The sequence below is a fragment of the Haliotis asinina genome, chromosome 8 (assembly GCF_037392515.1).
Source record: "Haliotis asinina isolate JCU_RB_2024 chromosome 8, JCU_Hal_asi_v2, whole genome shotgun sequence".
Classification (NCBI taxonomy): domain Eukaryota; kingdom Metazoa; phylum Mollusca; class Gastropoda; order Lepetellida; family Haliotidae; genus Haliotis; species Haliotis asinina.
In genome coordinates this window covers 4,419,526-4,491,614 of record NC_090287.1, presented here as the reverse complement: position 1 = coordinate 4,491,614, position 72,089 = coordinate 4,419,526, and the positions used below count along the sequence as shown (strand labels likewise).

The following is a 72,089-nucleotide window of genomic DNA, read 5'->3' as shown; positions in this document are numbered from 1 at the left end:
ATTTGGTGTTACCTAATTAATTTCTAACCGTATGTAAGACGGGACACACCGGACTTACATTGAAGTCATCATTCAGCCAATCTACATCTGTCTGCCTCTTCGTCTGATTATCAACATCAGCCTACATCCAGGACAGACCGCTTGCTGCGTAACGTCTAGTAGAGCCGTTTCTCACTGAAAACTATGGCTTTGGTGAGTCGATATTACATTTGTGACCCATTACTTCAGGTTTGACTCGGATGCATTGTATAGAGAAAACTCTATTGTGAATCTTTGTATCTTGCTCTTCGTCTGCTCAATAGATTTTATTGAATATTTTAGACTTGTCTGTTATATTTTGCTGGTTCTGAGGGGATTTCTTATACCTTTTTGTCACAGAAAATTATTAACCGTAACAATATGAACATGACTTAAAGTTGTCTTGATATTTGCTTCTGTCAAATAAAAAAACCCTTTAACTTCTGTTTCTGGATTAAACCAAAGTGGAAAATGTCTCTAGTCTGCGTCACTCGGACTGAATTCCACAGAAAGCTAGCGATCAGGAGTAAACTTTTCGATCTTCTGTAAACTCTTCTTCTTGTGCCATATTTCTGGTGGTCTCGCTTCACCTCATGTCCACTTCCCTCTAGTGCCCGCTTCCATCGAGCTCTCGTTCTTGTGTGCCCTCTCCCGTGCCCTCTTTGCTTTATCTTGTTTTTCCCCTCTCCTCTGTGACTCATCCCTATGTGCCCTCTTCCAAATGAGCCTCAAGTTCGTGCTCCCTGTTCCCATATATGTCCATCGTCATCTGCTCTTGTCCATATGCCCAACTTGAGTTAACAACATGTTACCATAAATTGTCAGACACCAGTCCGTTCAAAACAATTATGCAGTGACTGTATGTTGACCAAAGGCTTCCTATTTATATATGTCTTACTGTGCATGGAGATATGTGATCTAGATCTGTTTGAGACGTAGGCATTCTCGAAGCGATTGTACCTACGCTTGGTATCCTTGGTTCTGTAATAACAGGTGACCCTCAGTAGTCTAGATATTGAAGTCTACTGAAACAGGAAATGTGGGTGACGCATGTATATACAGCTTCAAGAAAGTATCCTTGCCGGTGACATTAAAGTAAATATTTTAATGTGTGTGGTTGATAGTAATCAGGTGCTAGTTTCCAAGGAACGTATCATGTTTGATCGTTTTGACCTGTGAATGTCTGGGTGGGAATTTATCACCACGGACCATGCTTGTCGTTGACCTTGCTGATGCATTCCTATTCCAACCACGTAGATCCATACACACAGTGAATGTCTCCATTACCCACGCATCGCCGACATATAGAGAACTGTAATAGGGCTGTGCGAGCTAGGGCGTTAAACAACAAAAAAATCGCAAGTTTTAAGTTCATTCTAACCACAAACGGAATGAGAATTGCAAACCCCTCCCTCAAACATATCCTAAACGTCCCTCTTCCATCAACATAAACCATTCCTGACCCGTGAAGATCCGGCTCAGAATAGGCCTTGAGCAACCACTGTATGTCGTAAGAGGAGACCAGCGGTATCGGGTAGTCAGGTTTGCTGATTTGGTTGATACATGTCATCCTATCCCAACGGCGTAGATCCATGCTTATGATGTTGATTATTCTGACCACCGCCATATAGCTGGAATATTGCTGAGTGTGGTTTTAAACAACGAACAAAGAAACCAGTCCCTTAAACACCACCCCAACCTGGTCCTACTATCCTCCACACACGTTCTCCACATCGGTTACAATCCTCCAACCTTACACTAATCCTCCAGCCCTGTCTACATCCCACCACACTTAACCATGCCCTTGCACCAGTCCTGAAACCTTCCTCACAACCCCCAACCCAACCCCTACCACCTACCACCGGCTTCCAACCCTGTCTACAACCCTCCACCCGTAACCCAACCATTACCCTTGTCTTCTACTCTTGCTCACAAACGTCCACCTTGAACCTAGTCCTCCAACCCCTGCCCACAACCTTCCACTCTTAATCCAGCCCACCCTGCAGGCCTACAATCCTCTACCACTGCCAACAATCCTCCAACATTAACCCAACCCTTACCCCGTCATTCTCTTCTGTCCACACGCCATCCTTTCCCACAAACGTCCACTTTGAACCTAGTCCTCCAACCCCTGCCCACATCCTTCCACCCTTAACCCAGTCCACCCTGCAGGCCTACAATCCTCTACCACTGCCAACAATCCTCCACCATTATTGCTCAACGTTCCCGTTTACTGACCCTGTGAAAATGACGGTGTCATCACTGATAATATATAGTGCAGTATCCCATCAACATCACTAACGGATTTCTACGGAAAGTGTTTCCCAATATAATGTCTAGATTTCCAACAAATCGTGATTTATAGAAATAAAACGAGATTATACGTCTGATCAAATCTGCACATGAAATTCCCTTATATGACAAAACATTTTTAGACGCCTAAGAGTGATAGCATCGTGTTCTCTTTACATCGACGTGCAAACACAAACCCCTCTGTGACAGCGTATAATCAGACAGGGGTCGACCAATTACACGCTTGTCAGGGTAGAGAGACGCACCGTGTCTAGAATTGATAGTAGGGGCATCTATCTGGGGACAGACCCATGTCTTTAATTCAGAAAATCTATCGCCAAGGGTTGTCCGCATTCCTAGCTACACAAATTAGATTCTAAAATGCACCTGTTGTGTTCACACAGCCCACTTCCCACAGGTTCTCAGATAGGCATTGACCGTGACCCATAGCGTAGGTGGCGACATGAGGAATATCTCGGCTTAGTTGGCTTATACAATCAGAACATATCAGACAGTTCGGGAAATGCACCACGGACGTAATCAGGAGCCATTTTGAATCTACGTCTAGACCTTCTTCCGGCTTATGCGAGGCTAAAACGGATCGCGTAATGAATTTTACTGTGGTGCATACTGCCGCGGTTTTCAATTAATATTTGAAATAGATGTGTCCATTTACCGCTGTCAGTAATCCTGTACTAGCCACTATACTAAATAATTATATTTTATCGCGGATGTAGACGATGTATAGTGTAATTTTGTTTCCACATCCCTCTCTCCCTTCCTCCCAGATAGAACCGGTCACCCACATTACCTGACAGAAGAGGTAGCACAGGCACCAGGTGCAGTGCATGGCATCGTTCATCACGTGTCATCTACTGGTTTGCCTCATCCAAACTCGACCACCCGTTGCAACACTTTGTACCACACATGTTCATACAGTTGTGATATTGTTAGTGAAATTGACGTAATGATAACACTAACAGCGGTCACCATCAACCTTCTCTGTCACAGAGATGATCTCTCCCATGAACAATTTCAATACTCGTGTACTGTTCACGGGCGGACGTGAAGAGAGTGATGACAAAAGTATTAACGGTTTTTCAAAACTGGCGGAAGTAAACACAAGAACGTATGAAAACTTTTAAGAGCGATGTTTGAAGCAAAGAATACAAACCTCAGCACTTGGTCAAGTTGCCCTTGGAGCGTATGCAGGCGATAATCCGTCGTGGAAAACACGTTCACCATGAATACTCACTTCTCGGTTTACCACTTCGTCGGCTGTTTTGAATATCATGACGATTCAAATATTTTTATAAACACCGAATTGTTGTTTCAAGTACACCTAATAATCTCACAATATCAGAAGTTTTCTTTCTATTCCTATTCATATCGACTAGTTCTTTCCTTCTGCTTTCGGTCAATTGTTTATAGCAGACGACATATGACTTCATAGCACATGCGCACTAATGGCATATCAAGCTCACAAGCGACGTATCAAACATGAAAGTATGTTTAGTATTTGCGAAGCAACAGGCGGACATTTTTAAAAAATCGCGAATACATTTGTCATCACGCCGTATAAATTCATCCACTGAACCAGTAGTATAGACACTAATAATTCTGAATCACGTCCTTCCATATGTCCCAATTTAAAAACTGGGAAGGGCGTAATCCAAAACCACTAATGTCTATACTACTGAACCCTTCCATCTGAAGATGAAAGAAGAATAAAAAGGTGTTTGTGTGTGAGAGAGATTCGGGTTTCCCAAATTTAACGATGTTATGTGGTTTTGAGGTCTCGCGTTGATTTGCGTTGTAAATGGAACCCTTCTGATTCGCGATGTAAATGGAACCTTTGAGAAATTCTCATATTGCCTCAGCAGTCAGACTAAGTAAACGAACGGATACAGCAATTACAATACAATACAATACAACTAGATATTTGTATAGCACCGATATCCAGTTAGTTCAACTGCTTCTTATTACTTTATTGACAACAGACCAGTCGTGCTAAATTGGTTGACTAAAATTATTGTGTCCTTTCATAAACAACCGTTGTTCATAAATCAGTTCTTAATGTAAACATGTAGCTTCTTGAAAAACTCATAAATACAATAGTTAGATAGCTAATCGCACACTGGATATATATCTTCTGAAACGCTGACTGAAGAAAACGTCAAAGTCAAAAGACACCAGGGTGAGCTACAGTCCCTACCGACTGCAGGTTTCATTTCACAAAGTGATCTAGCTCTCATGTCTATGTCGTAAATCTATGGGAATTCCAACAGTTGTAGCGCCGCATCGCTTTGTTGGAGAACTGATAGTGGTCGTGGTGATGTGGAAATTGCCTGTGTATGGATCGCCATGTTCCTGGCATTGTGTGAACCTGACCATCCGCACGAAGGCCATCTCCATTTCATATTACCTTTGTTGGAACATGTGTGGGGGCTAGCCATTTAGTTCGTGTTGGGCATCAGCCATAATAGGATCTAATTAATAGTCCATGGATTGATAGGTGCTCGATCTACAATTATATACGTTGTTTTCTTATCGTCATAATGGGTTCTATAGGATAATTAACACGAAGTTCTACAGCTGTTTTAATAGAGCTAGATCAATCTAGTACGAATTTTGTATGATTGTGGCATACGTCAAGATCACTAGATGGGTAAATGTGTTGAAGTATTGGCACACAGTGATCACTTATGACTAATGGTTTGTGCAGCACCTTAACGTTCACCGAAACTGAAAACATAGTAACATCATGTTATGCTTCATAACATCGTTACAACAAAGTAAGCACAGCCTTGATTTTATTGGAAAACAAAATTCAAGCATTTCAGGTCGATCAGTCAACAGATTAAACGAAAACTGCCTGGTACATTATACGAGGCGGATAGTTGAAGTATCTCACAGGGAACTACTTCAACACATAATGTGTTTAGAGGAATACTGACATACGTCATCAGCGTATTTATTCCCATAGGCCCGTATGTATAGACTTCAAGACCAAAACCCTGGAAGACACAAACTATTAGCCCTGAGGATAATGTATTGTGGCAATGATAGTCTGAGAAGGTTATCCATACTAAAAATAACAATCCAAGCATACTGGCGGAAGTCCGCATGGATACTGCTAGCCCACGGGCATGTAACCCTCGAACAGCTGGGCCAGCGCTCAGGAATCAAGAGGAATTCTAGAAGGAGAAGGTTCTGAAGCAAAGGGAATAATCCAGCATATTCGACCAAAGCTTCTACAGAAGGTAAATAAGTGGTGTCAACACATTTATATCATTGCTCATATTACATCAAAACCAGCAGTGTGTATAGATATCACTTTATAGCCGAGATCCAAAGCCTAAGTTTGCTTTGGAAGCTTGAATATCATCAGAACCAGCATCGGTGTTTGGAGATATCACTTTATAGCCGAGATCCAAAGCTTAGGTCTGTTTTGGAAGCTTAAATATCATCACTAACTTCATTGCTATAATCACAGCTACGTTAGAATGATACAAATATGTATGTTCAAGCTTCTAATGATACATCATATTATCCTGGCGGATTTGTGTTCGGTATTCGGTGTACCGTGCACATTGCTTATAATACATTTGACCGATTCGTCAGTCACACCAGTCTAAGTATACTTCGTCTCAGTGTTTTTCGTTACACTCCACCACTGAGTCAAACAAAACCTAGTAGAAGGTCGCGTCAGGTAACCTTTGAGCGACCAATGACCGTCCAGTCAAACGCGAGACGATTAAATAGATTTAACCAATCAGACAACGGCTACTATTTAGGGATCGGAGGGATTTTCAAAATATTCAGGTCACTGACACAGATCTCTTCACAAACAAAGATCTGGATATAACACAATCATTTGACCTGCAGTATATACGCTTTGGGGTTTCCGTTCACATGGTAGCTAATATTTCCACAAGACGACATCCTTGAATATTGCCAAAAACACCTTTTTCAGCGACTGTTTACTCACCGTTGTCATGGTTGTACGAACTCCGTGTGGATCACCCGGAAGCGAGCGTACGCTATATAGCATTCGGAAACGTTCGGGTACGCACCTTTTCGAGATAAAAAGTTCTAATGGTGTGTGCGAATGTCCCCTTTCGCGATTTGGAAATCTGTGTTCTGATTGGTCAGTCTCAAAGGTTACCTGACGCGACCTCCCTTGAGGTTTTGTTAGACTCAGTAGTGGAGTGTAACGAAAAGTACTGAGGATAAGTTTACTTAGACTGTCAGTCACACACAACTGAATCACCATGGGACAATTGCTGGTATCAATGTAACTGCAAAGTGTCATCTACAGGATATCTGTGTTCGGGAGTGCTACATCAACACGTGCGACACTAACCATCTACTTGTACACTTGGCATAAGTCACAAAGATTTACTCATGTTCACACAAAACAGCATCGTTAATGTCCAGCCTTGTTCCCGTTCACAATGTTCAGTTATGCTCGATGTCCATAAGTGCGCCATGGTCAACATTAAACATTGTCAAAGTTTAGTCGCATTAAGACATTAACCACTTTCCTCAATGATGCGGATGATGTTTTAAATACATGAAAGGTTTTATTATTTATAATGTGTTTGAATGTCTTGTTTCCACTTAGGAAACAAAGGCAAACAGTGGGACTTGGCAACATGTATGCTGACATCCATGCATGCTGCATGCGGCATCATAGCCTGGTGCAACGTGCATGATGAACACACCAGAAATGAAGTTGCATTGAACCTTCGTTGTTGGCGACATATAAAGTATATTCACACTTGTTTCTTATTTAGGGGCGTACTGGGTATTAAGTTACTTGGAAACATTTCTTTAATACCAAAGACCTTTTGTCCGTTGAGTATGAAGTGCATACAGAACCATCTGATGTACATGCTTCTTAAACATTATCGGGGAAATACGTGAAAGGGGATGAAAAAATGGTCGTGAAACTGCACACAGAGAGGGTAAACAGCATGCATCACCATTAGCGGTTTGTCTTTGGGTTTAGCTAATTGTACAGGCTGTGAAGGAAGCGGTGTTCAGACTGTTACAATGCAAGCAGTTTCTTCACCTCTATCCTACCTTGTGTTTCTTCTAGTGGAACACAAACGCATTTAAGAGAGTGAACTTTGGACATGTAAGTCGGCTTCTTTCACTAACAATATCAAATAGCCATCAATGGATTTATCGAGCAACCAGTAACGACAAACCCAGGACCTCTCCAGTCGCGCAACGCCCAACATGTGGTTTGCTGCCTTAGAAAAAACAAAAGGTGTGTGCGCTCACACCGCTCTTAGTGTCAAAACTTACTTTCGACCATTATTAAACTCACTGCATGCATTTGAACGACAAATACTCACAGTAAGCCAGATGTTTTCCACAGTTGATGAAGGGAATAAAGATGAAAATCAGTTCAGATTGTTTATCGACGAATTTGAATGTTTTCACTGTACCTGCAGTTGGTTCCCCTTTTTATCAAATTTTAGTGGACACGGTTTTTCGTACCAAACGCACCAGATGCCACACGATTACCACAATCGGTTGTACAGTGTACAACACGATTACTTCAATGGGTTATACAGTATACAACACGATTGCCACAATTTGATAAACGATGGTCAGGCATATTGATTATTTTACACAAAAAATCGGCAATAAGATATGCACAGTGGAAACCTCCCACATCCACCATAAACCATAGTACTAGGTGTTTACAAACCAACGTTTAGAAAGTTTTAACAGGCAAGCAAATAATTTGTTTCTGTGATATAATACTGTTTAAAATCCCATATTTTAGATCCATGCAGCAAAATCGGTTGTATTTGAGAATCAAGTAATATTAAGTAAATAGTCGGTGGAATAACACCACGCTTTGGAAAAACAGAGTGAAGTTGTAAAAAGAGCATTGTTTACTTTCTTCGCGAGGTTAAGCACAGACTAATCATTCGCCACATTCATACGACGGTTTATCTTTAAATGAAATCATTTTTCTCTAGCCGTCAAAGGACCACCTTTGCAGAAAATAACAATGTTTGTTTTATCAAGATTCACACTCAACTGTCATTTATCTGTATGCGTTGAAAATATATCCTCAATTGATTTTGACGACCAATTACAGAACTGGACATATGAATCCACATCATCAGCAAACAATAACATGAAAAGTTCGATTAGATTGGGAGAAAGTTGGATGCCATGTTTATTCGACAAAACATCAACTGAACATTTCCTGTCAAAAAATGAAATTCAATGTGCTTAAGACAAACATGTTTACCGGGATATTAATAGTTGAGAAGTCGTGAAAATAGTTTTGTCAAAAGCTACTCGTGTTTTATTTCTGTTCATTCTGTCGGTTTTAGAATAGATTCAGTTACGGAAGCTCGGATTTAACTGGAAAATGTAAGATTTAGTGAGAAATTGTTGTTTTGTTGCATTAGACATCGTCTAGGTACGCTGCAAATCACAGGATGACGAAAGGCCCAGTGTGTTTCCCGAATTCCGACGGTCTGTCAAGACTGCAGGCTAATCATTATAGATTCGAATAATGGCTTAATTAAATAGTTTTTCTGCCAGTCAGTTGTAGCTACCACTATGCTTAAGTCAACATAAAGAACCCCCTCCAAGATAATTAGGAGATGAAAACATAGTTACAGGATATATATTCTTGACATAAAAGATAAAACGCTGACTGGGAAATTGAAGTCATAAATTTGTGCAGACGTGTCCTTCGTCTTGAATGGAACTTCTGTGCTTTAAGCTCAGGGTTCATATAGCACGCACAGTGTGGAAATGATTAATAAGTTGTGGTTATGTGTGTACGCCAGCGTAGCCGAAGTCTCCACTGTAAACTTAATACACATGAGCTATCAAGGTTCATATTGATAGATACTGGGTCTTTCAGGTTGATTGTGTCGCTGAACGAAAGGATCGTAAATCATAGAACGGATTCAAATCGTCATTGCATTGATACGAATATAGTGACAACCCCTCATTCACAGTGGTTCTGGTTGGGCAGCTACTCGCCTAGGTGTTCCCTCCAATACAAGTGGAGGGTCTGTGGATGTGTATTGATGTACTTCTGGGTATACCAAGCAACTGGGTACATAAACACACACGCCAGTACAGTACATACTTCGGCTATACCAAGGCTAGCTGTACATGATTCAGTTTGGACCAAGATAACCAGTGACAGAACGATCGAGGTCAGCGGGCAACACAATTCTGTCGACAAATACAAGCAAAAGAAACAAGAAACGACTTGAAGAAACAAAACAAGACTTACTAAGAGTATAACGATTGCATTACCATCCTACAGCCCCCATACAGGATGTCGCCATATAGCTGATATATTGCTGAGTGCGGCGTAAAACAAAGTTCCGTCACTCAGAAATACATCGAGGTGTGATGCTACAGTTAACGTGCAACTTCACTTTAAACAACTATTTATCAGCTCACATTTAGCCAGCTTACAATGATTCTTCACATCGGTCACCTCAGTCATCGTCCTAGGTCATCCCGTGCATTACAGACCACGGTGCTGGAATGGCCCATTCAGCGTCAAAATATAGCGATGCGCTAGCTTAGAGATGTGGGACGACTTCACTTATAAATGTAGGGGCATTCATAGTCTGTCGCACAGACCCTGAAGAATATGATTACAATGAAGTCCCAGAAATGACATATGTTGCATGAAGTATATATATCCAACAAAGTCCACACAAATCTAGAAAATGTGGCAAGTCTAGATTTCCTTAGCTTCTGTAAATGAAGAAAGCCTCAGGGCTCCATTTCATTATGTTATTTTTTTACTAGGAACGTTTACTATGAAAATATGTTCATTTCAGAGACTAGCTGTTAGTCTAGGCCATTGATAATTTTAATGTGGATACTATTTACGTTACACGTACTAGTGAGAAATGTCAAATCATAAGGTTTCAGAACTCGTCTAATTTATGCCTATTTATTTAATATATAATGTTTTATATGGCCGGTACTCGCCAATGGCCGTACGACGGTCAGGACAAAGATGGTCTCCATTAATGGTCAACAGATGAAGCGACGAAATCGTGATATTCGAACTGACATGCAAAAACAATCTCTACTTTGTTGTCATTCCAGTCATATAATCCATCTGAGATTATTATAAAGGTGTCTTCATCATAATAGTTCTAGTATGTTAGAATGGGGACCTTGCAAAATCGTCGTAAAAAACACATTCCGCTCAAAGTGCAACATCGAAGGAGTCTATACTCCAAAGCTTGCATATACCTGTCAGTGAAATGTTTTGTCTGGGCTTTGGTAAAATTACTCGATTTGTCTGAGGATTTTACACAGTTATCAATACGGTTAGAGTCCGTTTTCATGTTTCGAAAAATAAAGCCTTGACGTGAAAGGTAATTGGATTTTTCAATGCCTTCCTTTAGAGTATGGAAAGATAATGTGTTATACGATTCTCAAAGAGAAGGCGTTTATGTTCAGAAATGAGACGCGCTGAAGAAATTCTTTTGCAATTTTCAAAATGAAAAACAGTTTGGTTTCAGGCAAGAACAATAAAAACTTATGTTGTTTGAATTTAATGATGATAGAGTCCATGGGCTAGAACATGACTAATGTATTTTATTAGAAATTCTAAAAATATAAGTGAATTAAGGGACGGATGACGCACGAAAACACGTGACAGGAACGCATAGCCCTGGCCTTGATGTGGGCCATTAAAAGGAGTAGCAGTTATCAAAGACGGCATCTGAAGGACAGTATTTCAGGGGGGTTGTGGCAGTCTCTAATTCAACCAATCTGTCCGACATTAATCCATCCACAAAGTTCCGTCAGTGATTGCTTGTGGGGGGAGTCTGGAATCGTTTTAGATAGGTCTGTAGTTGTTTAAAATCTTGTTATCCATTAGGAATAATTAGTAAGATCGTTAAAAGATATAGAGAACATTCAAAATTATTGAAATATTAACGTCAGACAGAACGTAAGACAACGGAAAATACGTCGGCATCAAATAACGTTAACCTGGCGGTGCCGTAAACAAGACGTGTCACAACGTTGTGGCTTGGCGTTGTGGTATGTGATGTTGCGTCCACAGAATACAGTTACAAAAACGAAAGCATTACCTTGTGGCAACATTACATTGTTAGCTGGGTTGGCACCTGGATGAACTTCTACGATTTGTTACACAAAGGAGAACTCCCTTTAGATAACATTGCTTTCCCATTGTTTGATGACGTAATACGTTGGGATTCACTTAAAACAGCATCTCAAATGAGACAGAGAGATGAAATTAGATAATTCTGGAGAATCGGTCAATAGTTTTTTCACCGAACATTTCTCCGTTTTATGAGCGAGATTAAAACACAGGTCACTTGGAAGATCAGACTAAGGAGACTTAAAGCCAGAGTATTCGAAGATTTACTTTGCTGTGTCAACACAAGGTTGAAAACACGCCTTGGTGTACAGATGGTCCAGGTATCTTTCATGAAGTTTTTCCTATGATTTCAGCATATTTAAGCAGCATTACTTTAAACGTTTCCGCGGATGGAAACAGAGAAACATAGTACCAGATATGTCATTCAATACCCATTTACTGGCTTTAAACCAAGGTCCTATCTCAGGTGATAAATACTAGTAACAGGAAACCAACTACCCATACAGCACTTTTAAAAACACGTACAGTTGATTTGTTTACATGAGCAACTATCATCGGCGCGTACAGTTATTGTTTCCGGTAATATCTCAGTTTGTACGTTTTGACAGAAATTAATGTCTTGACACAGAGGCTACTTAACCCAATTTTGCCTAAACATGCACAATATTTGCAATGAATTCAGTTGATTTAGTTGTAAAGACGTCGAAAGTGGTCGATTTACCGGCTTTTCCGATCCACATCGAAAGACGTGTCAAGAGATGCTTCAAATTTTAACAAAATATTATGTGTCATGGCCTAATACGACTATAATCAATGACCATTCAGTTTATTCAACAAGTTGATTTCATAAAAATTTTCTACTTGGAAATATCAAAATCTTACGAAGTTTGGGGCTCATTTCCTGCCGGGATTGACTGTCTATCTAGCCACGACACATGGCAATCATGTTAGAGAAGCTATGTATCTTAGCTACTGTCAAGCCAGGAAATTGTAGTTGATAACGACCAACTTCCGGTTGAGCACGACGAGGGCTTACGTCTCTATATATTAAACTGTCACCCTATATATGTGAGTTATTATTCGTTAACCCTTGACTAAACTCTGTGTTTCCATAGTGGCACGTTGAAAAGGACCAACGAGCTCTTCGACTAACGTGCAATAAAGCATTCGGCCATTCACAGGTTTGGAGCCAGATTGCACATAATCAGTGGATTTAGTTTGACTGTTTATTGCTATTATAGTATTATGTGCATAATCACAATCCTTTTTATATACATCGCCACAATGGCAACATAAAATATAGCGTGGCGTAACTCAAAGTGTCAGTGTAATAGGTTATGTCATGTTTGATAGCAGCGGGCAACGGGCACCTTGGCCAGGAATTATCAATCACTGCAAGGCCGTAATGGGATTAGCGCTGCATTGGCTGTCAACCTTCTGAAGCAGCATCGGAATTAAATGTCGATGGACGCTGGTGATTGTCGAGTTTTCGAACTGCACAAAGACATAATCCATTAACCTACTTTCCTAAATGGTGAAAAAGATGATGTTGTCGGGAATTAGAGCGTCTACAAGACTTGTTACATTTCTTGCATCATGCGAATGTTTGTTATGTCATGCCCGGTGACTGGATGAGTGGGTGTGCATGGCTCGGCGTGTGTGAGGATAGTTCGTTATCTCCCGCACAGTGAGTATAGTTCGTTATCTCCCGCACAATCGTTCGTTATGCCTTGTGGGTGAGTGAGTTCGTATGTAGGGTTCGTTATGTCCTGTGGGTGAGTGAGTTAGTATGTAAGACTCGTTATGCCATGTGGGTGAGTTAGTATGTATGGTTCGTTATGTCATGTGGGTGAGTGAGTTTGTATGTATGGTTCGTTATGCCTTGTGAGTGAGTGAGTTAGTATGTATGGTTCGTTATGTCATGTGGGTGAGTGAGTTTGTATGTATGGTTCGTTATGCCATGTGGGTGAGTGAGTTAGTATGTATGGTTCGTTATGCCATGTTGACTTGTTACGTGTCGATTTCCGTTTGGAAATAATAAATTAACCTAGAAACACACAAAGGACTTCAAGGTGACACCAACAAATAGCAAAGAAACTTTCTACAGTGAAGAATGTATGATATGATTATCAGTGTTAATAGATCAATGTACATGATAAATATATGACGCTGGCAGTACACATTACAGTGGGTGGTTTATGGTAGTACAAAGTCAAATAGCTGTGGTAATAGAAATAAAGGCAGTGATAAAAACACGCCCAGCAGCAGCTGGCATTAATGTACAGTGACATCCTAGACACGAGCGTTTGTATCCTTCCATTGCCGTAACAAAACATCAGCTTCTTTACTAAACTTCACGTATCCATGTTGTGTCACCTCCATGGCTATAACGGGTGGGTGAGTGAGTAAATATACTGTCAGTGAGCAAGAGATCTGCCAGCTGTGTGAATTAGACAATGCCTGAAAGAAGAACTACAAAGATAGCTAAATGTCTGCCACATATAGCAGCCAATATTTGTTCATGTACCGCTCCTATGTTTCAACTGTTTCTGTGAACGTTCTTAACAGCTACTGCTGCTGCTACTACTACATCTGTTACTGCTGCTGCTACTTCTACATCTGTTACTGCTGCTACTACTTCTAAATCTGTTACTGCTGCTACTTCTAAATCTGTTACTGCTGCTACTACTACATCTGTTACTGCTGCTGCTACTTCTACATCTGTTACTGCTGCTGCTACTACTACATCTGCTACTGCTGCTGCTACTTCTACATCTCTTACTGCTGCTGCTACTTCTACATATGCTACTGCTGCTACTACTACTACATCTGTTACTGCTGCTGCTACTACTACATATGTTACTGCTGCTGCTACTTCTACATCTGTTACTGCTGCTACTACTTCTACATCTGTTACTGCTGCTGCTACTTCTACATCTGTTACTGCTGCTGCTACTTCTACATCTGTTACTGCTGCTGCTACTACATCTGTTACTGCTGCTGCTACTTCTACATCTGTTACTGCTGCTGCTACTTCTACATCTGTTACTGCTGCTGCTACTTCTACATCTGTTACTGCTGCTGCTACTACTACATCTGTTACTGCTGCTGCTACTTCTACATCTGTTACTGCTGCTGCTACTTCTACATCTGTTACTGCTGCTGCTACTTCTACATCTGTTACTGCTGCTGCTACTTCTACATCTGTTACTGCTGCTACTACTACATCTCTTACTGCTGCTGCCACTTCTACATCTGTTACTGCTGCTGCTACTTCTACATCTGTTACTGCTGCTGCTACTTCTACATCTGTTACTGCTGCTGCTACTTCTACATCTGTTACTGCTGCTGCTACTTCTACATCTGTTACTGCTGCTACTTCTACATCTGTTACTGCTGCTACTTCTACATCTGTTACTGCTGCTACTTCTACATCTGTTACTGCTGCTCCTACTACTACATCTGTTACTGCTGCTGCTACTTCTACATCTGTTACTGCTGCTACTACTACATCTGTTACTGCTGCTACTACTTCTACATCTGTTACTGCTGCTGCTACTTCTACATCTGTTACTGCTGCTACTACTACATCTCTTACTGCTGCTACTACTTCTACATCTGTTACTGCTGCTGCTACTTCTACATCTGTTACTGCTGCTGCTACTTCTACATCTGTTACTGCTGCTGCTACTTCTACATCTGTTACTGCTGCTACTTCTACATCTGTTACTGCTGCTACTTCTACATCTGTTACTGCTGCTGCTACTTCTACATCTGTTACTGCTGCTGCTACTTCTACATCTGTTGCTGCTGCTGCTACTTCTACATCTGTTACTGCTGCTGCTACTTCTACATCTGTTACTGCTGCTACTACTACATCTGTTACTGCTGCTGCTACTTCTACATCTGTTACTGCTGCTACTACTACATCTGTTACTGCTGCTGCTACTTCTACATCTGTTACTGCTGCTACTACTACATCTCTTACTGCTGCTACTACTTCTACATCTGTTACTGCTGCTACCACTTCTACATCTGTTACTGCTGCTGCTACTTCTACATCTGTTACTGCTGCTACTACTACATCTGTTACTGCTGCTGCCACTTCTACATCTGTTACTGCTGCTACTACTACATCTGTTACTGCTGCTGCTACTTCTACATCTGTTACTGCTGCTGCTACTTCTACATCTGTTACTGCTGCTGCTACTTCTACATCTGTTACTGCTGCTACTACTACATCTGTTACTGCTGCTGCTACTTCTACATCTGTTACTGCTGCTGCTACTACTACATCTGTTCCTGCTGCTGCTACTACTACATCTGTTACTGCTGCTACTACTACATCTGTTACTGCTGCTGCTACTTCTACATCTGTTACTGCTGCTGCTACTTCTACATCTGTTACTGCTGCTGCTACTTCTACATCTGTTACTGCTGCTACTTCTACATCTGTTACTGCTGCTGCTACTTCTACATCTGTTACTGCTGCTGCTACTTCTACATCTGTTACTGCTGCTGCTACTTCTACATCTGTTACTGCTGCTGCTACTTCTACATCTGTTACTGCTGCTACTTCTACATCTGTTACTGCTGCTGCTACTTCTACATCTGTTACTGCTGCTGCTACTTCTACATCTGTTACTGCTGCTACTTCTACATCTGTTGCTGCTGCTACCACTGCTACTACATGTCCGGCTGCTGTGGCTCCTACTGCTACTACCGGTGCATCTGCATCTATAATGATGTCATGTACTTTGACTATTGCTATATTATTACTTCAGTATATTACTATATATTATTACTTCAGTATACCAGTATTATGCTTCTTCTACTGCCACCACTACTGCAGTTTCTGCACACGACGCATTTCCTGCCGGTACCAGTCAACATCTACGACTGCAAGGTGCCAACTACACTCAAGGGAACACCGTCTTTCTCGTATATCGTCTGTGAAATGGCGCAATAATTTAGTTAATGCAAATAAAAACGTTTGGCACCTTTGCGAAGACAAATTAAAACACAATACCTCAACACGTATGCGTAGGCAATTACGCATTTCCTTTTAATAATTTATAGGAATACTTAATTCTCCTGACAAAATTACGACCGGTGTGCTAATAAAGATGTAAGCCTACACATAGACGCACGCTCCACAAACCATTTAACGCTTCTCATCGAATTAATTCTTAAGCTAGCCTACCATCATAAATACGCTAGCTTTTATATGTGTCCACGACATCGACAGGTACATGGTCTGGGGACGAACGCTTTGTAAACATTAAACATAACATTCCCTCACATCGTCACGGACCATTAACAACGTACAGCTAAGTTATTGGTGGAGGGTGTAGACTAGGTGGCTGGACATGTGTGGAGGAAGAAAGAAGTGTGGGTGTAGTGATGAAGTTTGTTGTCTTTGGGGAGTAGGTCGGATGTCAGTTGGGTGTCCTCTCGGGGTATTCCTGAGAAGTAGAATTTTATTGTTAAAGGATAGTCTCCTTGATGTTGTGCCGGTGTTGTCATGTTTATCTGATACTGTCCTGCAGTTGCAGAGGAAGCGAAATGTGCTTGAACAATTTTGCAATCATACAGGCATGAGTACAAACTTGAGTAAAACAATAAGGATGGTTTTTGGTAAAGGTGGTCCTCTCCGCTACTATGAGGAATTTGTTTTTAAAGGCAGGAAAATAGAGGTAGTAAACGTATATAGATACGTGGGTGTTGTGTTCACATCATCTTTATCATGGACTGAGACTCAGTGCTGTCTTTCTGCTCAAGCACAAAAGGCTTGTATGTCAATGTATAACAGTCAAAATGCATTTGGAGCAATCTCGTGTGTTGATATATCTAAAATTTTTGATGCAGCTATTTGTCAGTTTAGGTGTAAAATTTCCGTTCAGTGGTTAAGATGGGTAGGCACAAAATCATCAGTTATGTTGATAGGATTTGTTTTTATTGTCGTCGTAATGGATTACATTTGGTGGAGGATGAATTCCATGTTCTATTAATATGTGAGAGATATGAAGATAAAAGACAAAAATGTCTTCCTCTATACACTTGATAACCGCAGCTTCGATAAGTTTGTTAGGCTATAAGGGATTAAGTCGCCGGGTGCTGTGAAATTCTGAACTATGTTGTGGAATAAGACTTAAATTTGAGTTTAGCTCATTGAGATTATAATGATACTGATTAATGTGTTCACTCAATCAGTGTCATACAGTACATACATGTCTTACATAGTGTCAAGTTACAATAGCTAGTATATTTTCACAATGGATCAAGCACAGTTACAGAGAGTTCGATTCCATGTTCCTATGCCTCAACGCCGATACGTCTGTCAGACATTTAATGGACAGTCCATGTTGCTCTTGTGGATATCAGAGTGAAAACGTCCTTCTTTTTTTCTTTCACTGGGAATAACTATATTCAGATACGAACTAATACAGGAACTGTAGATGTTTTTATACTTACGGTTATCACGTGGATAGCATTAAGAACGGACACACAGAACTTACGCACTGTAGAAGCAAGAAAATCGTTGAATCCGTCCACGATTTTATCATGAAGACACAACGCTTTTAATTTTCACAGAAAAATAATTAACTTAACCTAACTTTACAGCAACCTTCGAGCATGGAACCACATGACACTGACGGGCCCAGAACAAATAACAGCTTGGAGGGTTGGCATGGGAGGCTATAGAAGATACTTGGAAAGGCCCACCACCCCAACGTTTTCGAGATGATGAAATTCTTATTGGGGGACCAACAGATTAATGAACTAAAAATTCTACAATATAGTGCGGGGCAGACACTGCACTCAAAGGAAAGGAAATATCAAGACCTCCAGAGAGACCTTCCCACCCTGGAACATAGACTTGCGGTTGGCATTATTGATATGCTGTATTACTTAGAGAGGGTATCTCATGGAATGAAACTTGCCTAAGTAATATAATATGTGTAACATTAATTGTGACTCTATAGTGATGTTGATACAGTAATTACGTAACATTCAGAACTGAATCGTACATGTAATGGAATATATAGTTCTTATTGGCAATAATTGGTACAATATCCTCTTTATCCTCTCACTTCTAACCAGAAAGGATCTGGATGACTGGGGTTAGTGTTTTAACAACGCTTAGTCCATGGTCTGTATCGACATAATGCTCAGTTAGTGAGATTAGTTAAATTTGTACTAAAGTGAGATACATGTACATTGATAAGGTATCATTTGAATTCTTGCAGGATTTCAGGAATATCATTTAGTGATATTACTGACGTAACTGTAACTAGTTCAAGATTATTTAAGCAAAAATAATGATTTTTCCGATCACAAACATTTAGACCTCTGGTTTAGAAAAAAAAATGTCTGCACAGATACATTCTGTACTTGTTAAAGTGTCACCAAAGATAAATTGTGGAAGGAGTTACAAGTACTGATTATCAAGAAAAATCCTTTTCACCCAGTACTACTGACCTTTGGTATTCTTTGCTCGAAGAACTTATACAATCACCTAGTGATTTCAAGAAAACGATTACATCATACTGTAATACTACATTCGGGTTTGATATTGGAAACAGGTTCTATCAAATAATCCACTGTATACTCCGATCAGTATGCACTGATTCAGATGCCCAGAAAGTAAGAGGACCTATATCCAATAACTAATTGTACTTGGGGTGCTGCCTTCGAGGACACCCTTCATTATCTTTCTGGTATGTCATAACAATAATGCTATGAGAAATGTGTTATTGTATTTCAAACATGGATATAACATATATGATGCTCTGTATGGTAACCTAGAATTACCCAGATCTGTAAATCATGATATTATCAAATTAGTACATAACTTTTCTACCCCTTCAGTCTTCCAACTTCCGTTTTCATCTGACACTTTGCAGAACTAAAAGTATGTTTGTTGTATGGATGTTTACATTCATGCACATTGCATCCTTTGTTTTACTAGAGATATCATTGATTCTTGTACTGGTGTTATGAATGCAAGACGCATTAAATGCTATTTTGTCTTGATAGGCACTGGTACCAGCTTCTTGCTTGTTTGCCGATCCAGTTTCTGAACAATGCATCAGAAATAAATATGTTTAAACCGAACTTTAATATTACAAACAAACGCTGATTGTACATATAGACTATAGCCTTGGAACAAAGGCTCACACTTCAGTGGCTAATGCTAATTACTTGGCTCGCATCTCGCGCAGAGCCATAGTGAGCCTTTCTGGTTTGACTCTGGCTACGTGAGAGTGAGGGAAATGGGGGTATTCGCACGATGCCGAATTTTTAATTTCGGCTATTGGCGGGAAGGCGAAAAGCGGTACTCCTTGGTGATTGGTGATGTTTTTACAGTGTTTCCACAAGGGATTCGGGAAGGATTATCGCCTTACCCACCTGAACATGCTGTTGAACAGTTCTCATCTTATATAGATCATGTTGGTGAACGTTTTCCCCCAACAATAATCCTACAATAATTACAGCGCAGTTCAAGTTTCGTAAAAATGGGTTGGTTTGCAACTTGAACTTTATGGCTCCAAACCCTTGCTGATATGCCACACGACGACAGATGTCATCAACTGGGTGACTACGTCACCACCACCTGGATCGAAGGTGTCTCCCGATGACATCATGAAACCTTTACCTGACCCTCGGTTCAAGAACCAACAATTTGTGTGAGTTAAGGAACTTGTCGGGAAAGCCCATCCTAACGTATTCGAGCTGATTCGCTTTTTGTTGGCCGAACATGAGACAACAGAATTCTAGAAGTGCACTTGGTTCAGTACATGGTACGGCAGCGGCTCCCACCCAAAACTAAACGGTACCAGGACCTGCAAAGAAAGCTGGATGACCTGAAAATCAGGCTGGACTTACAAGACCTCCTCGTCGTCGACCAAGCTGTCAGTGCATCTTATGCCCTTAAACTTGCTCAAATATTGTGATTTGTACATTGTTAAATTGAGTATATGGTTAGAATAGTGTCCATTTAGTATTTCCAATCTATAAAGTTAATCTAGTCATCTGTATATATGTGTCATTACTCAGATTATACGACAGGACATCCTGTCTATCCTATTTTAGCTAATGTTGTGAGTTAAGTAGAACAAATACTAACAAAAGCGACATAGCGAACGCACTTAAATGTCTCCCTTCGTGTGTATCCATTGCCGTATTTATCACACAAGTGTGTGTATCCATGGCCGTATTTATCACACAGACTTGTGTATCCATGGCCATATTTATCACACAGATGTGTGTATCCATGGATATATTTATCACACAGACGTGTGTGTCCATGGCCGTATTTATCACACAGATGTGTGTATCCATGGCCGTATTTATCACACAGACGTGTGTATCCATGACCGTATTTATCACACAGACGTGTGTGTCCATGGCCGTATTTATCACACAGACGTGTATCAGGAATTGTCATGTATAAGCTGCTCCCGCATTGTTTCACGCCTGTTTCAAGATGAATGAAATCTATGATACACACCTTTAAATACCAGGCTATATCTGACGGTGTTCATTCTTATTCAGCTTTGCAGCGAGGGTCGATATTTGATATCGGGTTAACATTGTTCCTTTCAAATACCCGTCGAGGCGAAGGTTGGACTTTACATCAGCTAACACAGACACACGTGGCCACGTGCAAGTCGCGGATTACATTCGTCTCAAAGAAGAAATATCATCGAAGAGACTACTGATTGCACTCGTGGAGTCCTGAGATTTAGGCCATAAACGCGCTCGTGATGATTCTACAATAGTGAACATATAGAAGTATCTGACTTATAATTGAAGACTGGCACTTTAATTTGTTACCATTGCATGTCTACACTTTTTTTAAAATGAGACTGTATCATAAATTTCCATCAGCTAAAGAGTCATAAATCCCATATTGGAGGACGTACGGTAACCCAGGCCGATTTCAACTCCCCTCGCGCTGCTTCAAGCAATTGTCAAGGTGAAACAGTAAGTTATAGGAGTTGTGCTCAATGAGATGTGCCATATTCGATTTAACGCCCGGGGCATGTGGACGACAAAAGGGGTGTAGGTTTTTGTCACTGTCTGAGCGACTAAATCAGCTATGTCTACTCAAAAGTGTACGTATTCTTGCCGCTGGCCATTTTCCTGAATTCAAGGGCCCAGTTGATCACAGAAGAGGACGTGCCGCTATTAAAGGCAGCTATTGTTTTCGTATCATTCATGCCATCACACTGACATATACAATACATTCACACACAATATATAGGCACACAAAAGTTTCTTAGATGTCAAACAGAGATTAAGAAAGTCAATCAGATACAATGTCTGTTTATTATGGCCCTTTGTGGATGAATATATAGATCTACACAAATATCCCCTCTGGCTGGTGCGGAATGTTACCGTTAAATGTGACAACTCTACTAAAGATGGCTTTGAAATAATAAGGCACTTGACGGAGGTTGTGATTATAAGACAATACAGCTGAAGAAGAAACAGCTGCTCCTGTTTTATATATCTGAAGATGATTACAGGAATTCTTCCAAAATCTTCACAAACGCCTACACTAAGATGTGCATTAGGTGAAACACACTGTCATGATTACTGGTGAGTGGTTATCATCTTACACGACTGATTTATGGCTATCGATAATGTTCATTACATATCTGCCTCATTTTACGTATTTGTACCCATTACTATTGATTAAGATGTCAACCGTTTATTTATTCACCTGTCTGCCTATGCGTTGACTCCAGGAAGAAAAGTAAACACAAGGTTCAGCACCACAATGAACCCCCTTATGAAGATAAGGTGGAACTCAACAATGAACCCCGTTGTGAAGACAAGGTTGAACTCCACAATGAACCCCTTGTGAAGACACGGATGAACTCAACAATGAACCCCTTGTGAAGACATGGATCTTGTGATGACAGGTTGACTGGTACCACGACGAACAAGCTTGTGAAGACAAGGTTGAAGGTCACTGGTTGAATACTACAATGAATCCCTTGTTAAGACACTGAGGTTGAAAACAACAAACAACTTTGTGGAGACATCATGGTTGAAAACCACAATACACAGACTTGTCAAGACATTAAGGTTGAACACAATAAACACCTTTGAGAAGACATTATGATTGAACACAACAATATACACACCTGTGAAGAGATTAAGGTTGAGGGCATGAGGTAAAGACATGGTTGAACACCACAACAAACACACTTGTGAAGACATTAAGGTTAAGGATATGAGGTGAAAGCACAGCTTGTGAAGACATTAAGGTAGAGGGCATAAGGTAAAGACATGGTTGAACACAACAACCACACTTGCTAAGACATTAAGGTTGAGGGCATGAGGTAAAGACAAGGTTCAACACCACACCGTACACACTTGTGAAGACATTAAGGTTAGAGACAGGGTAAAGACATGGTTGAACATCACAACAAACACATTTGTGAAGACATTAAGGTTGAGGGCATGAGGTAAAGACATGGTTGAACACCTCGACAAACACATCTGTGAAGACATTAAAGTTGAGGGCATAAGGTAAAGACAAGGTTGAACCTCACAACAAACACACTTGTCACATCATTAAGGTTGAAGACATGAGGTAAAGACAAGGCTTGTGAAGACATTAAGGTAGAGGGCATAAGGTAAAGACAAGGTTGAATGCCAAACCATACACACTTGTGAAGGCATTAATGTTGAGGGCATGAGGTAAAGACACGGTTGAACACCACAACAAACACACTTGTGAAGACATTTTTTAAGGTTGAAGACATCAGGTAAAGACACGGCTTGTGAAGACATTAATGTTGAGGGCATGAGGTATAAACATGGCTTGTGAAGACATTAAGGTTGAGGACTTAAGGTAAAGACAAGGTTGAACACCACAACAAACACACTTGTAACAATATTAAGGTTGAAGATATGAGGTAAAGACAGCTTGTGAAGACATTTATGTAGAGGGCATAAGGTAAAGACCAGGTTCAACACCACAACAAACACACTTGGGAAGACATTAAGGTTAAGGGTATGAGGTAAAGACATGGTTGAACACCACAAAAACACACTTGTCACGTCATTAAGGTTGAAGACATGAGGTAAAGACACGGCTTGTGAAGACATTAAGGTAGAGGGCATAAGGTAAAGACAGGGTAGAACGCCAAACCATACACACTTGTGAAGACATTAATGTTGAGGGCATGAGGTAAAAACAAGGTTGAACACCAAAACAAACACACTTGTCACGTCATTAAGGTTGAAGACATGAGGTAAAGACACGGTTGAACACCACAACAAACACACTTGTGAACACCACAACAAACACACTTGTGAACACATTAAGGTTGGAGACAGGGTAAAGACACGGTTGAACACCACAACAAACACACTTGTGAACACATTAAGGCTGAGGGCATAAGTAAAAGACATGGTTGAACACCACAACAAACACACTTGTGAAGACATTAAGGTTCAGGGCATGAAGTAAAGACATGGCTTGTGAAGACATTAATATAGAGGGCATAAGGTAAAGACAAGGTTCAACACCACAACAAACATACTTGTGAAGACATTAAGGTTAAGGGTATGAGGTAAAGACACGTTTGAACACAACAAAACACACTTGTGAAGACATTAAGGTTGAGAGCATAAGGTAAAGACAAGGTTTAACACCACAAAAAAAAACACTTGTGAAGACATTAAGGTTGAACAGATGAGGTAAAGACATGGCTTGTGAAGATATTAATGTTGAGGGCATGAGGTAAAAACCTGGCTTGTGAAGACATTACGGTTGAGGACGTAAGGTAAAGATAAGGTTGAACACCACAACAAACACACTTGTGATGATATTAAGGTTGGTAAAGACAACTTGTGAAGACATTAAGGTTGAGGACATAAGGTAAAGACAAGGTTGAACACCACACCATATACACTTGTGAAGACATTAAGGTTGGAGACAGGGTAAAGACACGGTTGAACACAACAATAAGCACACTTTTAAAGACATAAGGTTGAAGGCATGAGGTATAAGTTGAAGACATGGGGTAAAAACTCTGCTTGTGAAGACTGAGGTTGAGGACATCAGGTAAACACAAGGCTGAACACCATAACACACTTGTGAAGACATTTGGTTTGAAGCCATGAGGTGAAAATATTATGGTTCAGGACACAAGGTAAAGACTAGGTCGAACACAACACCAAACATGCATGTGAAGACATTAAGGTTGAGAACATAAGGTATAGACAAGGTTCAACACCACAACAAACACACTTGTGACAACATAAGGTTGAAGGCATAAGGTAAAGACAACGTTGAATACAACAAACAGCTTTGTGAAAGATATTATGGCAGAACACCACAACACACTTGTGAAGACATTAATTAAGGTTGAAGACATAAAGTAAAGATCAGGTTGAATACAACAAGCATCATTATCAAGACTTGAAAGGTTGAACACACTTGTGAAGACAAGGTTGAACAATATGATGTGAAGTGGGAAGTATTCCCTGAATAGATAAGATGTACGTAGTCCCGGTACGTCCCTACAAACGACACTGAAGTTTTCACCCACATAGTATCTATCTTCAAGGAAGCAAGATGATTTAATGCACTGCACTGAGTAACATTCTACATAGGATATTGTCATATGCAGTTTCTGTTGATGTTGTTCTATAGACGAGTAAGCAGAGACGACTTGACGGACGTTGTCATGCTCATGATAGTAGGTGTTCCTTATATTTATGGCACTGTCAGGTTACATCCGTGTTGGCATATCGTATGACGTATCATAGTTGGAAATTCATTTATCTAGCTCAAGTTCTGACGTATGAGTTCTTAAAAATGTGAAACATGGTTTTAAGGATAAAAGTTCGGCATGTGGGAAATCGCAGCATTAAAATGATAAAAACTGACGAAAAACAAAAACAAACAAAACAAAAACAAATGAAAACTACGATACATTGAGAAGCGGAGACATACATATGTATCAAAGCTGTCATTGACTGATATGTATATATACATGCCTGGTTGACCTGTCTCTGAAGTGTATCTCGGTTATGCTCTTTTTTCTATCAAAATGACTTTTCGTAACAGCACTTATAGTTGGCTGGACATAAGCAGAGGTCCACATTCACTTCAAGCTAGCACACGGTCTTGCTTGAAGCGCTATCGAGCTAGCAGACGGTCATGTTTGAAGCGCTATCTAATTTGGATACGTGAAACGACATGTTTCAATTATAAATGATCCTCACACGACAACACAAGTTTATCTTGATAAAGGTGCGACTTTATAAATGCCGTGACACGCTAAGATAACGGATTTCCCGGTGAGCGAACAGGGGCACTAGCGTTCACACCAGCTATCGTGACGTTGTTTTCGTCTTACGGGGAGAAGCGGTAGCTGTGCGTTGATTGGTCAATAATCTATTCTGGCTGAGTGGGATGTGTTTCGCAGTAGACACGCGACAAGCGTACCGATGGTACGGCGAAAGTTTCGCTTGCTACTTTTGCTAGCCAGCATTTGGCTTGTAGGAATTGTCTACTATGTTTATAAGGCCAGCGAGGAACAGGTAAGAATGCATGTTTTACATTAATGTCACAAGTTGAGGCGGAAGAGTTCCGGGGGTTGAGATCAGTTTCAAGGCTCCGAACTCGGCAAGTCCCGTAGTGGCAGTCAGTGAAGTGCCGTTCTATTTATAGATGGAATTAGTCAAAGAGTGTGGGTCATATTGGAAAATATTGTTTAAAGGGAAGGGCATTTGTCCGAATACAGTTTGCATTCAACACGTTAATAGTTTTGAATTTTGTAGAGCTTTGATGATATAATGACTGCAGGTAAGGAGATCATTTCAAGGAAAAAGTTCTAAGTATTAATTAAGCATGTACGTGTAATATAACCCATGATGTGCATATACTGTTTTTATTTCCATAACTGGCCCGTTTTACATGTGTTAGTCTGATTTTTAAAAAAATTCTTATTTCCAACACTCAAGAAAGAAATTTTGTTGAACAATACTTGTATTTCACTGTAAATGTTTTGTTAGGTTAAAATAAAATATATTACACTGTTGTTTTTGGTCATATAAGCAGGGCTTAAACAAATAGACTAATATCCACAATTTATCGTTTGTTATTGTTTTATCAAAACTTTTTTACAATGGTAACCATGAAAATGTATTGTCAACTTTGTGCTGTCATGAACAGTTTTTAGCATTCACAGTTCTAGCTACATGTAATTACACTGTTGTGCTGTGAGCAGAGAGTGAATACAAGGGTGACTGAGTGAGTTTGTTGAGCATGACACGCCTAGAAGTTGAAGGTTAATAGTGAAGTCTTTCGGAACTTAGATTAAGATTTCAGACAAATTGGGTTTTATCGCCATAATTTGTTTATAAAACTAGCCACTGGTTTTACATTTGTATTGTGTTTTTTTTGTAAGCTTAACCTTTCATTATATCCAAATGTAATTAATCATGAAATTTTGATAAGTATAAAAACTTCAGGTTATAGTTTAAGAAAATAATATGTAGGCCAGTGTTGTATCATGATTCCTTTTACCTGATTTTCTCTTTGAAAACATGGCAATTTTATTAATTTTCCCCTTAAAAAAATATTGACTAGTGAGATGGAATATTTTGAATAATTTATTCAAAATACATGGCCTAGGCTAACTCCTTACCAGATGTGGAATTCTCACGTAACAGTTCCGCAGGATCAAGGAGACACATCTTGCCTATAGTTCACCATGTATAGATCAGAGTTATGTGGAAATACACTCACTTGTGAAGAGGACCATTATCTGAATAAATACTAAATGACTACTAGTACTGTAGAATGATGTTTAATCCTCTTACTTCCAGTAGTTGCAAGATTGCATATGTTATTTAGGTCAATATTTACTCATTCACAATATGTACAATATACATATTGATTTTCATCCCTCATAAATTATCTTATCAGCCTTCCTTTATTCATAGAAGAGACATTGATTATTGATCAGGCAAACAATGGTTAGATAGTTTAAGAAATAGATATACAAATCTTTGAACTGTGTGTATGTTTGTTGTTTGTGTGTAACAGTTGTTTACAACATGTTATCACCCAAGCAATATAGGTCTAACATGGTATAATTGTCACAACAGGCTAAACATGCTTGAACTGGAATTCAGATGTGAAACATCAGTTGATTTACATAAGAAATATAGAACCATCCACCATCATTTTAATCATGGCAGACATGGAGAACTTAATTAACGTGTATCACATGTTCAGTGCTAATGAGAGCAGATTTTTTAACTTTAAAAACATTTTAAACATTTTTGACTTGCTTTAGTACATGCACATGGTTTAGAAACTTTAGCTTTATGTAAATGGTGGCGGCAAGATGGGGTAGTTTGATGTTTGTTTGAAGTGTCAGTATTCAGCTTCAGTCAATATGGGGGAATCTGCCTTTATTACAGCTTGGGGATGTGTTAACTAGAGATGGGGTTGAGGAGATGTGTGTTCACACATAAATATGTCAGATTGAGGTGGAAGTCGTAAAAAAATTTCCAAGTTGTGGAAGATAGTTACCAAACTGACAACTTTATGGTTGAAGTTTGTGTCAAAATTTATTACTCAAATTATATGCCATAATAGTACATGAGTACCAATTACTTATGTTATTTTACAGTGGTAATTGCTATCTGGTGATAGGATCAACTGACCAGTTGAGCTCATTATGTAGGCATATTTGTTCGAATGTTATATATGAGGTGGTTTGTGCAGTGTAGCAATGATTACTGGTGCATTTTGAAATCCCTTCAAGATTTCCTGAAATATGTATGGCATATGTCTTGTAAGTTATGTGACTGATAATTGAATTTTATATTGATTGTCATTGCCAAACAAATGATCTGTAGAATGTGAATTCCGCACAAAATCTTCGGAATTCCTTATTTGTATATATGGCATGTTAGTGGAAGTGAGTTGTACATCATGCTATGGACATGTGGTTTAGGTGGCAAATAGGAGATGATCATCGGTAGTCACGATGAGACAGATGTATATTCCTATATGGCCAGTTCTGCCCCGATTTCATTTTTTTCAGCATCCTTCACACACCTGTCAAACATAAGTGTTATGAGCTGCCATGGATTACAAAGGTCATTCTGCTGGTGTTTTGTCATGTTCAAAGAAAAATGCATTCCTTGTTTATGCCACATCCTGACGTTTAACTGACAGACTTTTAATCAACAGAAAATAAATATCACCAAGTCATACATCAATTTTGTACTTTGTGTGATCACACACAATCAAGTTTTTCATTGGAATTATAATTTCGATACAACGTTCTGGTACAACATCCGTATTGACGTTTCTCAGCAAAGATTGACAAGGCCTCCAAAATAACATTTGGTAAGCGTGAGACACTGAGGGCTGGTTGTTTCCTTGTTTGTTCTGTGATTTAACATGTGCTAGGCTGATTGTCCTCCCTACCTTGACCATGGGTCACCAGCGTTATGCTAATGGTCAGTTGCGGTCAGAGACAATATGGAGATGCCCATGTGTTTGGACTTTGATATGGCAGATCAGGGAATGAAATCTGGATTCCTTTGAACATAGTTAGAGATTGTGAAAGCATTTCTGGAAGGCATTATTTGAGTATGAAAAGTATTGTGATGTATTGCCATCAACATTCATGTAAAATGTCGTAACATTGTGACTGTATTGCAATATATTGTCATGTGCACTGACTGTATTCAGTGTTCCCCTTGATGTGGAAAACCAGTGTTTATGATGCAGTGTAAAGTGAAAAAATGCATAAGAAACAAAGACACACTTCTGATGCAATAAAATTACTAATCAAAACCACACAGTTCAATGCTGTAAGTAATACATGTAACTAAATTGATTTCTGATGTCAAACTGATTCAAAAGTACACACAATAATTCTTTAGAATACAGACAAAGAGGCATATACCTAAATTATTAGTTGAAAATCTATTATCTTTGTAAATTGTTTGACCAACAAATTTGGATTTTGACTCCCAAAATAAAATTTTGAGTCAACCTGATTTCCAAATATAAATGACTAAGGGGAACCTTTATTGTATTGCAACTTATTGTCATGTACATACTGACTGTTGCTATTTATTGTCATATGCATCAGTGTGCATTCAGACAATATGATGATGTATTGCCATTGACATTGGTGTGAGATCAATAACATACCCACTGTATTCAGATATATTCTCATGTGTATCACCTGTTTTGCCATGTATTGTCATATACATACTTACAGTATTGCGATAATATATTGTCATGTACATGTTTACTGTATTGCGATAATATATTGTCATGTACATGCGATAATATATACATGCTTACTGTATTGTGATAATATATTGTCATGTACATGTTTACTGTATTGTGATCTATTGCCATTCACATACTGACAGTATTGCCGTGTATTGTCATATGTGTACCAACTGTATTGCCATGTATTGTCATGTCTACTGAGTATCTTGCCCTGTACTGCAATATACATAGTGACTGTATTGCAATATATTGTCATATATACTGACACTGACTATATTGTAATATTTTTCATGCATTATGCTGTGCTATACTGCTGTCAGTCACAATGCTGAGCCTAAATTTCTGGTGAAAGGTTTTAATGGATGCGTGATCAACACAACCAGCGATCTGGAGTAATATTTGGTGCTTTGTGGCTATATGACACTGCAGCACAAAGTGTTTTTGATAGCTCTGGTCATGTTATGAGTAGTTTTATATCTGTTGAGCCTGGACTGCTGTATGTGTGCACATGGCCTAGGTTGGTGCAAGTTTCATGTGACATACATTTACTGAAGCAAAATTACATTCATTATATAATTAGAATCTCATTTGAGATGTTTTGTGACTGTATGTGTAAAGTGGACCTGTAAGTGTAAGTCAGGTAATAGTTTTATGGGATGGGGTAGGGGCGGGGCAAGTGTCACGTTCAACATGTTTGCTCACAAAATTCATCATCACTTCCCCACCCCACCAGCACCAGCACCAGCCTTGTATTATGAATGGTCCCTAAGGATGCTCCTAAATATATGCAGCATCAGTGTTATGTACACTCACAAATTCCCAAGAACTCAAGCTTTAGGTAGTTGTGTTATTTTATGCAGCACTCATCAGTGTTATGATGGTGAGTCTGTAAAACAATACAGTCTAGGCCAGACAATCCAGTGATTAACATCATGAGCATCGATTGATGCAGCTGGGGTACATTTGCATGTGTTGAGTCAGTGAGTCGGACCACCATGATGAGAGGTATGGGTTACTCGCAGCAGACCAATTCTAACCAGAAACCTTGATGGGTTTAGTTAATACAAGTCAGTAGCTCACCTTCATGGTAGCCTCACGAAGATGGGCTGAATGTCTCCGGGGTCAGGGATAGTTGGAGCCAAGCAGGCTGACTTCCAAGTACAAGTACTGTACTAGGTTTTGTTTGTTGGTGACTAGAAGTGCTCTCTCAGTCACTGGCAACATCATGTAATGAGGTGTTACAGGGAATTACAGAAAAATGTTTTTACACACAAAATATACGCGAAATGGTTGGTACTCATTTCATTAACATTTTACTAGCTCTTTGCAATTTCCATAGGTCATTTTCAAGTGGGCTAGAGAACTTCAAGAGACCTGGTGCCTTTCACACCTGTGTTTTAACTGGATATTTCATGATACTTTGTCAGACCACAAAGCTCACATATTTCACATAGTTTATAATGTAGCAGTGTTCACAATTAATACAAGATCTGCTAATCTGATAGAGCCTTTCATACAAGATGGCTGCTTTTAACATCTTAGTAGATGACAACTCTCTAGCAGTATGTGAAATAGTGAACGTATGTATTATTTTCTAATTCTCTGTGCCCTAACTTTGTTGCTAAAACATCATCTTGCTTTGCCTATAGACATTATTGACATCAGCTAAAGGTGTTTTGAAATCAAATCAGTTAGTGGGCATTAGCAACAGCCGGTGAACTTGGTTTGCCTGTTTCTGTATCATGCACTAAGTAATGTCCCATCTCTATGGCAGCTACCTGTAAATATTCAGGTCTGAACAAAGGAATCCAATGATTGACGTTATGAGCTATGATTGTGGTGTGATGACATGAAGTCGGAATACAGTCTACTAGGTTGCCCCTGACAACCAGCAGAGAGAGGATAGGGACTTGCTGTAATCCAGGAGAGAAGGATTTAATTTTTCCAGTTTAAGAATGTTAGTGAGCAATAACTGATATATAGTATTCCCAGAAATTATTGAGAATCATGTTGCGTCATGTAACTCATTACGTTTATTAACTTCTGGCGTTTTACTCACATAAACATGTTAAAACATCATCCTTTTACAGTCTCAGTCTTGTTTTAGTACTTTGTTACACCTCAGCAATGCATGCCTGAATACGCCTAGGCACACTACCCATCAAAGTTTGTAGGTAATTGTGTGACAGGGTATCCCAATATTGGACCACCTCGGCCTTCATATCTTCAATATTTCTCAGTCCCTTTTGGTTTATTCTGTCCTTCATGACTCCCCACACATTCTCAATTGGGTTTAGGTCTGGGCTGTAACTGGGCCAGTCTAAAACTTGAACATTTTCGCCCGACAACCACTGTTTTGTGTAGCGCGCAGTGTGTTTTGGGTCATCATCATGCTGGAAAATCCAATCATCTTCATACAATGTTTGTGCTGTCGGAAGAAGGTGACCATTTAGAATGTCAGCGTATCTTTCTTTTGTCAAGTTTCCAGTGAAAACACACAATGGCGTCACTCCGCGAGCCAATATGCCACCCTACATGTGAAACTTCGGGCTATGTTTTGGTCGCTGGTAGATAGGTTTGACAGTATCTTTGGTCCAAATTTTCACACAATTAGGGAAAAGCCAAACAGAACTTTCATCCGAAAAGAAAACATTATCCCAATCTTGATTTTCATGAGCCCGACACCAGTTTAAACGTTTTTCCTTTTGTGCATCTTTCATCAACGCCGAGGGAATTCCACGTTTTTTCACCCAATTAAGTCTCTGTAATTCCTGCCTAACTGTTTCATTGCATACCTGAGGACTTCCTCTGCTAATCATTTCATTTCTGATGTTCTCAACACTTTTCAATTTGCCCCTACTCACAATCTGCCCAAGTCTTCGGCAATCCACAACACTGAATTTCCTAGGCCGACCTGCCCCTGCTTTGTGCTCTATCCCGGTTCCTGTTTGAATATTCTTCAAAGTTCTGTATACTGTAGACAGAGGAATACCATGTCTACAAGCTAACACTTTAGCATCAGCCTCACCCCTTTCAAAATCATCTAGAATGAGCTTTCTTTTCTCTCTTGCTGTAAATTCTGCCATGTCAACACAGGAAGCCGTCTGCTCAGACAAGGGAGATAACTCTTGACGTAATGAGCTGCCTTCTAAGCCTTCAAGAGTTGTCTCCCTTATTTAGTATGCTTAGTGCATAGTGAAAGCCCTTTTTCCAATCTTAGCATCATTAGAAAAAAAACAAAGATTTTCTCAATAATTTCTGGGAACACTGTATCAACTGATAAGGCATTCACAATGTTTGTGTTATATGTATAAGTTACAGTTTCAAGGTGCATGGTTCAGTTATTTTTGCAAATTAAATGATACAGGGAAAATTTTACGTTTAGCTTATTTCATATATTTTACAAGATAGGTTAGTCTTGGAAATGTTCAGTCCAATTGAAGCTAAACATGTCATGTATGCATAAACGAAAAGGCAACACAGTTTCTATTTATTGTTAATGTGTAATGAGGTATTCCGGGTAAACAGGATGATCATCTCAGTTTCTTAAAGTGAGAATGTCAAAACACCTAACTGAAATGTTCTGTGTAACAAAGGTTACAAGGTGATGTGGAATTAAATGCTGCAATTATTACTTAGCTGTGTACTTGTCTGTCTGTCCATCTGTCCGTCTCTCTCAGTCTGCACTGAAGCTGGTGTTAGAATACTAGTCCAGAGATCTGCTGAATGAAACTTGGTTTAAGTTAGTTGTTAATTTAAACAGACCAGCCTTTCATGCTCAGAGTTGCATCCCTTTGCTTTGCAAGGATATGCTGATATTGGGTTTGAAGCCCAGGTTTTTCTTACTTTTGTCTGTTAATACTGAATCCATGCTTTTGGGCCTCACCAAAGTTGTGAACTTACTTTTTGATGTTTTATCCACTGTTTGAAGTGTTGTAAAACTCAACTCACTCACTCTCGGCTACTCTCTGAAGTCAGACTGCCCCTAGCCAGGTATTATGTGTGTTTCAGACACAGAGAGGTTGTAATCTACAAATAACAAGTCATGATGATTACCAGCATTGGGTGCTTTTCACTGATGACTGATAATGGTGTTGTTTTGTGTTTGTAACTCTCATTCCTCTTGTGTTGGTGGGTATTGATTTGGCAAGCTTTATCAGAAGTTATCAAGTCTTCATAGGCTTGACAGATGGATAAGTTATAATCAATGGCTCTTGTTCCTCAAGTCCATGAATTTGTAATTCAGAAAGTATTTTCTTTTGACTTATGATGGGTCTGTCTTGTGTCTGTGTAGTGGTATATGTTGGAAGAGGATGGTGACATCATTCTTGTCTGAAAATATCTCACTAGTCACTGAACATATATGTTGAAGCACTGCCTTTGGAATTTGTCCACATGTCTGTTCGATTTTATTAATTTGTAACAAAATGGAAACACTTAAACTTCAAAATTGTATTCTCCAAAATGCTACCAGAACACCATCTTTGGATTTTTACTTGTCCTTTGCTCAATTTGATAGTTTTGGAACAGAATTTTGAAGACTGTTATCATGCTTATATTAGTCTATGTTTAAGTATGAGAGCCAGTTCAGGTCTGGACTGGACTGAATATTATTAATTATATTGTTACACATAAACTGTCTTAGTGCAATTGCTGTCATTGTTAGAAGAGAGTTTGGTCTACATCATCAATAAAATAAATTGCCAATGTTTGCCATTGAACAACGTGAATGAACTTTGCAAAGACTGTCAATTAGCCAAGACTGGTGTCTCTTTGAAATAGTCACTCATTAGAATACTTCACACCCATGTTGACCTTTTCTGATAAACTGTGAATGCCCTACTTCACCTATTCTTGTGAAATGCTTCTATGAAGATATCTTGTGTCAGTTATGATAACTGACAAATCAAACTTTTATTGCATCTTTATATCTGGAAAAAAAATGAGTTGGTTGACTGTTATAGAACAAAATGTCATGTGTTTCCCTTTCATGTGTGTACATACTTAAAGCTGAAACAAACCAGCTGTACATAGGTAAGAACTCTCTTAATCAATACATGTATTGAAAAATTTAATGCACAAATTACCCTAGTTTTATCCAGTGTTTATTTATTCAGATTGAAATTGTGAAGTAACTTCAAAGCCGAGAGCATGGAGAAGCCCAGGTGTGTGGATTCAGGTGTAAACGTGGCCACTAGTATATGTCTAGATTGAGAGTAGTGACGTGTACTGACCTGTGTTCCTTCGTTGCCATGTCAGTGCGCCTTATCATGGAATGCTCAATTATAACTTGCCTCTTGAGAGCTTTTCTTTGGTGTCTTTCTATAATTTGGTTATGAAACATTTAATTAGTCAAGATTCTTTCTTCAGATATCTTAAGATGATTTTATATAGTGAAGCGAAGTAATTTCTAGCAGATGATGTGTTTTCATGATAATACTATTAATAGTGATTGAGTATATCCTAGCAGCATTCAAGCTAGATAAATGGGCTTGATGTGAGAAATTGCTTTCTTTGCCAAGAAATACGTATGGTTGTAAGAATGCTTATGGAGTAGCAAATGTCTTCATAATGTCATTCATCTAACCAGATCAATCTCACCCTCAAACTTCCTCAGAGATGTATCTCACCCTAAAACCTTCTCAGACTTATTTCACCCTAAAACCTTCTCAGACTTATTTCACCCTAAAACCTTCTCAGACTTATTTCACCCCAAAACCTTCTCAGACTTATTTCACCCTAAAACCTTCTCAGACTTATTTCACCCCCAAACCCTCCAAGAGGTCGATCTCTTCTTCAGAATCTTCTGATACCTATTTCACCCTAGAGCCAAGAGATCAGTCTCACCTGAGAACCTTCCTGGGCGTGTATGTCATCCTGCAACTTTTGCAGACATCTCTCCCTGCTGTCTTCTAATCTCATCCTTCCGACTCACCTAATATACATGGTTCCATCTCAATGTCACCTTGTGTCCCACAGTTCAAAATATAGATATACTTACAGACTTGTTCACATGGGTAATGGACATATTGTCAGGATTTGGGCCCTGAAACAATGAAGAATTTACTCATGTAATTCCCAGATGAAGGCTCTGTGGAATTGACATTGCTACGATAAAACCAGACTGAAATGAGGAATCCATCTTTCTTTACTTAGATCATATCGTCTTTACAAAAAATGGAAGTTCTGTATGATTTTGGCTTTTGAGACACACTTCACATCAGCAGTACTTAGTCAGTAGGCAGTATTGAAGTATGGTGGAAGCTGGGATTGGGAATTCAGGGGAATGTCTGCGCGAAGTCTGTTATTTGAGTAATTCATGAAGGGTGCCTAATACCATTGTAAACAGCAAAATGACTGATATTAGGTACAAAATACAAACACCAGTTTCAAAATGTGGTGAGAGATTGAGATGAGTGATACTCTTCATGTATTGGATATTTAGAAACCAGTAGGTTCTAGTTCGAAGTACACCATTATCATCTTGTAAGTTTGAGGAATTTTTGCAACAAAAATAGTCTGTTCTTAATAGATTGCAAATGTCGAGATGTTTTTGTTCTGTAGTGTAATATGAAAACAAACTAAGCAACATGGTATTTTAATCATACCCTACTTCACCCTCACCCCTTCTCTTTGACCGCTTTGAATTATTCACAAGGATTTAAATATCCCAAGCCTCATTTGATAATGCTCATTAATGAAAACCTGGCAATTTCCTGCTGTTTCTTGATCCAGGAGAGAATAAATCTTTTCTGTTGATCATGTTATTTAATTAGGCTAATCATTGCCGAACCTGCTGTGTTTGCTTGACAAGGATAATTGGTCTATTACATTTCTGCTAGAGTTCACCACTCCCTCTGTGCGACCTGCTTGTTGCAGACGCACTGTCAACATGGATACAGCGGTATTTATGATATCTGTCCGATGGAGTGTTGATGAGATGCTGGGATAGGTAGGGTACTGGGAAGGCATGTGCGCACTAGAGTGCTCGGGGTACCCGGTCCATATCTACTTAGCATGGAGAGGTATGCATGTCTGCTGCAGGTCAGCAGCAAGTTCATGTTCCCAGCTTGGAAGTAAAAATTGCCTGACAAATTTGATGCAATGATAACTAAAATTCTGGTTTTGATTTGTTTTTCACTGACCTAATGAGGCAGCTCAGTTTAGAATCCTAGGCCGTTACCTGGGGCCTTTTTCACAAAGCTTTCGTAAGCTTAAGATCTCATAAGTTTCCTCGTAGCATCCCTGTCTCCCATACTGTAACATAGGAGGTACCAATGTTATGAGAAAAGTTACGAGATCTTTGGCTTACGAGAGCTTTGTGAAACGGGCTCCTGGTTTCATTGGATGAAATAGCCAAGATTAGAGTCCTTGGAACGTCAACAACTGATTGTTTTATTGTGGTGACAGAAAAATGCTAATTTCACAGAGTTTATTTCCTTACATGAATTAGACAGGGACTTAGCATGAAAAAATTGACCCAGCAATGAAAGGGTACCCATTAGGATGAGGAGGCCCATGAGGAGGAACACAGGTGTCTGTGTTTGTGTTTGATGTCTTTGGTGCTCTGATTAGCATTGCAGATTGGCATGCCTTAGCTTCGTGCTGCATGCCAGGATTGTAAATCGAATGCACGTGGTTGATGAGGGTAATGTCATGGTCCTGAACTAGTGGCTTACTGTTAATGAAGCCCAGGATGCCAATATGTTCATTGATTTCATGACCATGGTAATTAATTTAACCCCTAAATGACCCTTTTTATCTCAGTAATATTGTCATCCTCTTCATGTTCTACAGCCCTCTGTTGCTTAAACATTTCCCACCCATTTGATGTTGGGTATGAAGTGTCATCAGATGTTCACACAGAGATGTATGGGGAAGGGGGATCTGATCGAGGTAAGGCAGTGGTATGAGTGTTTGCCTATCATGGGCTAAGCCATGTTGCATTTTCATTTCCTCACTGTATACATTTGCAGACTTCTGATTTCACGAACTAGTCATTAGCCAGAGAGTTTTGAAACTTTTGTTTGGTTTGGTCCGGTGCAAATAGTCCTTTAGATGGGAACAGTTTGTCTTTTGAAAGGTCTTCCAGAGAAATGAATTACATCTGGATCCTTTCATGAATTCATCAGCTTTTGATGACACTCTTCTGTATCCTTTCCTAATTTAAACAAATCTTTTTGACATTTGGGAAGACTATCTGTTACCATCCAAGAAAATGACCTAATCTAAGACCTAAGTTTCTCAGCAACACATCATGATATTCTTTTAAGTTGAGGCAAGTGCTGAAAGCCTCACTCAAATTCATACAAGACATTCAAACAGCCCAACTGCCAGGATATCTCTCAATAACACTGGTGAGACATGTTGAGTGAATGCAGATGGGAAGAGACTTTTCGATCTCAGCAAGTTTCAGGGCAAATGATAGGTATTAAAATGTTTATTTTGATCCAGCTCTGTCAGTGCATGTATTTATTTTGTCCACAAACGGAAGCATGGTTGCACAGTTGTAACAAGTTTCTTTCCATGTGGAGACACCCCTGCCACCCCCACCCCACCCACCCACCACCCTAGACAAGTCCAGAGAATTTACATCTAATTGGTCGGTTACTTTCACAGCATAAGGCAGTTCACAGTGCTCCTTCCACCTTACTATAGCAGGCTCTTCTTGGAGAAAATCAATGAATTTAACACTACAATGAGTTATCATGGAATCAGGGTGATTTGCTATCTGCATGTGTGCCAAACTCTACCTCGGCCTTGCTCTGTAGAAGTCACTTACAACCTTTACCGTAATGTGTCCTGCACTTGTGTTGCTTATCAGGGTGATGGTCACAGCTCTTGGAGCCATTCATACCCATCCATAGGAGCATAGTCCAGTCATGGTACGAGGAGAACCTGACCTCTCTCCAATGCATGAATGATTATATATTTTAGTCCAGAAGTGTTGATTGACAGATGTGTCTTCCTTTCTCTAAAGGGATCTTTGTGCTGTAGATGTTAATACCTGACTACCTGATTGACCAAGCATGTTACTTATCACCACAGTGGCTTGTCTCGTAGTATTTTCCCAGAAACCAGTAAGATGATTACTGCTAACTCTGATATGATTGGTTAACCATTGGTACTAGTGTTGACAGTTGTCAACTATTGCAATAGTATTATGATACTAGTGAACAAACTTAAGGATAAAACTCTGATTATGTTTATCAACATAACAGAAATGAATAAAGTATAGCTGAAGATTTCAAAGATAGTTGATTTCATCCTTTCCTTTAAACTTTAATCTGCAGTTGTACTAATCCTTGCTAAACAACCACAAAGGCAAGTCTGATATTCACAAGACATACGTAATATTAAAAACTAATTGCTAATGTTGAAACCATTGATTGTTATGCATAACATTGACAATACTAGTGATGTTTAGTGTGTGAACAGCATGATATAGTGATCATTTCCAGCTGAACCTCAAACACTTTGCTACCTCATACCTGTGCTCAATCCATCTCAGTCAGTCCACTGATGTCCAGCATATACCAGGTTAGTGGGGTTTTCTAAAGCTGTTGATACTTAGATCTGTATTCCTCGAGAAACTACACTATATTCCTGATGTTGTCACCAAGATGGCTACAGAACTGTCACTGTCATCGCCACTTGGCATCACTATGTCTGGCTCTTGGCAGTAAGGAGGCAGAACTAGGATTGACCACCTCAGGATTGACCACGTCAGCATCAGTCACTATTACGGTTGAATTGACATCCATGATAAGCTGTAACATGGAATGTCTATTTGCTAGTACAAAGAAAACCACATTAGTCTGGACGAGTAAAAGCAGACACACACACATCGCTAGAGACATGATGTAATTGCGATAATCTTGAACATGACCTTTAACCACTTTTTACCACAACTCAGTCTACGGCCAGCTACGTTTTTGATCTGCACTGGCCATCTGGTCCCCTGTACAGCAGAGTTCATCATTTGTAGTAGGTTGTTAGATGAGTGTCTCACAAGCACAACTGCTGATGGTTTGTAGGGCTTCAGTCTTGCCGAACATTACAACGTGTCATTGGCAACATGTAATTCAGTACACCCAGCAATGAAAACGGGTAGCCGGTAGGGGGAGAAAGTAATGTGACTAGTCTGCCTCACAAGGCACTCACTCACACAGTTTGCAATATGTAAGTTTTACTGGAAAGAAACCCGAAAATCAGATGAGTTTTGGTGTCAAGTGAAGACATACCTCTGTAAGTTGATGGTTGGAAAGACCATTATTTTGTTACTTAAATCCCCAGTGTGCAAGAATTACATTGCTCACTGGGAACTACTGAACATGATGTCATGCTATATGCATGCCCCTCAAAGGGGCAGTAGTCAATACTAATGTTGTTTGCCCATATGGACCAAATAAGGGAGACTGTGAAACTGAGTCATGTTGAAAGAATATTTCAAGTTCGCTGCAACAGTGTTGATGTCATACAAACAGTTCGAAGAATAGTGACAGCACTGTAAATATAACATATAGTATTTACAGACATGAGTTTCCATCATGAAGTGATGCAGTATTATATAACAAACTCATTTCAAGTTAGCTCTATGTGACAATGTCCCATATCAGCATCTGGTGACTTCTTCTGAACAATATCCAACTTTCAACTGACAATCAGTTCTTATATCCTTAAATGTACCCAAACAGTTGCTGTGAAGATATTATGCTGGACGAGATCTGGTGCCCCATCCTGGTGTTTAGCGATGTTTGATCAATCACTTTGATCAATGTTAACATGGTTAGCTGTATTGAGCTCTAGATTGATTAACTGAACAGGATTTCCATACTCAGTTTTGTTAAAGGTCAAGATCATCAACATATCCTTTCCTTAATATCTTGTTGCTGTGACTGATCATTTGTCGATGACGTCAGTTACTGGATTCAGCGATTTTTGGGAGCTAGAGCATCAGTTGTGAGGCCCAGGTTTGTGTCAGAATGGTTGACATACAACACTTAGTGTTGGAAATATTAGATAAGCAATAAAGTTACTAGGACCTACTGTTTCGATGTTTTCAAGGTCGGAGAACATGTTTTTTTCTGAGGAAACCTACTTCAGATTTCTTGAAGACTCAAGTTATGTTTATGATATTTTAGTCACCAGTTCAAGGCAGCAAGCTGCATCATTAGTTGGCTGTGAAAGTTGATAATGCTTTTTTAGCTATTTCTAACTAAAACAAAGAAATAGAGAGCTGCATTTTTTCCCCATAATTTTATCTGTAATCCATAACTTCTAATCCAGGAAAATATGAAAATTTGACATTAACCAATTTTTGAAAGTTATTGTTGTGTTATAATGAACCCAATCAACAGTTATGAGATTTCAACCAATCCCATAGCGAGCAGTTTTATGAAACAGGAAATTCAATAATTGGAGAAAAATAATATACACATAATGATAACATGTGTGAGATCCTTTCTATCTTTCTATCTTTTAATAGACTCTGTTGTCACTAGCAACCCATAAACAATAATAAGATTCAGTATTTAAATGGTAATTACCAGAAATGGACGATATATATTTGTGAAATTCATCATGCCTGTTCCATATAGAATTTGAAACATGAGGCGAAACAGCAGGAAAACCAATATGTCTCATATCCATTTACTGAATGTACTTTTCCTGTTTCTGACAATATGTTTCATCTGCAATATGGGTTGGCTTCAAGTAACAGTCAAAGTATTGACCAAACATGGTTGATCAAATATTTTCAGTTATAGGAGCTAATTTTGTAGGGGGCATAGTAATGTACAACATAAAGCGTGTAACAGCAGATTTAATTTCTGTCCATTTCAGCAGATGATTGTTAGTATCTGCACTTAGTGTGCCTGAGTTTTCTCATATATTGACCAACTTGAAAGAATGTCTAAACAATGAAGATGAGGATTGGAAGATGAGGATTGGAGTTGTCTTCTGCGACCTTGCATTGAAAGACCTGAATAACTACAACTGTGGTTCATACTCCGTTACTAAGTCCTTGTATGTCATTGTATCCTAGTTGCCTGGGTAAATGCAGGTAATGTAAATCACGGGACTGTCGAGACCAGATTATTTACAGACCATGATCATATTGCAGTAATATTGCTGTCAGTTGTTAAGCAACAAAGAGACGACGCGAAATGTGATGACAGGCAGATGTGAAAACCACATTTTAGAACATTAAGATGTTGTAATGTTGTATCCTGGTTTGAGCAGGTTACACAAGTCGAGGCACAGCTGTATTACCACTACCAAAGTATCAATGAATGTGTCTTGAAAACATAAACTTGTCATAGATATTTTGGCCTCTCAATTTCCTAGAAATTTGCTTTCAACCTCTTTGTGTTTGTATTTCATTTAAAATTGGATGCTTTTGAAGGAATCAATTAAGTTAACAGAAAGGTTAGCCAAATTAAATGAAATATTTAGCCTTGCACGCCTGACATGTTTGCTTAAGGCCACACGGCCAGAGAGTTGCAAATATATGTGATATTGATCTATATCAAGAGGAATACACACCACATGGGAAAAGTCAGCTTTTCTTTCCAAGTCTAATTCAGTGAGCATATTGGATTGAGGAAAATTGAATAAAAATCAGTAATTTACTGGTCTATCTCAGTCAGATTTTGCAAACTGTCATGTTTTAGTTTTTGAATGTCAACTTTATGTTGGTGGTGTATTTGTTCCCAAAGTTATAGTTGCTGGCATTATGAATGTGGTGCTCTTCAGTCTGTTACTGGGTACAGGCCTTTAAGATAATGATTCAGGTATAACAATGGATGACATCCAATACCACAGACCAGTGTCCTTTCTAATTTGCTGGGTGAGTGACTTGAGTTTTACGCCTCTTTTAGGAAATTTGCACATTATGCTCATGACAAGCAAATGCCTCACCTCACCTCACCTCACCTCACCTCACCTCACCTCACCTCACCTCACCTCACCTCACCTCACCTCACCCAGCCTCACCTCACCTCACCCCACCCAGCCTCACCCAGAACAGAAGCTGTGCCATAGGCAGTGATGGAGCCTCTGTGATAACAGCACTGACTTCAAGAAGAGTCCTGTACACTCTTTGTAACTCCTTCCCCATATGGACCGATAGGAATCACTTATCTTTAGTCAAATCCATAAGCGTCAATAAGTAAAGAAAATGAATACAATTGTTCATCTTCAATTTGATTGAAGTGTCGTTTTAGCTAAAATGGTTATCAATATGAAAACTGTGTCATTGATAATATCTTATTGTAAGTTCTGTGCTGAAATTATGGTTTGAATTAACTCAATCGACACACATAAAACACAAAGTTACATCTTTAAACATGTGCGATTTTAAGTCATGTTCAGAAATCCATGCGTTAATGTGACAAAATGTGTATTGTTTGTCTTGCATTTTTACTCAGATTTATTTGTGTGATTTATTGATAGTCAGTCGATGTCTGATTAATGATTATTGATCTCCCTGATCTATATTTTAAGCTATGAGATTGTAAACATGCATAGTTTGGGAGTGTGTGGTATATGTCTCTCATTCACTGTGAGTATGAGCTTGATAAGTTAGTTCTGAATTTGCACCTAACAAAATGTCTTGATTTTGAACCAAAGATATATGTGGTATTAATTATCTTTCTTACCACGATCTAATACATTAACTTCCGCTAAGAATGTCACAAGGTTATCCAAACAGTCAGAAACATTTCCATGGATATATTTTTTCACCAGAATTTCCAGATCTTGTTAATATTCCTATTTTAGTGAAGATGTTAGTATGTTAAACATGTATTTGGTTCATGAGTCTTTTGCAAAAATCAAAAGTAGTAATAAAGATATTCCTTTTCTTAGTTAACTAAGTTAAGTTAAGCCAGGATCAGTACAGACATTTATAATAAGAGACACTGCCACAATGTTGACATGGAATAAAGTTTCTGACAAAATTTAGAAATATTGCTATTGATTTTGTAGTAAGAAAACCGTGGTACCATTAAAGACATGAGAATGGCCTGCACGTGTGTACGTATGTTTGTTTGCCTGTCTGCCACGTCTGGGATTGAACGTGGACATTGTTGCCAAGGAATCTGTCTGTGAATAATCGACAATGCAAGTCATAAACTACCACCACTTGATTGTACTGTCGATGCAATCAACTCGTAATCATATTTATATGTTTTCAAACTGAAATAAATCCTGTTCCTGTTAGGCCCTACAATATAAGGGATTCGATCTGGCTCCTGATTTGGTGCTGTGATGATCCTTTGGCATTTCTTGAGGTGAAAACCTGGCCATAATTATTTTCCTGCTCAGCTTTGGGACAGAAGCCTAATAAATCAGTGCCAAGAAGCAGCTCCAGCATTACTCGAAAATTAGAGACTTTCGTTAGGTTTTATTGGGGGAGCATCTCTTGGCATTTCCCAATCATTTATTAATCTGTCATTCCTATGTTTATGCATTGACTGACCTGTGCTAAATTGCTTTATGCGAGAATGTGCAATTTGTGGGATTGATACAGATTAATTTATGCTGCTGCTGATATTTTCTAAGGTACCTGTTTGACCTTAGAGGGCCCTTAAATGCCAGGGTGTCTCATTGATTTGGGGTTTCCGATAGTGGTTTGAGACTTTCACATGTTGAGAGTCTAATGGGATCAGTAGTGAATTATATTAAATAGCAAAAGCTTGAGGTGTTTTGGATACCTATAGGATATTTGCAGTAGTTTTATATTATCTTCTTGACAATGATGGGCGTTTATGAACAGTATCTTTCTACCTCGGCAGTAAGTGTGTAATGTTTTTGTTTCAGCAATAACCTCATGTTCAATACCAGTGTCAGTGTCATATTCAGTTAGGGTTGGCTTTAGACAGTAGAGTCAACTTTGGCCCTGTAGACCTGGGTTTGATTCCCAACATGGATACAAAGTGTGAAGTAGGGAAGTAATGGTAATATGACACCCAGGACTTGTTTTTCTGAGTACTCCATAGTATCACTATGAATGACAGTGTGAGTGAGTGAGTGTGGTTGTACGCCTTTTTTTGCAATAGTACAGCAATATCATGGTAGGTGACACCTGAATGGGCATCACACATTGTAGACATGGGGATTCGAACCCTGGGTTTCAGTATGACAAGCAGACACTTTAACCACTAGGCTACCTCACTGCCACAGTATAACTATAAACTGACAATGCAAACAAGCAACAGTAGCTGCAGTGGCAGAATTTTGAACTACTTTGATGGCTCAACAAAGCTTTCAGTCCAGTGTCATATATCACTAGCAATGACAATGGAAACATAAGCATTTGGTCATCAAGTTGATTTGTTTGATTGGCATTATTAGAAGTTGGTGAGTAATAAGAGAGTAAGATTGCTTATGGATGACAACTTTATTACATATGATGCGATGTGACTCTTGCTTGACAACGGTATATTAGCATCCATACCGAAACGTCGCATCATATGTAATAAAGAAGTTGTTATCCATAAACAATCGTACTCTCTTATTGGTCATACAGTCTTAGCATTGCATGACCAACCCAGCCTCCAGTGAAGAAAACTTCGTTTTCAACCACTTTTGACTGTGTCTTGTGGTGTAGCTTCAAGGCTGTGCCCGGCTTTGCACGACTTTGCACGAGTTTAGTACTGTTCAGAACACTAAGTTATGAGTTGTACAAGTGACTTTATGTCACGTAACTGGCATTAACTGTATTTATGCTTATTGACAGTGTAAACAGGTGATGTTTTTCTCAAACACGCTGTTCTCTCTCTTTTGGCATGCTATACTGTTTGTTGTTCCTGTATGCTAGTGCGTCATTGCCAAGTTGCGACCGTATTAGTAGACCAAAAGGGACAATATTTTAAGTCCTGATCATAATCAGACAATGACAATAAAAGAAAAGGTAACAACCGATACAGATCTGCGCATGTGTGTGTTTGTTTGTTTCTTAAGATAATAAACTATGTCTATCTTTGTACCTAAACAAAGAAATACACAGTTGGCAGAATTTACAATTTTATAATCAAAAGTTTCCAGTAGTTTTCTGTAAATCAGAAGTATGTTACAAATAGAATATTTCATGTGTCTAGTGACATGTAATATATCTGTCATCAAATGACGTAAAAATTCTACATTTAATATATTTTTTTATGTCACATTTTTCACATCACACAATGAGGATACATCATGTTACACCAGTGTCCTAAAATACCCTCTGTTTATTACAAAATCTTTAGACTCTATATTTTTAGTTTAGAATTTCCTACAGTCACTAATCATTCTGCATCGCCTACACAAAATATGCATTTATTGTTTCCATTCTCTATGTCTAGACACTTTTTCTGCATTGGTGAAAACCATGCAGATCTAATATTTTATGCGTACTACCCGAAACAAGTAAAAGAATTATATTTGTTCATAATACTATATTTAATTTGTCCTGGTTGCTGAATATTGTAATACACATACTTTCAATTGTCGTTGTTCCTGAACTTTGTTTAGAGTAGTGCATATACTCACAGAAACAAATAAAGGAACACATGAAAGGACATGTGTTCCTTTATGCTCTTCTGGTTTTTCACCCAAAGTGCCAAACCAAGCATTTGAAGATACCTGGAAAAGAATATAGGAACATGTTTGCTTTTATGTGTTCCTTTATTTGTGTCCATGAGTATATCTACAGAATGCCCGCAAACTTGGACACTGGAGAAACTTGCATCACAGCTAAGGCACAGCAATACGATGTGCACAGTTGCATTCCATGGCAGTACCAGGATCTGGTTCTCATAGATTGTTTAACAGATGCCCCTTATGTCTGTACAAAGATGCTAGACACCTATAAACAATGTCACATTAAGCTGATAAATGACTGTTTTTAAGGCAGTGTTACATACAACTCCTTCACATGTAGATTCAGTCAGTGTTTAGAATTAGAGGTGAAAGTCATGGATCCTAAACCTCTGTGTCCATATGTCAGCATTAATAATATGGCCGAGAACCTCACAATTCTCAGGAAGCCCTTCATTTCCTGCTTCTTGCAGCAAAGATGTGTTTATCACCAAAGAACTTCATAAAGCTGCTGGGCTGGACTGATGAAACTGTTCCTGTGTGTCTGCTGTCTGAAGGGTTCTGTGATCTTATCTTTGTTCACTCTGGTAAATATTGGGGGAGGAACTCCCTATTGATTTTATCATTAAGAAGGACATGATTTCTTCAGTGATCTAATTTCATCTTAGATCATAGATCCCTTTTGCGTGTCAACGTGACTACCACTAACAAGTGTTTAATCACACTGGCTGATTTCATCAATAAACAAGATGTCTGACTCGCAAGACTACAGTGTAATTGATGGTTTTGTCTGGCACCAGCTTATGCAATAGCATGCTTCCATGGGGGACCTGTCAAAACCTCGAGGTCAAATTAATGGTGGCTTTGTAATTTCTTCCTTTTGAAGTCTGATTTGACAGTCATCACAGTTTTAGGTTAGAATTAGGAAACTCTTCTCGAGCGACTTCTAAGAATAGTTGTTTCAAAATCTGATTGGTCCAGTTAAACAAGCTTCAGGTAGTGTATGTTATTGTCAGGTTAGAACAACTGAATTGATGAATAGCAAAATTTTATTCAAAACTTGTTTGCTGCTGACTGCTCAGTTTCTGATACCTTTAGGATACACTGTTAAATCATACCTTATTCATTTTTGAAAACCTGATTCCACTTCGAATAGGAAAAGCAGGAAGCTGCTGCTCTATGTGGAAGACAATAAGTATAAGTGTGAGTACAAAATATGCCTGTTGGTTTTGTCTGTTGGTTTTGGCTTAGATAGTTCCATGCAGACTGACTTCAGAAATGTTGACATTGTTTGAAATCTGCTTAACTGGTATCCATAGTAACTGTTACATCATTTAGAAACTCTACAAAATTGTAATTGAGTAGCTGAGAATGAAAAGGGGATTCCTAAAATTGGTGCTTTCAACGTTGTTGCAAATGGAATAACACTTTGAACTAACCTGTATTTTTAACTGTGACAGACTCTCTCAGTACTAGATTTCATCAACTGCCTTTAAATGAAATCATCAAAGGTTACCATGGTAACTGTGGAAGCAAACTCTGAGAACTGAATACTGTAAATGGCAGCAAGAGAGGAAACTTTGATTTTCAATAATTAGCCACTGTTTGAGATTGTTTGAGGGAAGAGAGGGCCTCTTTTTCACCAATTGGCCAAGTGTCTTCGATCAGCACAGACAAGATCAGGAGGCTCTGAGTTGAATCATGGCAGCATTAATCAACAGATCCACAGGCTGCTTGACAGCCCCTCTAGAGTTAATTACACTCACAGCTGTTTGTAGCTGGAGACATTTATGCCTTACAGTTTGCTTGTAATGAGCATTGTGTGATATGGATTCAAACCACCTGTTGTCACTTACTATTTGAATGTATAGATCTTTCATTAACTTGAAATAGCTTTATTAGCTACCAATCATGTCATTTCATCATGTGAAGCTGTATTCGCCCATCATAAATTGCAAACGGGGACACAGGAATGGTGGTGTCCATCCTTCTATTCCTGTGAAACCATTAAATATTTTATAACAATAATTTACATTCCTCTCAGGCAATTGCTAAACTGTCTTATTTCTGACTTGGGGGATAAATTTTTTTTTTTAGTTTTCTGTTTTAGTTCTTATTACGAAAATTGTGCCCAGTTTCAAATAAACGAATGCTCATTTCACAAGTACCATAAAGTGTGTTTTGTTTACCTTGTACTGGTTCCTGTATGAACCATCTTTTATTTTGGAAATTTGGATTTTCCTTGTTCTTCTTCAGGCCACCCTAAGCAACTGAAGGAATTATGGCAAATTTGAAGGAATTGCATCTCAAATGTAAAGAAACGCAGCCCACTCGCGAAACAATTGCAGCAATATCGGTAGTTTAGCAGTAATAATATAAACGCAACGCCCCTATCAGAAACAATGTTGGTAATACTTGAAACACACTCGGCCATCTTCGGAGATTTCTCTGCTCCATTCCATGATTTGTCTGTTGCATCCTGAAACAAACATATCAAAACATGGCGTCACAGGAAGGAGCACCCGTTTTGTGAGTTTTGTTTTTAGTTTGTGCTGTTTTCATTTTTATAATTATCCATCTTTGACCGCTCATGTTTAATTCGTTTAGGTATGAGGTGTTGTTGGAGCTATAGAATTTTTTTTAGGAAAAGATAGTCACTGCAAAAGAGCGTCGTAAGTCATGACCCAGATGCTTCTAATGTTTGCAGTGTTTGCAGTGACGATCTTTTCCTTAAAAATAAAGTATAGTTCCGTCAACACCTCATACCTAAACGCATATATCAGGACGTGACAGACAAATCATGGAACGGAGCCAAGAAATCGCTGAAGATGGCCGAGCGTGTTTCAGGTATTACCGACATTGTTTCTGATATGGGGTGATGTGTTTATGTTATCACTAAACTACCGGTATCGCTGCAATTGTTTCGTGAGTGGGCTGCGTTTGTGTACATTTGAGATGCAATTCCTTCAAATTTGTCGTAATTCCTTCCATTACTTAGGGGGGCCTGTTCTTGTTTGAGCTTACTTCATGACAACAAATGGTTGTTGGGATAGCTCAGTGGTTAAAGCCCTTGGTCATGTTGCAGTAGATCCAAGTCAAATTCCCAACATGGGTGCAATGTGTGAAGCTCATTTCTGGTGTCATCTCCTTGTGACAATGCTAGAATATTGCTAAAAGCAGCAATATACTAACTAACTAAAACTCACTTACTGATGACTGACTGACTGAATGAATGACAACAAACACTACATAGATTCAAATCAATGAAAGATTTATTTCCAGAGCATGACTCATGAACCTCCACGCTCAACATCATAGGGCCACCTACTGACTTTAGCTGAGATTCTTACTTTCAAATGTCCCCTAGTTCTAAAAGTATTTGTTAGCATTGGCGTGTATGATTATAGCCATGGCTCTGATTGACCTAGTGGAAATTCAGAAGGTTAGAGGTGTTATCATGGTTAGAGACAGCTTGTAGCGTGCAGATACAGTAGCACCAAAACTTTTTAAAAAGTCCCTGGCGGCTTTTAAGGTCACAGGTATTGAAATTCCAGTGGTTTAAATAAGGGATCACTGTGTTAATGTTAATGCCTTTAACATGTTTAAGGTCAAGGTTTGAATCTTACTTCCAGTAGAACACTATATGAGCATCAGGGTTATGAGTACTTCATACGTGTTTAAATGAGTCACAGGTATTGAAATTCCTGTGGTTTAGATAAGGGATCACTGTGTTAATGATGCTACTCACTGAAATACAGTTCTAATATTGTTTGGTAAGAGCAAGGACAATAGTCACCTGTGTGTCACTGCTCATCTGAAATAGTCATGGAAAGGAGAGAATTCTTGTTCTAAGTCATTCTCCTTCAACAAAAAATATATTGTGATCAACAGCAACAAAACTTTCAGAAGAGGCAAAATGTCCAGTCAGTGTTTACTGTCAAGTGTTGTTAATTCGACATTGTCCATTGCACAGCAAATTGTTGGATTAACGAGGATGTCAGACTAAACAAATAAGACTGAAGTATATTTATTCAATTTGTTGCTAACAAAAGCTTTGGATAAAGCCGATTGTCGGATAAACAGAGATTTGATTAACGAGACATGACTGTATGTATTTCTGTAAAACCTGATGGATGATGACGTGACAGTCTAATGCTGTGGAGACTTCTCTCCCTTAGCTGTGACATTTTGTGTACTTAAGTATAGATATATATTATGCTGTAGTATATATCTGTAGTACTGTACAAAGTTTCCATCTAACAACTACTTCACTTAATAACTGGAAAAAATTTGTCATGCATACAGAAAGAAGGTAATAAAGGGCTGAATCAGGTTCTTTTGTAACTATGGTAACAGTAAAGATCTGGACAAAGGCTACTGATCATTGGTCAGTTGAGATGTTTTGCCACAGATCTTGCTGTTCTTGTAGAGACCCAGATTGCATAAATGCTGGAGAAATCTTCAGCCGCCATCTCCTCCATCATTTCAGCCATTTTTACCTCCATCCTCTCAAAGACTGCAAATGGCATTTACCAATAAAACCATTCCTTTGAGAAGGTCATAGGGAGTTTGAGAGAGGAGTTGTTTCAGATTAATTTGTCCTGAAATGGCCAAAGCTAGTTAAATGGAGGTGGGGAAAAATTGCAAAGCAGATTGATGTGTTTGCAAATACTTTCATCAATCACAATGCAGAGTCTGCCAGCAAATAGTCACAGCACCATCACTGCTAATTCCCCAGAAGAGATTTCAGAGAAATCTTAAGAAACTTGTAGTCAGATGCTTAAGTTATTAGAAACACAGGCTCTTATTGATGTTACTTCCACGTTTGTCTCATATTGTAAGAAAAATGTATTTTTTGTGAGATTTTGTTTGATGAGGAAATGTGTTATGTTGTGACTATAGGCAATGGGTGAAAGAGGAATTGATGATTTGAATGCATACACATTTTCCATTAATTATTAGCCTCTTTCTTGTACTCTTGGATACAGTTTGCCGTATTGTGGTATCTCTTTAGTAGGTCAAGCTATAAATACTCTTAGGATTGTGTCAGCACAGTTGGCAGTTGCAGCTTCTATGTAGTTTTCTGGTACAGTCGAACCCCGTTGTGTCGAACTCGTCGGGACCAAGGGAAAAGTTCGACTTATCCGAGTGTTTGACACATCCGTCAGCATTGAAAGGACCAAGAACCAACACAACCACGGTGCTTAACACATCGTTATTTCGCAGTAGGATACACATACGAACAATATATCTTTGCAATAAACGTTTACGACAGTATTGATCTTTAAATTACAACATATACAAATGTAAATCAATTCAATCACTTTATTCGTCATGGCAAATAAATATGCATACAAAAAGATAAGAACAAGAATAATTTAACAAACTCACAAGCGATCCCGTTTGGTTGGCAGCACTACAATGTAACTCATTTTCAGTCAGTATAAAAAGTTGTATAGTTCACACAAACGGAATCGGAATGTACATACGTGTACATGTGGGGAATTTATCTCTTAAAAAAAATCCGAAATTACAGTCTGTTTGGCGTTCGGGCATGGCATCACAGCAGAATTGCTCAAAAAGTTTCTTAATGTACCAAGCTGGTTGGAAAAAGTGTCAGTGTCACGTGCTTCCACAAATCTGATAAGGGTGTCGAGGGCGGTCCATGCTGCAGCTAGGGTAGGGGTGGGTGGTTCAATTTCATCAGATTCAGTGTCACTCTCGGGATCGCTGTCATTGTTAGGTTTCTCCGGTGCCGGTTTTCTCGTGTCAAGAACTTCATCCACGATAGAATCTTCAGAGCCCGGGTCACACATAGCAAGGTCCTCGTCCACACAAGCATAGCCCATCAGGGTGATGGGTCGGCCGACAACATCGCTGAGGGGAATGTCATCTTCGGCATCATCTTCGTTGTCAGCATCGATGACGTCGATGTTTGTGTTACTCACAAACCCTGCATGTCGAAAACAGTTTCTAATTGTTGTTTGTGAAACACTTTCCCATGCCAGCTGAAGGAACCTAAGTGGTTCAAGAACACTGACAGTTGTTTCAGTTTTGTTTTCAATTGCTGCTAGATATTTTGCAGTCACATGCTTCCGATAATGAACCTTCAAGTTGTGTATTATTCCCTGATCCATTGGCTGTGTTTTACTGGTGGTATTGGGGGGCAAAAAGATGAGTTGAATGTTTGTAAGCTCAGTTACATTTGGATGTGCAGGGCAGTTATCAACAACTAAGACAATTTTGCGAGCATTACGTCGCATTTTCCTGTCCAGCTTACATAACCAATTTCGGAATAAGTCAGAATTCATCCACGCTTTCCTATTCGCATGATATTCAGTTGGCAATTTCTTCACATTTCTGAAACAACGTGGATTTGCAGATTTACCTATTGTAAGAAGTGGAAGCTTGTCCGTACCTGACATGTTGGCGCCTACCAGGACAGTGATTCTCTCCTTACTGCGTTTGCCACCGTGGCATTTCACACCCTTAAATTCGAGTGTTTTGTCAGGCATCAAGCGATAAAAGAGACCAGTCTCATCAACATTGTAAATGTCATCTTCGGTGTGAGATTTCAAAAGTGTAACAAGGTTCCCCTTCCACTCACACATAGCATCTGCGTTCGTGTCTACCGACTTTTCCTCTCCACAAATTTTCTTCAAGACAATTTCATGTCTTTCCTTAAATCTATCCAGCCAACCATTTGAGCAGGAAAAATCATGTCTGCCTAATATTTGGGCTAACTTTTCTGCTTGTGCCTTCAATAAAGCACCGCTTACATTAGCACTGCTATCCCTTACCATTTTGAACCATTTCAAAAGTGCTTCCTCAACGTCATCAAATTTAGCAGTACGCATTCTCTTACGAGAAGGCGAAAAGCTTGACTGAACAAATGCCTCTGATTTTATCAGCATTTTTAATCCATGTAGAAAGTGTATTTCTGGGTATGCCAAATTCAGTTGCAATTTCTGCTTTGGATTTTCCACCTGACTCCACAGCTATGACAGCCTCGTATTTTGTCTCTATTGTCTTCACAGATAATTTTCGCTTTTTAGGTGTAACATGCGATCCAGTTATCCCCCCGGGCTGATCGGGTCCTTCGCTGAATTGCTCTGCCATGTTACTAACCATACTGGTAAAAAAAAATTGATCCTGCACCTTAAATACTACACCAAAAACAAAACATCAATTTAGATAATCCAACTCCGTTTTCCTCACTTCTCATTTTGTATTTTCAAGGAAATCACATGACCGCTAACATAGACTGTCACATGACAACAACATGCGCCATTGTTTGTTTAGAGATATCCTGTCGGTCCGTGATCAACGTGTCACTGGTAACAACTTAATTATGGTTAATTGTTTGAGTAAAGTTCAGTTGGTAAGTGTGCTGACAATGTGTGTATAGATGCGTAGTTAAACATGTCACTTGATTGTTGAGTCCGTTAATCGTTACTTTTGATCTTATGAGGATGACTTCCGATTGCACGACTGCAATTCGAGACAAAAGGGTAAATTTGTACTTGTTAGAGCCTTTGGGGACCCTAAAATGAGTTCGACACAACCGGGAATTCGACACATCTAGTTCGACACATCAGGGTAAAAATAATGATAAATATAAGGAAATCGGCAGGGACCGAGATGTCAGTTCGACACATCCGAGAATTCGTCTCAACCCTAGTTCAAGACAATGGGGTTCGACTGTATTTTGTTTCACTTCATATCTATATTGTGTCATATCTAAGACTGTTGGCAGTCATCTTTCCACTGTATTTTGGTAATAAGTGTTGTGTCAACTCTAACACTGTCCGCAGTCATTCCTTTTGTGGACTTGGGTGATCCGTGAAATGTCAAATGCTGTGATAACTATTGTCAGTCATTTTTTCTCTGTACATTGTGTATATTGAGGACTTTGTCAAGTTTTTGTCAAGTCTTGTACGGTTGGCTGTTGGCACTGTCTGTTGGTGGCCTACACTCTGTCAAGTCTTATACAGTTGGCTGTTGGCACTGTCTATTGATGGCCTAAACTCTGTGAAGTCTTATACAGTTGGCTGTTGGCACTGTCTGTTGGTGACCTACACTCTGTCAAGTCTTGTACGGTTGGCTGTTGGCACTGTCTGTTGGTGGCCTACACTCTGTCAAGTCTTATACAGTTGGCTGTTGGCACTGTCTATTGATGGCCTACACTCTGTGAAGTCTTATACAGTTGGCTGTTGGCACTGTCTGTTGGTGACCTACACTCTGTCAAGTCTTGTGCGGTTGGCTGTTGGCAGTGTCTGTTGGTGGCCTACACTCTGTCAAGTCTTGTACAGTTGGCTGTTGGCAGTGTCTATTGGTGGCCTACACTCTGTCAAGTCTTGTACAGTTGGCTGTTGGCAGTGTCTATTGGTGGCCTACACTCTGTCAAGTCTAATAGTATTAGCATTATTATTCTTCTTTTGGGCTTTTGGGCGCCTGCGTTGTCTCAAGTCTGAGGGCAGTCATGGTTTTGTCTTTCTGAAAAGATTGCAATGCAGAATGAGCCAGTGTGAACAAGTTGCATGTGTGGCTGGCTACAGTAAAGGCTTATTGCTAGCTGCATGTATGTGCAGCATCAGTTTCATGATGAATAGAAAACAGGTCTTGTCAAGATCTATTCTGATGGATCTATGCCTGATACTAATACAAAGAATCAGTGGCACAGTTCAACAAATAAAAGGAACAACTTCTTTTTTTTTGTTTCTTATGTCAGGATAAAATTAAGGAACTCACGCACAAAACACCCTTGTGAGAAAACTTTAACATGTTTCAGCTACTTCAGCAATCTTTGAAATTATGCGGAACATAATTGAGTCCACCATGTGGCTAGCCAAATGTTAACATGGTTAATCAGTTAAAGCCTGAGGGTTTTGCAGATTGAATTTCTGAGAGTGAACTAAACCTAGACCCACTTTTCAAACAATATCTTTCATCCTCTGAAAAGTAGGGGTTTTCATGTTCACCAGAAATTATATTGCACAGAACCAGTATCTTGTTTCTTAGAATATATTATACCCTGCTCATTCCTGTTCAACATTAGTTATTAAGGCAAGTATTCATATGTACATGTGAGATTCTTGAGTGGAATTTAGATGTTGGTGAATATATAAGACAAGTATATGGATGGCAGCTTCTTTGCTGTTGTATAACATGACATTTCTGGGCTACATCTTGTCCCTAAAGCCCAGAAATGTATACAGTGAAGAAGTTGCCGTCCATATGCTCGTTGAATATTTCATGTATTTAGTAGTTTATATGCTTGTTTAAGGGATGATGTCCACACTTCACATTTTACAGTTCTCTGTTGATTGATCTTCCATGTGCAGAAATAAATATATATTGTTTAACTAGTATGTTCATCAAAAGAAGTGGTTAGATTGACTGCCTTGATAGAATGTCAAGCCTTTTGAGCCACTCTCAGCATTTGCCCTTTTGACATTTCCAAGAGAAATCATTTTTTCAATCAACACTGCCACATAGGACTGGCTCCAATCCTATAGGAAAATCACTACGCGAAGCATTTTGTGAAAATAGAGTGCTGCTTGCAAAGAGGCAAGTGAATTGTCTGAGACCATTACTTAAATTAACTGATCCCATATAAGATGGACATGATGGAGTGGGTCAAGGCTGAAGTTGTTCCACCGGATGCTTCCACTTACAGTAAGGGCTAGTAATAACCGATGTGCACATATCTGCAGCAGTGTAACAATAATCACTTGAACGTCATTAGTTCACTTTCATATCATGTTGAAATTGTTCCAATATTTGATCCAAGAATACCGTGTGAAGAGTGCACCTTCTTTCGAAATGTACTCATCTCAAATAGGCTATTTTGTAGGATAAAGAAGTCCATTATTTTATCATGATTATTTTAATATTTTATTTTTCATAAATGATCATGTTTATGGCGAACTGTTTTCAAGCGGTTTGTGAATAATATTGCCCTGACTTGGTATAGTTCTTGGGCTAATGGCAGCCATGCACTTAGGGGGATTTCCTCGTAAATTGTTATTGAATGCAAAGGGAAACATTTGTGATACATAAACTTGCTCTGTATCATTTATCTGCCTCTTACGGTAGTTTAAGTGTAATCAATGCTTCAGGAGTAGACGAATCATGGCAGAGACTGGCCTAAGGAACATCTTAATCATCTGTACTATTATTGTGTACTTGCATAAATATATTTCATTTTAGGTGTTTCATAATGAATTGAATGCATGTGTTTTGTACAAAGCATGTGATAATTTGAGAAGACCTGTTTGTTCAGTGATTTCTTTAGCAGCTCAGGAAGTTTTATCTGATCACAGCTTCACTTGATTAATGGTCATTATTCATCTGCCGAATGAACGATTTTTACAGAATGCATGAACATCAGAAACAAAGATTTGATATATTGAGACATGCTTGCAGGTAAAATTTGAAATGATTAATTAGACGGCCAATCTTTCTTCATCTTTCTCATTTTTTGCTGAAACGATTTATACCATGGCTTCCATTAGTTTAATTATACAAAAATTATTTGTCAGTGAATGCTCGTTTTAGAAACATTTATTATGTGTTTGATGCTTGTAAAAGTTATATGTTTAATATACTGAGCGAAGTTCTTTGAAATATTTTAATATTTGTCTTTTGTACATCTTGTATTTGTTTATCACGATCCATTTGTAACAGTAATTATTTTTGTGTTGCAGACAGGAGGCGAGGGCAGTAAGCTCCTACCCAAAAATGTCTTCCCAAACGAGATCGGTCCAGTCATAGTAAATGATGACTCACTTGTGGTGCCAAAAAAGGAAAAAATTATCACTCCTCCTAAGAAGGCCAAAGATGACATGTACAAGAAAAAAGCTGAAGACATCGTGAAACCTACTCAAAAACCCAAAAAGAGACACAAAGTGCCTAAACCTTTAGATCATAGTAAAGTGAAAGATTTTCTTGAGGATGGTCCGAACGATATTCCTTGGGAAGAGTATGATGAAAAGTCGTATGTAGATAAGAAGCGGGTTCGGCCAGGGGAAGACAACTATGCCAGGAATAAGTTCAACCAGCTCGCCAGTGACAACACCAAATCTAACCGTGACGTCCCAGATACACGCCATCAGTTGTGAGTACAGAAGAACTTGAGATCGATCCCATTCAAATTTAGTCTCTTACTTTGATGCAAAACCTTTCTGTAAAGGATGTATGAGGACACTTTAATAGAAGGTCATGTAAATGAATTTTCTAATCAATCAATCAGCATTAAGGCTGGTAGATGTTTCGGTATTGAGTGACCCTCAGATACTTGAACAGACAGGTACACAGGTGTTGTGTCGGTGCCAAATTTGTGATTAATTCTAAATAGGTTGAACTGAGGGGGAAATTTTGTTTTATTTCAAACAATATTCAAACAATATCACAGCTGAGAATTTGCTTTGAGCAGTGCTCCCAAATGGAAATTCAAGCACAAACTTCTGGTGTGAGAGTTGAACGCTGTAACCACAGGCTTACTTGTTGATTTAATCACCTGGACCTTTTGAAGTAAGGATTGTCATTTATGGTTTGAAATTATTATGCTGAACACTCATTTTCATCTTTGAGGAGAGGGTTTCAGGTTTATTATGCTTCAGGTTTTTGTCGAGATGAATGGGCAAAATATGACAATAACTTTCTAAAAAATGTTACTAGGGTTAAAGAAGTATTTATAAAAACATGTCACTTAATCATGTTCTTTAAACTACCATATGTCTATATGGATTACTGCATTAAGCACTTCAAACATAGAGATTATTACACGAGCAAATGAGTCATTCGACTTATACGAAACGAGAGTGAAATCTGATCTAACTCAAGCAATACATCATTTTGCACAAGTTTCATGTAAGTCAGAGGACCCACTTGGTTAACTCTATTATTTTCTATTTCATCCGTATAATTTATGTACAGATGTGCAGTAAAACACAGTAAGCGAGTGTCACAGCCCTCTTCCTTGATGTCACATTCAGTTGTTTAATGACATCGCAGACAAAATACAGAAACAATGGTTGCTAGGCAAAAGCGATCTGTTTACATGTGCACATATGATAAATGTGACACTAGTTATGTTTCACCATAAGGGTAATAATTGTTCATTATTATTCATGGTTGCGGTTGACAAGGTCCATTGTAACCTGTGATGCATCAGAGGTCAGATACTGGATGTGAGATGCAAAAAGATGCGTGTGCATGTGTGTGTAAGGCTTTTGGTAAGGAATGGACTAGATGTATAATTCATTTGTTCTCATGCATGATGGATCAATGACTGATCCTTAGCTGCTTTTTTACAGAATGATGAATCTTGGGATTTTCACCAAATCCCATGGAACAAGTTATGAATCACTTTAAAAATGATTGATTATCTTTGTTTAAGCCAAAGACTGCAGAATACTTTATCATTGATCATACTCATTGCTCTGGTTATTTCATCACCTAAAGTTTAAAAAGTTTTGCTGTCTCCATTATGGAAGAGGTTTGTGGAGTATATGCTCTTCCAGTCAATATGTTAACCTGATTTAACTATCAGACAACTGTATCTGTGATCATGTTGTGTTTGTTCCCGTTATAATGCTAATGTTAATGCGAAGTTGGCTGAGATTGTGTTTCTTCTGACATCACTCTGGATATTCTGTCTGAATTAAGTTATTGAAAAAACTGTTTGAGATAAAGAGAACATGTCATCAATATATGTTGATTTTCTGTGGGGTTTTTTCTTGAAATCAGGTACCAAACAATTTCTTTGGGCCCACAACATATCTTCAGAACGTTCAAATGTCAAGTTAATGGATTACTTATGTAAATGCTTAGCACAAAAGATTTATGCCCACAATTTCGGGAACAAATCAAAGTCATATCTTTAAAAAGAAATTCCCTACCCTCCATGTTTGATTGGTCAGTCAATACTGCTTGTTGTGCTACAGATTGAGGAAACAGTGGGTTGATTTCATGTGTAGTTGAACATGTTGAGCCTTCTGTGGGATGCACTGGAATGTGGGCATAACGATCGATCCAGCTGTCTCTGTGTGACAGTAGATCACAACCCATATCAATACATCACTGAGAGTTTCTGATACGGATGCTTGACACAGCTCCCTTGTGGAAATAATGATTGTATCAACTGATGAACAAACTATAGACAAACATATAGTCTCTGAAATCAAAATATGTTACAGTTGATAATTATCTTATAAGATATAGCAGGAGCCCATAGATTCTTCGATTTCAAAGACTGTTTGGGTATCTGTGTTTGAGGCTTTGTAAGACACTGCAGAATATGATAAAATGGTCATTAGAGTTCCTATTCAATCTGATCCACAATAAGTGATCTACACCGTTCAACTTGAGTAAAATGAAACCTATTTGCACCCAGTGCAGCCTTGGGTAATAATCACTTCCTGTTAGACAAAAACCAGTGGGCACCTGCTCCTTGACATAAGAATGAATATAATGTTTTAGTTTGGGATGGATGATTGAGAACCCCATAACAAAATATTGTGAGTCTGATGAGATCATTTTATCTTGTTTCAAAAAACATATTGACAAGAACGGTTACAATGATTCAACCACTGTCTGTGTAGTCATCAATCACTGCTCCTAGGCAGTTGTTCATTATTATGTTTTCCAGTTATATCAGTGTTATATATGAATAGTAAAATGTTAACACGCATTGGTTGTTTGTTGGTTTTGATATGAGGTTGCATTTTGCAGTTTCAGGTGAAAGTTCTAAATGCTTAAATCAAGCTCTTTTGTAGATTGATTTGGCTGAAGAACCAAATTACCAGATGTCCAATATGTATTCACAGATGCACAGAGAGTCTCACCTTACAGTATTTTGATACACTGAGAATGTCAACCAATGTCCTCTCACATATCACTGTCACGCAAATGTCATCTGACATGGAATCTCACAAATTTGTCCTCTGACATAGAATTTCACCCATTATCTTTTGATTCATAGAGACTGTCACCCAAATGTCGTCTGCCATATAATCTCACCCAAATGTCCTCTAACATAATCTCACCCACTATGATTTTGTATATGGCAAATGTCATCCAAATGTTTTCTACCAATATAGTCTCTCCTATGATCTTTTGGTAAATTGAGAATCTCACCCAAATGTCTTCTGCCAATATAATCTCTCCCATGATCTTTTGTTACATCAAGAATCTCACCCCAATGTCTTCTGCCAATATAATCTCTCCCATGATCTTTTGTTACATCAAGAATCTCACCTTCTTCTGACATGTAATCTCAATCATGATTTTGATATTATTGACAGTGTCATCCAAATGACCCCTGACCTAAGTATCTTTATATATTAAGATTACTTCTCATTACTACCCAGTTTATTGGCTATGATATGTCCAAGTAGGTATTATCTGTTCTCATTCGTGCAGATCTCCTGCAAATCTCTCCTGTGGAAACGTATTCAATATTTGATATACTCTAAGTTGGCCAAACAAGGGCACAGTTAATAGTGGCTTGAAGCTCTGCTTATTGACATCATTTTGCTATTTGCTTCAAGGACACATGGGAAAAAAATAAGAATGAATCTCTCATATTTCTTAATTGTGTGAAGAAATGATTGAAGTCCTACAGGACTGGTTTAGGCAATAGCCGTTACATTTATAGCAACACTATTGTGATGGGAAGATGATGAGAGCTTTTGTTCCAGGTGTCGACAGATGCAATGGAGGCAGAATTTACCATCAACATCTGTCATCATCACCTTCCATAACGAGGCTAGATCAGCTCTGCTCCGCACAATTGTCAGGTATCTAGTTGTAAACTTTAGTTTGCACTGTTTTTGTTTGCTTAAAGTTCACATGCAACCCAAAGATCAAACATAATTAAAGCAGTTGTCACTTGTTCGTGATATAATGCATTGGTGATTGTGAAAGAACAATTAAACAAAATTAAAAGCGTATATTCACAAATCAAAAGGGCAGTATTTTGATCTTGGGTTTACCTCCCTCAAAGCGAAGCAGCTGTGATACCGAACCCAGTCAGGGCCGGTGGGTGTGCACTCATGTGTAACGGTGCCTTGTCATTGGCCACTGGTTCATTTGCCAATACTCTAAGCTGTCTCTTTGTTTATGGCTTATATGCCTGATAGGTGTTAAGTTGAAATTGCAAATGGTCAATAGTTGAAGTTGTGCATTGCATGTTGTGATTAGCAGACAGACAGGCAGACGTATAGGTGTCATTGAACCAGGCACTGAGTTTTCTCTGTGACAGAGTCTGCCTATCACAATCAACACATTTTTTATGTAACAAGTAGATTATTTACTTGTTTATGTACACAACTACTGCTCATGGTCTCATATGCAGGGCAGGCATTCTGTTCCAAGCTCCGCAAACCTCCTCACTGCACATGTGTTTTACCCCAGCACTGGGGGGGAATATCAGTGAATCCTTTGAACTCTGATTTCATTGGCTTTTTTTTCATCTCATTTTTTTTTCAACTTCACAGGTTGTATTGGCATTTTTGATGATTTGTTTCAGTAAGTGCATGCCGAAAAGTATCAGAATCGGCAAAGTTGTGTTTTATGTTGCATGTGACCTTTAAGTTTTCTGTGCTTGTAAAAGGAAGTGAATCTATTTGAACATAGAAACTGTTTTGCAATACAAGGTGTTCAATACCCAATATGTCTGCTTAAATTATGAACGCAAAAGGTTTCTTTCATATCACCTGTCAAAATTGTGTATTGCCATGCTTGCTGGAAACTTGATCAGCAGTAGCCAAGGCAATACAGTAAACTGTCAGCAGTAGCCAAGGCAATACAGTAAACTGTGTCAGCAGTAGCCAAGGCATTACAGTAAACTGTGTCAGCAGTAGCCAAGACAATACAGTAAACTGTGTCAGCAGTAGCCAAGACAATACAGTAAACTGTGTCAGCAGTAAGGTAATCGAAGCATATTCATGTTTTCAGTGTTTTCCGAAAGAGCCCTGCACACCTGATAGAAGAAATCATTCTAGTGGATGACTTCAGCGATGATCGTAAGTATGTTTGTGAAGATCAGTAATAAGATCATTGGAGTGAAGAAAATGTCATTTGTGCATGAATTTTTATTTTACGCTACAAAGTGATGTTCGGTAAATCTGCTAAACTAGAACAATTAATGTTTCTGATTTTGATGAGATCGAGGAAAGGTTATGCAAGAGGCACATAAATATGGAAGCTAGGATGAAGCATATTTGCATTTGTGTTAATCTGATGTCATGTGTTTCTCATTGCCTGTCAGGAGGCTATCTCGGATTGCTCTGAATTGTGAAAATGGCTGCCAACACCAGCCTGTTTATGTTTGTTTCCAAGAGAGATTAATGTGTTAATTGGATGGTCACAAGGATAGGATAGGGTAGATATTCGTGATGAGTGCAGGTGCATTGTGTAATTATTCCCCATTTCTTCTACAGCTTCAGATGGTGATGAGCTGGCTGTCATACAGAAGGTCAAAGTCATTCATAACAAGAAACGAGAGGGTACGATCCAAGCCAGTACAGACCATGCTGCTCCAATATATTTATGATAGTAACATTTTTCTCATACCTTGATTTGTTAAAGCTGAGCCAAATTGGGTAAATCTGTATTATCATTATCTTTCTGCCTTTTGTTACTTGTGCACTTCTTAAGATTGAATTGTATGTAAATGATAAACATATGTTAGTCTGGCCTTCCAAAGTGAACATTTGTTGGACAATGTTCTCAAATCTTTTTTTGCTCCCTGAAATATTCATGGCACCAGTTTCTTAACTTGAGGTCATGACAACTCACCCACCCTTAACTTGAGGTCATGACACTCAGTCTTCATGTATTGGTGTTAGCAGATTCCCTGTGCTATGCACTTCCTATTGGTGTTTCAGGTTTGATTCGGTCGAGAGTGCGGGGAGCTGATGCAGCCAAAGGTACCATCCTGACATTCTTGGACAGTCATTGCGAGTGTAACACCTACTGGCTGGAACCCCTCCTGCTCCGTGTGGCAGAGGTAAGGTCACCTGTCTACATTTCAGGTATAATACAATACAGGTATGCCTCACTCAATGTGTGAATCCCTTAACAAGATAACAGCCCAGTCAGGTATATTACAGTTCAGGTATGCCTCACTTTTGTGTGTATCCCTTAAAGAGATAACAGCCCAGTCAGGTATATTACAGTTCAGGTATGCCCCACTTTGTGTTTGTATCCCTGCTCTGTCACATGTCAGTCATGGAAAAACATAACCCAAAAGTCTGAGTTTGTGGTTTAGGAGTTCCAAGTGGTAAAATTAATTCTGTTTACTGACAGTACATTATATGGAAGTAAACAATGTGTTACCAGCATGCTAGTTTGTAATCGTGGTAACATTTAGATCTCTAAGATGGTTATATTTTGCATGTATCCTAGCCTGCATCATGACAGGAATTGTGGATATGTCCCTGATGTGCAGACCAGACTTGAGGAAATTTATGTTTGCCATTTAATTCCAAATAGTTTAGAAACACATACTTTGTGGGTATTGATATTTAATGTGAGTGTGTAACAACGGAACTCTCTCATCAGGACCGTACACGGGTTGTGAGTCCCATCATTGATGTCATCAGTATGGACAACTTCGACTACATCGGAGCCTCGGCAGATCTAAAGGGTGGCTTTGACTGGAACCTGGTGTTCAAGTGGGATTATATGACTGCAGAGGAACGCAATAAGAGAACAGAAGATCCAATCTCTGCTATCAGGTAACAGGAGCAGTAGACTTACTGTAGGTAGTTCTTCAGGGATGCAACAGGAATATCAGTTTGCAGCTGAAAATTTAATCTTGTGTCATTGAATGGGGGTTCAGACGATTCACAAAATTTATCAGTTTGAAATAAAATCAATTGAAATCCATTGATCCACGGAAAAGTGCCATCCCTGAGTTCTTTGCAGAGTGAGTTTTGTTCAGTCATTTCTATGCTTTCTGAAATATTCATGTTGAGAGCTCAGTGTTGTAGGTATGGCATGAATGAGATGTTAACCTTGAAGAAACACAAGCATAGGTACTGGAAACCATTATACCAAACTGGATCACACTCATGTAAAAGGCGCTCCTTTTTCCTGGTCCAGACTTTACTGTTTTCAGAATATGGTAGTATTTCCTGTCCTTGACATTTTGATAATTCTGAAATCAGGGTAATCTATGTCATATTTTGTATGTTTTATTGCAGGACACCTCTGATTGCTGGGGGACTGTTTGCCATTGACAAGTCATGGTTTGAGGAACTGGGAAAATATGACTTGGACATGGATGTATGGGGAGGGGAGAACCTTGGTACGTCCCTAGAAACCTGTCTTGTTGGATTTAGAATGTGACAGTTGGAGAATGAGTTCTTGAGTCATGGGAATTGTGTCCTGAATGCATTAATTTATTGATTTGCAGTTGTTAGCAGCAAGAGCAAAACATGCTATTAGCTAAAAATATTGAAAAACGATAAATGTTGAAACATGCTGTAGAATGCGTGACATCTCGCCATGTTTGTGGTCCAAAGGGAGATAATCCAAGTTCTCTCCCTTGTTAGTTTAATCTCTCATTTAGGATCATTTGGTAACTTGACAGCTTCTGAAACATTAAAAAAGTGCACATGATTTACACTAGATGTTTTTGACAAGGATTTTTGTAAATGCATCACAAAGCCAAATTGTAGTTGTATGCCATGACAGTGCATTTCCATTTCAGAAATCTCATTCCGAGTGTGGCAGTGCCATGGTGCTCTAGAAATCATTCCGTGTAGTCGCGTTGGCCATGTTTTCAGGAAACAACATCCTTACACCTTCCCAGGGGGGAGCGGCAATGTGTTTGCTAGGTGGGTGTGCTGAGCTCACCTGAACTCATGCTACACTAATTATGCTATGCTGTTTTTAATTAACAAAGATAGCTTTTTCAGGCGTGTTTACTTACAGTAATAAATAACAGGAATATCCTGCTTGGTGCAGAACTAGGCCAGCCACATTTAATCTGTCTTCTTGGCTATTGTTTAACCATATGGAAAAATACAAATGAGACATGACTTTAAAATCTTGAAATTGTGATTGTTCCATGGATTTGTACATGACTCTGTTCCTAGGAACACACGAAGAGCTGCTGAAGTGTGGATGGATGACTATAAACAGTTCTACTATGCAGCAGTGCCCTCAGCAAAAAATATTCCGTTTGGAGAGTAAGTGATTGTTCAAATTCTTGGTCCAAATTGATGTTTGAGGCAGATCGCCATCAGTCGATAAACATTTAAAGCTCTAAGTCTTGCTGTTAAGTTTGAAACGAGTGTTGATTTACTTTTTGTAAAAACAAGTATGAGGATAAACTCTCTTGTTCATCAAACATCATTTTTCAAAGGTTTTTGTTTGTAAACAGTAATAACAGGTCTCTCAATACAGCTAACCAGCTCGTGTGTCAGAGTTATTCATTTGTGAAGTAATTGATCACATCAGTGTAGGGCACCCAAGGCAATCTACATTCAGGCCAGTTTGGGATTTTGAAAATCACTCTGGATAAGAAGTTCAGGTTCTCACTTAAATTTACGTTCTTTCAGCTAAAAAGAATTTTAGAGACCGAAAGTGTCTTTTTATCTATGATTTTGTTGTTTCAGTATTTCAAAACGTTTGGCCCTGAAGGAACAGTTGCAATGTAAGCCATTCAAATGGTTCCTGGAGAATGTCTACCCAGAACTGAAGTAAGTACTCTACCATACATCCCCTCACATCATGACCGATCTTTTGAGTATACATCATGGTTGTTGTGCTGGTTGTGTATCTTTGGAATTTGTTGTATGGCACACATGATGTTTCAGCATCAGTTGCAGTTGTTGTCTTTGGTAACCATGGTAACATTGGGTCCCCACAAACAAGGAGGCAGAGCCTTCCCATCGTTAACTCACGGCTTGTAACAAAACTATACTGAGTACTGATCCTTCCATCACTGGCTTTAACTGGCAGCTCTTGTCTATTCCAGCCTTACTCTCGGCTTCCATCCACTTCAGGTGACAGGCTGTGGTGTAACTGAAGTAATAATAAAATGCCATTTAAAACTAAGTACATTACATATCCTTCCCTACTACTAAGATAACCATTATAAAATTGTGCCACTTTCAGGTAGAAATATACCTATGTCCCTAGTAGAATATAGAAAATACAAGAGCTAATTTTCCCTTGATATGGTGGAATAAAACCTACAGGTATCTCCCCTTGACAGAACAAATGTGGTATTTTCATGTTTTACAGTGAATGGAGACAAATGTAAGGATGACAGGGGTGCAATTTTTAAAGCCCTACATAGTTTCTATTGACTGTGATATATACAAGTGGATCAGGTTGGGTGTTGGAGGTTGGGGAGTTTACCTCTACTTCTTCATCACTACTGACATCAAAACTGTCCTGGTTGTGGGAACCCTGTCTTCATGGTTGTATTCCCCGGTTACAATGCAAGTCAATGTAAACAGCACCTTTTGTTTTACGGTAAGATGTCTCCTGCATGAGTTCAATACGTCAGCTTATATTAGACACACCTTCGTTTGTTTTTTTAGTTTGGGTGCACATGTGCTTTATGAACTATTCATAATGGAGTTTTTACAATCAAGTAACATACTTTGGGCACTGGTAATCCTCTTCTGCTGCTCTTCCTGGGATTGGATTCTATTTTAGTGTCATCAAAAATATTGCATTGGGAATATATTGCATTGGGAATATATTGCATTGGGAATATGTATCTGTGTGATTTCATAGGTTTTCATCATAATCAGTACATGACTTTTTCTGTTAAGATTGGAACTTCTATGTTATGACCGACATGTACATTTTGTCCACAAAGATGACCTTTTTTGGATAGTGTGGGTTATGGACTTTAAAGAATTATATAAGAGGACAATAAGTTCAGCTATGAACATGGTTACTTTAGGCAGTAAACTGTGGGATCTGAGTCATTCAGATGAAATCCCAAATACCATTACACTGTACAAGTGAAATTCTTCCCGGAATGGAATGCAGTATATGGTAGGGAGAAGGCCATGTGTGTCCAAACTGGATGATATCCTGCGTGGTATTGTGAGGTTTGACAGCATCGCATGCCTCCTTTCACAGAGTGCCAGACACCCAGGATGTAGCTTTCGGCAGTATACAACAGTCCGGCCAGTGCATAGATACCATGGGACACTTTGCTGATGGGACACTCGGCATATACCCCTGTCACAATGCTGGCGGCAACCAGGTAGAATCTCTTGCAGACTGTCGTGATTGGCTGGCTTAGGTGGCTCTCCATGCAAGCTGATTGGCTACATATACTCTGCTTAGCTGTATTGATATGGTGTTTCAGCTGATGATGTTGATGAAGATAGTGAAAGGATTATAGCCTGGTAGAGTAGATTTTAGAATTAGGATATATCTGTAAAATTGTCAAACAGAAAATATGTTTTATAGTTGAAGAAAACTTGTTTTGGGGTAAAATATGCAAAACTAGCTGCCATTTTGACTTAGTTTCAATTTACAGAGAGTTATTTCAGCTTTAGATGTTTTGTTAATCTCTAGGTATAGGACTAAGGGTAACTATGGGAGTTGAGTGGTTCTAGCTTGCTGTCAGAGTAACTGTCGGAGTTAAACGGTTCTAGCTTGCAGATAGCTTTGATTACATGTGAAGTTCCTGTATCTTTGACAGTCTCAGTGAAACTGATGCTTTGTTGCTGGAATGAACAAAGACAGAATGTGGTTTTGAATACGTTAGAAATGAATAACCATCATATCAGAATAGATTTTAGCATTTATGGATTTTCATTTCATTCTAGCAATACCATGATCCAATTCCAGAAATGATTCACATTACAGATATTAGGGAATATTAGAATTTTGAAGTATGTCAATGCCATGTATATTGTAGTCCAATCTGCAGATGCTAAAGTGGTGGCATGCAGTGTACGACATTATGCCAGGGTGATGTGATGAAGTATATGCAATATGTGTCGCTGCTTGCAGATAGTGTTGCTCATAGAGTAGCTCTGTGTGAACCAGTGCCTTTGTCATGCTGTCATTGCTCTCATCATCCATACATCACCACTTTTATCTACATCAGTGTTGTCATAACCTGCCACTCATTCATACTTCTTCTGTCTCTGAATCCCTCCTGTAATGTTCAGTCTAAAAACAGTTCTCATACATTCATGTCACTGGTTGCCCTCATGAGATAACCATGCTGGATACATCCTCAATACCTCGTCAATACCTTTTGCTGGTCGTAAGACACGACCAAATGGATGAGATGGGCATGCCATATTGTTTCATTATATACCAAATGATTGAATCTGCACTTACAATATCAGTCACTGGATTGTTTGATCTAGACTTGAATAATCAGAAGCAGCCATAATAGTACTGGAATTCTGCTGACTGCTGTGTTGGCCAACAAACAGACATGAATCTTTCAGTCCATGCAATGTGTCAGCCACTGGTGTGCTTGTCTTGTCACACAGTCAGTTTACTGGTTGCAGTCATATAGAATGGACATGTGTGATGGTGACACACCAGCACTCACCTATACATTCACCATCTAGAAACTCAGTGATAGTCGTGTTCTGCTGACTGCCTATGATACCTTCACCCTGATGCAAGCACATTTGATATTTGCTCCTACTGCGACATAACTGCAAGGTGGCAAGTGGAGCATAAAGGGATGACAATCTTCCACTGATCTGCAGATTCCTGGGTATTTATTTTCAAACTCATCAATTTTGTTAATCGTCTGGACCCCCATTCAATGACACAATGATAAGTTTCTAGTGAAAACCGATTTTCCTGTTCGCATCCCTGAGCATAGGACTGATATCACATGGCTCTCAGTAATCACCAAAATATGCATATGGCTTCACTTCTTTGTTGTTTAACACCACAATCAGTAGTATTTTAGCTATCTGTAAATAGTAAAGTCTGGGTCAGACAATCCAGTGATTAACTCTAAAAGTATCGATCAGCACATTAATTAGGATACAATAGATCAACCAAGACAGTGAGTCTGACTAGTGTGTTCCATTAGTCATCTCTTAAAACAAACAAGAATGGCTGAAGATTCAAACACAGATCTTCATGAGCAGTGTATTTCCTCATTCTGGAAGACATGGCTGTATGTCTGCACTTACACATAAAGGAACTAGGATGGAGGATGATGTTGACTATGTGTCGAGGGATCTAGTTGTATGTGTAGATGAGTGCTGGGTGGCTGTAATATATGGAGCTGATGTTTGCTGCTCCGACCCATCAGCAACTGGCTTCTGTGCCAGGATTTGATGTGGCTGTAATGACGTTGAAGGCAGCAGCAAATAGTGTGTATACTCTCACATACCTGCAAATAGTGTGTATACTCACGCAAACCAGCAAATAGTGTGTATACTCATACAAACCAGCAAATAGTGTGTATACTCACACATACCAGTGAATAGTGTGTATACTCATACAAACCAGCAAATAGTGTGTCTACTCACACATACCAGCAAATAGTGTGTATGCTCACACATACCAGCAAATAGTTAGTGTACTCACACATACCAGCAAATAGTGTGTCTACTCACACATACCAGCAAATAGTGTGTATACTCACACATACCAGCAAATAGTGTGTCTACTCACACATACCAGCAAATAGTGTGTATACTCATACAAACCAGCAAATAGTGTGTCTACTCACACATACCAGCAAATAGTGTGTATACTCATACAAACCAGCAAATAGTGTGTATACTCATGCAAACCAGCAAATAGTGTGTATACTCATACAAACCAGCAAATAGTGTGTATACTCACACATACCAGTGAATAGTTAGTATACTCACACATAGCAGCAAAATTGGTGTATCCTACTGTATGAGATTCATCAACCTCACATATTCAGAAACTAGCTAGCCACAATGACTGCATGTCGGTTTCCCTGATCTAGGTACCACAGCGCTACAATACTGTACAAGAAACATAACTAGCATGAGTCTGACCAGAGGTCATGTATGGAAGATGTATGGCATATTTCAGACAAACATGCTGTGGAACGTATTCACTGTATAAATTCCCTCACAAACAAATATCAATGTTTGTGTTTGCTTAAATCATATATTTTTGTAAATAATGTGGGTTGTTCATCAAGTGTACGTTCATGAAGTCACCATGTTGTTCCAGGAATTCTCACTGACAAAGGATGGCAGCATCAAGCACCTGGACCTGTGTATCACCCTGACAGGCGATGCCCCTGAGAGTGTTGTCAAGCTCTTCCAGTGCCAGTCTGACAACATTCTTCAGGTAAATCTCGAAACCTTTTGGATGTTTTCATACAATAACAAGGTTCATTCAGACTTACTTGCTGGTGCATGTCAGTGGCAGATAGACAATTTATCCCACACATTTGCATATGAACTGCACCCTCAGTCATGTGAGCAGGTGAGTTAAGTCTTATGCCACATTTAGCAAGATCCCAGCAATGTGAAGGGGACATCAGAAATTAGCTTCATACATTGTTCATGTTAAGGGAATCGAACCTTTGTCTTTAGTGTAATTAGCGAACACTTCAACTACCCCACCAACCTTGAGTCTAGTATGCTTACATCCCATTATACTTATTAAACTAGTTATGCATGTTTTTGTTACGACTACAACCCATGGCAACTTTGCTTAGTGTGTCCCAACCTCCCCTAAGGCTTTGGGTTGTCTCCTTTTTTCATTTGTAATTTACCTCTCTGTTGTAGTTTGGTAGCCATACACTCTGGGACAGACTGTGACATCCAGATTATTGAACTGATTAGCCAATGTTACTGTATGGATTATTAGCTTGAATGTTACTGTCTTGTTATTAGCTTGAATGTTACTGTCTTTGTTATTTTCATGAATGTTACTGTTTGGATAGTTACTCTGAGTTATTTTCTTGAATGTTACTATTTGGGTAATTACTGTGTGGGTTATTAGCCTGAGTGTTTCCCACTACAACGAAAGTTGCTGCACAAAATAATGTGTATATGTGTTTTTCAGGTATGGGATCGCACTGAAGGGGAGACAATGCTGAAGCACAGGAGCCATAATCTGTGTCTGGACAGTCAAGTTGTACAGACAAAAGGACTCACTGCCAACATCTGTAATCCGGACTCAACCTCTCAAAAATGGACTTTTACCTTAAACCAGATGAGGTAGTTCTGGGGGAATTCAGCACATGCAATATTTAGTACGTTTTGTCCCAACTGTCTATGCAATTCTGGATTTGCTTTGATTTTGGTGATGTTGACTATTTGTAATGAAGGTTTTACTTACTTTTAATTTGTGTTGAAGACCAACCTTGTACTATTGTCTCTAAAATGAAATCCACAATTTTATGCTGAAATGTTCAGGATGAGATCTGTTACTTTCTTTACACTTCATCTTTTTGAGAAATCTTTCATTTGATTTACATGGTACCAGTCTTACCAGTTTTGAAAATAAAAATGCTCCATTTTATTTCATAGGATTTTTTACTGTAAATCTTTGTGTGTGAAAGTATATTTAAGATAGAAATCTACATACTGTATTTGACTTAATAAGATAGTTATACAAGAATAAACTCAATGACAGCTCATGTGAAAGATGTACCACACATTCATTCTTAATCTGACGTGATGGCTTGGTTATATTGCCTGAATAATGTACCAGTAATCACTGACTTGATGGAGACATCTGTGGCTTGATTGAGAAAATATTGGCTTGCTG

At 38.9% G+C, this 72,089-nt stretch overlaps 1 protein-coding gene across 1 annotated transcript; it reads left to right on the top strand.

Moving 5' to 3' along the window:
• The first annotated feature begins 25,900 nt into the window (after positions 1-25,900).
• Positions 25,901-71,840, top strand: LOC137294062 (polypeptide N-acetylgalactosaminyltransferase-like). The gene is made up of 14 exons (XM_067824992.1): positions 25,901-26,038; positions 57,059-57,468; positions 61,055-61,153; positions 62,313-62,380; positions 62,798-62,863; positions 63,245-63,366; positions 63,921-64,096; positions 64,565-64,668; positions 65,074-65,200; positions 65,462-65,554; positions 65,984-66,067; positions 67,470-67,596; positions 70,539-70,658; positions 71,382-71,840. The coding sequence occupies exons 1-14, from the start codon at positions 25,946-25,948 to the stop codon at positions 71,538-71,540; spliced, it is 1,848 nt and encodes a 615-aa protein (XP_067681093.1). The 5' UTR covers positions 25,901-25,945; the 3' UTR covers positions 71,541-71,840.
• Positions 71,841-72,089: the final 249 nt, after the last annotated feature.

Coding starts and splice junctions, on each gene's coding strand:
- LOC137294062 (XM_067824992.1), top strand. CDS start 25,946: ATGGTACGGCGAAAGTTTCGCTTGCTACTTTTGCTAGCCAGCATTTGG. Junction 65,555..65,983: donor AAAAATATTCCGTTTGGAGA/GTAAGTGATTGT, acceptor TTGTTGTTTCAG/TATTTCAAAACGTTTGGCCC. Junction 70,659..71,381: donor AGTCTGACAACATTCTTCAG/GTAAATCTCGAA, acceptor TGTGTTTTTCAG/GTATGGGATCGCACTGAAGG.